Source organism: Rattus norvegicus, chromosome 13 (assembly GCF_036323735.1).
Source record: "Rattus norvegicus strain BN/NHsdMcwi chromosome 13, GRCr8, whole genome shotgun sequence".
Classification (NCBI taxonomy): domain Eukaryota; kingdom Metazoa; phylum Chordata; class Mammalia; order Rodentia; family Muridae; genus Rattus; species Rattus norvegicus.
In genome coordinates this window covers 35,929,509-36,001,597 of record NC_086031.1, presented here as the reverse complement: position 1 = coordinate 36,001,597, position 72,089 = coordinate 35,929,509, and the positions used below count along the sequence as shown (strand labels likewise).

General features: G+C 38.7%; 1 long non-coding RNA gene across 2 annotated transcripts; it reads left to right on the top strand.

Moving 5' to 3' along the window:
* Nucleotides 1-43,467: 43,467 nt before the first annotated feature.
* LOC108352640 (uncharacterized) lies at nt 43,468-64,983 on the top strand. 2 transcript variants are annotated; one of them, XR_005492417.2, is made up of 4 exons: nt 43,468-43,549; nt 58,633-58,695; nt 60,446-60,696; nt 64,848-64,983. It is a non-coding gene; the product is annotated as an uncharacterized LOC108352640 (long non-coding RNA). The 2 variants fall into 2 exon arrangements; XR_001840993.3 differs by lacking the exon at nt 64,848-64,983 and having other exon boundaries at nt 60,446-60,994.
* The last annotated feature ends 7,106 nt before the right edge of the window (nt 64,984-72,089 follow it).

Here is a 72,089-nt window from a genome sequence, read left to right as displayed (position 1 = left end):
ATAGAAAACCAAAAGAAGAGACAAGGAGCTGTAGATACAAGCTTCACCAACAGAATACAAGAGATGGAAGAGAGAATCTCAGGAGCAGAAGATTCCATAGAAATCATTGACTCAACTGTCAAAGATAATGTAAAGCAGAAAAAGCTACTGGTCCAAAACATACAGGAAATCCAGGACTCAATGAGAAGATCAAACCTAAGGATAATAGGTATAGAAGAGAATGAAGACTCCCAGCTCAAAGGACCAGTAAATATCTTCAACAAAATCATAGAAGAAAACTTCCCTAACCTAAAAAAAGAGATACCCATAGACATACAAGAAGCCTACAGGACTCCAAATAGATTGGACCAGAAAAGAAACACCTCCGTCACATAATTGTCAAAACACCAAACGCACAAAATAAAGAAAGAATATTAAAAGCAGTAAGGGAAAAAGGTCAAGTAACATATAAAGGGAGACCTATCAGAATCACACCAGACTTCTCGCCAGAAACTATGAAGGCCAGAAGATCCTGGACTGATGTCATACAGACCCTAAGAGAACACAAATGCCAGCCCAGGTTACTGTATCCTGCAAAACTCTCAATTAATATAGATGGAGAAACCAAGATATTCCATGACAAAACCAAATTTACACAATATCTTTCTACAAATACAGCACTTCAAAGGATAATAAATGGTAAAGCCCAACATAAGGAGGCAAGCTATACCCTAGAAGAAGCAAGAAACTAACCGTCGTGGAAACAAAACAAAGAGAAGAAAAGCACACAAACATAACCTCACATCCAAATACGAATATAACGGGAAGCAATAATCACTATTCCTTAATATCTCTCAACATCAATGGACTCAACGCCCCAATAAAAAGACATATATTAACAAACTGGATACACAAAGAGGACCCTGCATTCTGCTGCCTACAGGAAACACACCTCAGAGACAAAGACAGACACTACCTCAGAGTGAAAGGCTGGAAAACAACTTTCCAAGCAAATGATCGGAAGATCAAGCTGGAGTAGCCATTCTAATATCAAATAAAATCAATTTTCAACTAAAAGTCATCAAAAAAGATAAGGAAGGACACTTCATATTCATCAAAGGAAAAATCCACCAAGATGAACTCTCAATCCTAAATATCTATGCCCCAAATACAAGGGCAGCTACATATGTAAAAGAAACCTTACTAAAGTTCAAAACACACATTGCACCTCACACAATAATAGTGGGAGATTTCAACACCCCACTCTCATCAATGGACAGATCATGGAAACAGAAATTAAACAGATATGTAGACAGACTAAGAGAAGTCATGAGCCAAATGGACTTAACAGATATTTATAGAACATTCTATCCTAAAGCAAAAGGATATACCTTCTTCTCAGCTCCTCATGTTACTTTCTCCAAAATTGACCATATAATTGGTCAAAAAACGGGCCTCAACAGGTACAGAAAGATAGAAATAATCCCATGCGTGCTATCGGACCACCACGGCCTAAAACTGGTCTTCAATAACAATAAGGGAAGAATGCCCTCATATACGTGGAAATTGAACAATGCTCTACTCAATGATAACCTGGTCAAGGAAGAAATAAAGAAAGAAATTAAAAACTTTTTAAAATTTAATGAAAATGAAGGTACAACATACCCAAACTTATGGGACACAATGAAAGCTGTGCTAAGAGGAATACTCATAGCGCTGAGTGCCTGCAGAAAGAAACAGGAAAGAGCATATGTCAGCAGCTTGACAGCACACCTAAAAGCTCTAGAACAAAAAGAAGCAAATACACCCAGGAGGAGTAGAAGGCAGGAAATAATCAAACTCAGAGCTGAAATGATCCAAGTAGAAACAAAAGGACCATAGAAAGAATCAACAGAACCAAAAGTTGGTTCTTTGAGAAAATCAACATAATAGATAAACCCTTAGCCAGACTAAGGAGAGGACACAGTGTGTCCAAATTAACAAAATCAGAAATGAAAAGGGAGACATAACTACAGATTCAGAGGAAATTCAAAAAATCATCAGATCTTACTATAAAAACCTATATTCAACAAAACTTGAAAATCTGCAGGAAATGGACAATATCCTAGACAGATACCAGGTACCGAAGTTAAATCAGGAACAGATAAACCAGTTAAAGAACGCCATAACTCCTAAGGAAATATAAGCAGTCATTAAAGGTCTCCCAACCAAAAAGAGCCCAGGTCCAGACGGGTTTAGTGCAGAATTCTATCAAACCTTCATAGAAGACCTCATACCAATATTATCCAAACTATTCCACAAAATTGAAACAGATGGAGCACTACCGAATTCCTTCTCTGAAGCCACAATTACTCTTATACCTAAACCACACAAAGACACAACAAAGAAAGAGAACTTCAGACCAATTTCCCTTATGAATATCGACGGAAAAATACTCAATAAAATTCTGGCAAACCGAATCCAAGAGCACATCAAAACAATCATCCACCATGATCAAGTAGGCTTCATCCCAGGCATGCAGGGATGGTTTAATATACAGAAAACCATCAACGTGATCCATTATATAAACAAACTGAAAGAACAAAACCACATGATCATTTCATTAGATGCTGAGAAAGCATTTGACAAAATTCAACACCCCTTCATGATAAAAGTCCTGGAAAGAATAGGAATTCAAGGCCCATACCTGAACATAGTAAAAGCCATATACAGCAAACCAGTTGCTAACATTAAACTAAATGGAGAGAAACTTGAAGTAATCCCCACTAAAATCAGGGACTAGACAAGGCTGCCCACTCTCTCCCTACTTATTCAATATAGTTCTTGAAGTTCTAGCCAGAGCAATCAGACAACAAAAGGAGATCAAGGGGATACAGATCGGAAAAGAAGAGGTCAAAATTTCACTATTTGCAGATGACATGATAGTATATTTAAGTGATCCCAAAAGTTCCACCAGAGAACTACTAAAGCTGATAAACAACTTCAGCAAAGTGGCTGGGTATAAAATTAACTCAAATAAATCAGTAGCCTTCCTCTACACAAAAGAAAAACAAGCCGAGAAAGAAATTAGGGAAACGACACCCTTCATAATAGACCCAAATAATATAAAGTACCTCGGTGTGACTTTAACCAAGCAAGTAAAAAATCTGTACAATAAGAACTTCAAGACACTGAAGAAAGAAATTGAAGAAGACCTCAGAAGATGGAAAGATCTTCCATGCTCATGGATTGGCAGGATTAATTTAGTAAAAATGGCCATTTTACCAAAAGTGATCTACAGATTCAATGCAATCCCCATCAAAATACCAATTCAATTCTTCAAAGAGTTAGACAGAACAATTTGCAAATTCATCTGGAATAACAAAAACCCCAGGATAGCTAAAACTATCCTCAACAATAAAAGGACTTCAGGGGGAATCACTATCCCTGAACTCAAGCAGTATTACAGAGCAATAGTGATAAAAACTGTATGGTATTGGTACAGAGACAGAAAGATAGACCAGTGGAGTAGAATTGAAGACCCAGAAATGAACCCACACACCTATGGTCACTTGATTTTTGACAAAGGAGCCAAAACCATCCATGGAAAAAAAGATAGCATTTTCAGCAAATGGTGCTGGTTCAACTAGAGGTCAACATGTAGAAGAATGCAGATTGACCCATGCTTATCACCCTGTACAAAGCTTAAGTCCAAGTGGATCAAGGACCTCCACATCAAACCAGACACACTCAAACTAATAGAAGAAAAACTAGGGAAGCATCTGGAACACATGGGCACTGGAAAAAATTTCCTGAACAAAACACCAATGGCTTACGCTCTAAGATCAAGAATCGACAAATGGGATCTCATAAAACTGCAAAGCTTCTGTAAGGCAAAGGACACTGTGGTTAGGACAAAATGGCAACCAACAGATTGGGAAAAGATCTTTACCAATCCTACAACAGATAGAGGCCTTATATCCAAAATATACTAAGAACTCAAGAAGTTAGACCGCAGGGAGACAAATAACCCTATTAAAAAATGGGGTTCAGAGCTAAACAAACAATTCACAGCTGAGGAATGCCGAATGGCTGAGAAACACCTAAAGAAATGTTCAACATCTTTAGTCATAAGGGAAATGCAAATCAAAACAACCCTGAGATTTCACCTCACACCAGTGAGAATGGCTAAGATCAAAAACTCAGGTGACAGCAGATGCTGGAGAGGATGTGGAGAAAGAGGAACACTCCTCCATTGTTGGTGGGATTGCAGACTGGTACAACCATTCTGGAAATCAGTCTGGAGGTTCCTCAGAAAATTGGACATTGAACTGCCTGAGGATCCAGCTATACCTCTCTTGGGCATATACCCTAAAGATGCCCCAACATATAAAAAAGACACGTGTTCCACTATGTTCATCGCAGCCTTATTTATAATAGCCAGAAGCTGGAAAGAACCCAGATGCCCTTCAACAGAGGAATGGATACAGAAAATGTGGTACATCTACACAATGGAATATTACTCAGCTATCAAAAAGAAGGAGTTTATGAAATTCGTAGGCAAATGGTTGGAACTGGAAAATATCATCCTGAGTGAGCTAACCCAATCACAGAAAGACATACATGGTATGCACTCACTGATATGTGGCTATTAGCCCAAATGCTTGAATTACCCTAGATCCCTAGAACAAACGAAACTCAAGACAGATGATCAAAATGTGAATGCTTCACTCCTTCTTTAAATGAGGAAAAAGAATACCCTTGGCAGGGAAGGGAGAGGCAAAGATTAAAACAGAGACTGAAGGAACACCCATTCAGAGCCTGCCCCACATGTGGCCCATACATATACAGCCACCCAATTAGACAAGATGGATGAAGCAAAGAAGTGCAGACCGACAGAAGCCGGATGTAGATCGCTCCTGAGAGACACAGCCAGAATACAGCAAATACAGAGGCGAATGCCATCAACAAACCACTGAACTGAGAATAGGACCCCAGTTGAAGGAATCAGAGAAAGAACTGGAAGAGCTTGAAGGGGCTCGAGACCCCATATGTACAACAATGCCAAGCAACCAGAGCTTCCAGGGACTAAGCCACTACCTAAAGACTATACATGGACTGACCCTGGACTCTGACCTCATAGTAGCAATGAATATCCTAGTAAGAGCACCAGTGGAAGGGGAAGCCCTGGTTCCTGCTAAGACTGAACCCCCAGTGAACTAGACTGGTGGGGGGAGGGCGGCAATGGGGCGAGGTTTGGGAGGGGAACACCCATAAGGAAGGGGAGGGGGGAGGGGGATGTTTGCCCGGAAACCGGTAAAGGGAATAACACTCAAAATGTATATAAGAAATACTCAAGGTAATAAAAAAAAAGAAATACTTAAAGTTTAAAATAAACCAAAAACAACCTGCTTAAAATTAAATATTCACACCAGAGTATTATGAATTCTATGAAAAAATCGAACTTTAATAAAACTCAAGTAATTTTTAAATCTTATCAGATTTATCAACTCCCTTTTCAGTTAAAAAGGGGCACAACCGATTTACAAGGTTGACACCATTGCTTCTCCATCTCACAGATGGGCATAATCTCCTCCATGCCCAGTTTAGCTTAGCAAAGCAATAGTTAAGGAGAAACAGGACACATCTCGTAACAGAATCATAGGCTCACAGTCTGAATAACTTTTTAGTATTTCTCATCCAATAAAATCGTGCAGTATGCATCATATCTCTCAGTGGACACACACTGAAAGATGTTTTTCATAACATGGAAAAAGGGTTACTTGTGAGATCTGATGAATAGAGACTGTGTAATGGGAACACAGACACACACACACACACACACACACACACACACACACACAAAATACCTTACAAAGCTTGCTATAAAGGGGAATAAATAAATATGTAAAAACTCTGAGTGTGTGGTCTGGAAAGATGACTCAGCAAGGAAGAGCACTCACTGTTCTTGCACAGGATGTTTCAGTTCTCAGCATCCACATCTTTCAGCTTGGAACTTTCTAGAAGGTTAAAAAAAAATGAAGGTTGTGCATTCTCGCTGTTCGTTGAATTTGTGTGCAAACATGCACTTAGGCCAGACATTGATAGTTCAGTGAAGCAGATGACTTCCAAAATGCTTCCAGCTTTTTTTTAATTGGATATTTTTTATTTACATTTCAAATATTAGTTCCTTTTCCAATTTCCCCTCCATAAACCCCCTATCCCATCACCCTCCCCTTCTTCTATGAGGGTGTTTCACCTCCCCAGCCACCCCCTTTCTTGCCTCCCTGCCCTGACATTCCCTTATACTGAGGGGTCCAGCCTTGGTAGGATCAAGGACTTCTCTTCCCATTGGTGCCCAACAAGGCCATCCTCTGCTACATACGCAGCTGGTGCCATGAATCTGTGCACGTGTAGTCTTTGGGTAGTGGTTTAGTCCATGGCAGCTCTGGTTGATTGGTATTGTTCTTATGGAGATGACAGCCCCTTCAGCTCCTTCAACCCTTTCTCTAATTCCTCCAGCAGGGACTCCAGTCTCAGTTCAGTGGTTCGCTGCTAGCATTCGCCTTTGTATTTGTCATGCTCTGGTTGAGCCTCTCAGGAGAGAGCTATATCAGGCTCCTGTCAGAATGCATTTCTTGGCTTCATTAATATTGTCTAGTTTTGGTGACTGTATATATATATATACACATATATATATATATATATGCTGGATACCCAGGTGGGGCAGGCTCTGAATGGCCATGCCTTTAGTCTCTGCTCCAAACTTTGTCTCCATATCCCGTCTTATGAGTGTTTTTGTTTCCCCTTTTAAGGAGGACTGAAGCATCCACTCTTTGATTGGCTCACTTTTTGAGCTTCCTGTGGTCTGTGGATTGTATCTTGGGTAATTGGAGGTTTTAGGCTAATAACCACTTATCAGTGAGTACATACATACCAGGTGTGGGTTTTTTTTTTTGTGTGATTGCGTTTCCTTACTCCAGATGATATTTTCTAGTTCCATTCATTTGCCTTTAAATTTCATGATGTCATTGCTTTTGATAGCTGAGTAGTACTCCATTGTATCGATGTACTACATTTTCTGTATCCATTCCTCTGTTAAAGACATATGGGTTCTTTCCAGCTTCTAGCTATTATAAATAAGGCTGCTATGAACATAGTGGAGCATGTGTCTTTGTTGTATGTTGGAGCATCATTTGGGTATATGCCCAGGAGTGGTGTAGCTGGGTCCTAAAATAGTGCAATGTCCAATTTTCTGAGGAACCTCCAGACTGATTTCCAGAGTGGTTGTAAGAGCTTGCATTTCCACCAAAAATGGAAGAGTGTTCCTCTTTCTCCATATCCTACTCAGCATCTGTCATTATGTGAGTATATGATCTTAGCCATTCTGACTGGTGCAAAGTGGAATCTCAGGGTTGTTTTGATTTGCATTCCCCTGAAAACAAAGGATTCTGAACATTTCCTTAGGTCCTTATCAGACATTTGATATTCCTCAGCTGAGCATTCTTTGTTTAGTTTTGTACCCCATTTTCAATAGGCTTATTTGGCTCTCTGGTGTCTAACTTCTTGAGTTCTTTTTATATATTGGATATTAGTCCTTTATCTAATGTAGGATTCTAAAGATCTTTTTCCCAATCTGTTGTTTGCCATTTTGTCCTAATGACAGTGTCCTTTGCCTTACCAAAGCTTTGCAGTTTTATGAGATCCCATTTGTCTATTCTTGATCTTAGAGGATAAGCCATTGGTGTTTTATTCAGGAAATTTCCCCAGTTCCCATGTGATCGAGACTTTTCCCCAATTATTCTTCTCTTAGCATGATGTATCTGGTTTATGTGGAGGTCCTTGATCCACTTAACCTTTGTACAGGGATATAAGAGTGGATCGATCTGCATTCTTCTACATGCTAACTTCAGTTGAACCAGCACCATATTTTAAAATACTATCTTTATCCACTGAATGGTTTTAGCTCCTTTGTCTAAGATCAAGTGACCATAGGCATGTGGATTCATTTCTGGGTTTTCAATTCTATTCCACTGATCTACCTGCCTGTCTCTGTACCAGTACCATACAGTTTTTATCACTATTGCTCTGTAATACTGCTTCAGGTCAGGGATAGTGATTTTCACAGAAGGTCTTTAATTGTTGAGGATAGTTTCCACTATCCTGTTTTTATTTTATCTTATTTCATTTCAAATGAATTTGCAAATTGCTCTTTCTAACTCTATGAAGAATCGAGTTGGAATTTTGATGGGGATTTCATTGAATCTATAGCTCGCTTTTGGTAAAATGGCCATTATTACTATATTAATCCTGCCAATTCATGAGCATGGGAGATCTTTCAATCTTCTGAGATCTTCTTCAATTTCTTTCTTCAGAGGCTTGAAGTTCTTATCATACAGCTCTTTCACTTGCTTGGTTAGAATTACACTGAAGTATTTTATATTCTTTGGCACTATTGTAAAGTGTCATTTCCCTAATTTCATTCTCAGCCTGTTTATCCTTTGAATATAGGAAGGCTACTGATTTGAGTTAATTTTATACTCAGCCACTTTGCTGAAGTTGTTTATCAGGCTTAGTAGTTCTCTGGTGGAACTTTTGGGATCACTTAGGTATGCTATCATGTCATCTGCAAATAGTGATGTTTTGACTTCTTCCTCACAATCAGGAAATGGAGACAACAAATCTTTTGGAATCCTCTGAGGCACTTGCATCTGGCACAAAATGCAGGAAGCTCTCAGCCTCTTGGATTGGCCCTCAAAATAGAGAGAATATGTTTTGAATCTGCTTATTTCTTGACCCTCAAAAATCACCATTATTAACCTTGCATCATTGCCTTACATACAGACAAGGAGAGATTTTCAATAAGTACATAGACTCATTCTAGGAAATGTCAACTTTCCCAGCTGGAGAAAAGGGACTGCTGTTAAGAGCACCTCCTGTTCATTATGGATCCTGCACTTTTGCCAGACATGGAACTCTAGCTCCAAGGGTATGAGACCCTCTATTAGCCTCTTTGGGCATATGCACACACACACACACACACACACACACACACACACACACACACACACACCACAAAATAAAAAAAATAATTAAAATGTCATCTTTCTATTACATGATTGTGCTGCAATGAAAATATGAATTACAACCATCCATATACCTCCCCCACACTCATATACACAGTGGCCCTGATACTATGAGAAGTGCTGCATTTATCTATTCTGTTATAATTCTGACTATTGCTGTTGTGTCTGTAACTACTGCATATTGATTAACGCTTATGGACTAGATCCTTAACATACACTGTTTCCATTCTGTGTCTGAATGCAAGACTTGAGATGAGGACTATTATCCTCATTCTGAAAAGGAGAAAAATGATACTTCAAACCATTGGACATTATCAGAGAAGTTTCTTTTTTGCAGTGAATAGAGGTCAATGCAGAGATTCATGATGGAATATAGTGCCAAGTACAAGTGACTGAACATTCAGCTGTGGATGGGCAGCCATATCAACTGCACACACACACACACACACACACACACACACACACACACACACACACACCTACCTCAAGGCGGCTCAGGAAACATTGAGGAAGGAGACAAGGAAAGAATGTGAGAGGTGCCAGATGGTGAGCTGTAAAATGCTTCCTCTAGATGTGGCTGTTACACTTATGAACTCACAGCAACTGCAGCTACCTTTGTAAAACCTGCATCATAACCAAACAGCAGGGCCATTTCTATGTAAAAATGCGGGAGGGGACGTGGGGAGCAGCACAGCTGGAAAAGCATCTCCTACAGGAGGACCTCAAGGACTGCATGAGAGGCCAAGGATTGCTGGGGCAGTCAATAGATAAAACACAGCAGTCCAATCAGGAACTGCTGTTTGTTTAGAAGAGAGTGGGACCAATATGGCCAGGCTGGGGGATATAAAGTAGCTTACAACGTTGTTCAGATGAGCTTGCTGCAGCTTTTCTCACCTGCTTCTGACGTCTGTGTGGTTGACTCTGTGCTACCTTACCTTCGACCCCCAAGGGCAGGTGGGGTCAGTTGGAGAGTATTCCAAGATACAGACAACACTGCATAATATCAAGACAGTTTAGAATGTCAACATGGAGGGTAGTAATGCTTCCAAGGCCTCATTCCTATCTCAGCAGCTCTTTGCAGCTGATGATGGCTACTGGGGGAGTGATTACTTTCTGAGTATGGCCATTGGTAGGTGGCTCAGGTGCACATGAAGATGGGGATGTTCTCTGGCACGTGGGCAAACACTAAACAGACTCAGTAGGCCATTAATGAATGAAACAGACATTAAGTTGTGAAGGACATGTATTGGGAAGTGGGAAAGTGGAGAGGGAATGGGTGTTGGATATGATCAAGATGCATCGTATGCATGTATGATATCCTAAGAATTAAATAAGTAAATAAATAAATAAATAAAATACAATTTAAAAGACTTCTCCTGTTGAGAAACGTCAGGGCAGGGCTTAGGATCACACCTAAAATGAAGAGTGACACACCTGTTCCATTTATACTATCTTATGCCCTGTCACTGGGGCTATGAAGTTTCACAGAATTCTTTAAATGTGCCACTTAATGCAATGAGATAAAAATAATTAATGCCATTATTTAAGTGCAATAAAATGGAATTCCAAGGCAAAACATTAAGACACTAATCTCTAGGATTAGAAAAATATCTTCAGGGAAAAAAAATGGAATTGTCTTCACGCTAAGCCAAAGAGCAGATAGAACACTACTTCTGCAGTGTCATTTGTATTATGTGAGTTATTTAGTTTGTCACATATGTTCAGCGAGTACAAAAATCAGTCAAGTGTAAAGTAAAGACAGACTGTTGTATCTCATTCATTAATTTTCACAGCGGTTGGTTCTCTGCTGGCATTTAGAATTAACGTAAGGCAAAGTTCACAAAAAACAACTTAGCTTCATCTCAAATCACATATAACACTACGCATTTCTAAAAATGCCAAGTATACTAATTGAACTGCGTTAGTACAAGATAGTCACCCAGAAAAAGAGAGATGTATTAAGCACTACACTTTTCTGCTTCTTTTAAAAAGAACAGGACCTTTGTATTTAAATATGTGTGTGGTATTCTATTTAATTCCATGAGGCATAAAAAACATCAGAACAGATCTGAGGGATGACTCAGTTAAGAGTACTTGCTGCTCTTGCAGAGAACCTGTGTTTGTAGCTCCTCTGTTAGGCTGCTTTTACCCACCTGTAATGCCAGTTCACTGGATCCAGCGATCTCCTCTAGACTCTGTGCACCTTCGTACATATGGCGCGCGCCCATGTACGTGCGCGTGCGCGCGCACACACACACACACACACACACAAATATACACACAAACACAAATACAAACATGCGCAGACACACACACACATGCATAGTAAAAATATAAACCTTTAAACGTTGCGGAGATACATAGTAAGTAAGTGAGATAATTCTTGGGTTGGTAAAACCTTCAAATTTTTAAAATGTTGTTTTGAGACAACTGTCATCAGTAAAATTTTAAAATGTGAGAAATATGTTAGCTTCAGGATCAAGTCAGGAGGTGTGAAGAGAGCCAGTGATAAAAACTGTTCATGAGGAAATGACTCTTCAGGAGACAAGCCTCCCAAAGCCCCTTATGGGTTGCCATGTTCTCCTGTAAAGGAATTTATAGCCTCATATTTAGGACAAGTCAAACTAAAATGCTAGATTTTTCTAGCCAATTTAAATCCATGGACACTGGACTTGATTTCTTTATTTTTCACATGGAGATATATTCATGTGTCTGCAGGAACATGTATATGTTCGTTCCTGCATTAAGCCAGATGGCAACCTTACCCCTTTTGACTTGAATATTGACAATTAAGTGAGGCCAGCTTATTAGCAAGTCCCAGGAATCTGTCTCTAGCCCATCCCCACCAATGCTGGGAAACATGGGTATACAACAATGTCACCCCCAGTTGTTTTCATGTGGGTTCTGGGCGTGGAACTCAGGTCCTTGTGTTTGCAAGGCAATCACTTTACTGACTAAGCTGTCACTTTGGCTTAGATTTTCATATATCTGATAGTCTCCTTGTACTTACTTTTTGTCGCAGATGATGCTGTATTTTTTAATTCACAGATATCCTCAATGTGAGCCAGTTCTTACTCGTTGAAATTTAGTTTTTACATGCATGCTGTGATTTCATGAGTGCAATGGCCATATCATGTCTAGAGGCCAAAATTTCACAGCACTGCCCTTGACATAGTACCCCACCCCGGTCCTCCATCTGGCCCTCATAATGTTTCTGCCTCTCACTCATCATGCCTTTCTCTGTGACATCTACTCACAGCAGTATTGGATTTTAACCACATATTTTATGTTTTAAGTGTTTGTTTCCACTCTACCTCTAGACTTTGACCGTTCAAGTGTCCCAAAAGAGGAAGGCATTTTATACAAATGGAGGTGGAGCCAAAACTCTACCTAATACCCCAAGTCACTAGTTACTTATGTGTTGGTGGTCATATGATAGCATTCAGAAGGTCTTCCCTTTGGGTTCTGGCAGTCACATGTTAATAGTCTTTTTTTACCCATAATTTGGCTATGTAAGCTGTATTTCCAAAGGTCTTACAGAAGTAAATACCAGTAACAGTGAAACAAGTAACCAGAGCTAGACTGCTGCTAGGATCAGCATTTAAAGGCTCAGAGAGAACATCATTTTCTTCATCATGCTAATAGGGTTAGAATTGCATCTGCCCATTTTTGAATGAAGCCCATGCTCTTTTTTATCATGTGCATTGGGTGTTTGCTGTGGAGTGTGGAGACCCACCTTCTACATGTGGATTTCTATGGTAGCCAGAAGTTGCTATGAGGATATTTCTGATTGCTTCTCTTCCTTGTTTTACGAGACAGGGTCTCTCAGTGAACCCAGAGTTCACCATTTTGACTAGAATGGCTGGCCAGTGAGTCACTGAGACACAGCTGACTCTGCCTTGAAGCATCACACCCAGTTTTACAGAAGGAGTTGGGCCCTCATACTTGCAGAGCATGTGCTCTGTCAAACTGAGTGGCCCCCAGCCCTTTGTGATTGTTTCTACCCTGAAGAACATCAACTGACACGAAATAATTTGAGCTTAAGCTAAACCACGGCTGAAAGGTGTTTTCTGTTCTACTCAGACCCTTCAAAGGAGGCTATTACATTGCTGTTTCCTGATTTTATTTAGCCACCATGCCCGTGAAGTTTTTAACTTATCCACCCCAGCCTCAGGAAAACAAACAAACAAAACCAACAACCAACAAACAATATACATCCTCTGCTTATGTCACACTCCCCCTTGACCAATTCACATGTTTTGCCTCACTGATCATAAATTAATAAAGTAGCATTCTACTCTATACTTCTATCTACTGGCAACCAGGTTGCTAGTCCATTGAGACGTCCTTTTCTTGGAATCCAAAACGCTCCACATTAGTCTAGTCATTGAGATAGGACTTCAAAATTTGCAGCTGGAGCTGGTGAGATGGCTTAGAATGTTTTCGGTGCAAGCTTGAGGTTTTGGCTTCAAGTTCTACCACCCATATTTTTTAAAAATGAACAAAACAAGCTGTACACAAGCAGATGTAAACACAGTGCTACAGGTTGGGGATAGGAGACAGAGGATCATTGTAATAGCATGCTTCTATGCTGTGATAAATACCATGAACAAAAGCAACTAGGTTAGCAATGGGTTCACCTTAATACTGGAGTCCTTTATCAGAAAAGTCAGGCCAGAAACTCAAGGCAGAGGCCAGGAAGCCGTAGAAAATTTCTGCTCAAATGCTACCCATATCTTTCTCAGTCATCTTTTCTAAATAACCACAGGACTACCTACCAAGGGGTATCAATGCCCACAGTGGGCTGGACCCTCCACGTTAATTATTAATCAAAAGAACATCTTACGGAATGCCAATCTGATGAAGGCATTTTTCTCAGTTGAGGTTTACTCTTCACAGATATTTCCAGCTGTGTCAAGTTGGCAAAAAACTAGGACTTACTGGCCACCAGATTAGGCTCAGGTTCAGTGAGAGATCAGATATCAAGAAAATAGACAGACAGAAGAGGACACGGGACAGCCTTCTCTAGTCTCTGTGTGCACAAAGTGCACATATCTATTCATACACATACATGAATACTGCACCCATAAATATACACAGGCACTAATAAAAAACTGTGGGCAAGGAAACATAGATGCAATTAGAATGACACCAAAATTTATAAGCAATTATGTACATTAAACCAAGAGTGACCTTGGCAAATAATTTCAAGCTAGTATTCCTTTGAAAGAGTCCTAAAGGAACATATATATGCTAATTGGATATATTTTTTGAGGGCTTAGCAGTCCAAATTGTATTAAACACATAAACTTTGATCCTGAAAAAATGTTGTTAACACCTAATTTGAAAGTTAGTTTTGTAAATTTTACAAATTAAAACTTTTTCATCTTTGCTTTGCGCTGTGTTTGAAGGTCAAAATTTTAGAGCAAGAATCTATGATAGAAGGTGTGACTTTTAAAGAACTAAAATCATATCAAAATGATTTAATATCAGCATTTCTTTCCAAGCAAATATTTTCATTTTGAAGATGCTATAATCTAAAAGAAAAATCGCAATAATTTTAGTATGTGTTTTCTCTCTACCAAGTGCAAGGTAAAATTATGAAAGCTATTTCTGCCTCTTAGATGTTTGCTTAAGTTTCGGGAGGTATTGATGGAATGGGAAATTAGAGAGACACGAAAGCTGATAAAAGCACAAGAATGAGTGAGAATATTAGCACATACCACAGGTCAGGGTTTTAAAAAAAATGTCTGCCATCCAAGTTTCAAGCAAAATCCATTAGCAATTCCTGCAGGAGGGGAATTGAAATGAGAAAGACATTTGTTTGTTCATAAAGCTTGCACTTTGTGTCTCCCCAACTCTTAGAAGCATAAACCATGTCAGTAGGCAGTCCTTCTCTGAGGATAAGAAGTAGAGTAACTCTAAGCAGATACCAGGTGAGTAGAAGACTGGATCCCATAAGGGTTTAGTAACTGGAAGGGCTGGGAGGCAGAACAGAGCGTTAAGCATCTGCCTCACTGTTATGACTGGAGTTAGGATCCTCATCACCTACAGAAATGCTAGGTGGGTGGCAACTTCTCATCCTGCATGTGAGAGATAGAGACAGCAGAATGAGCTGAAACACTGAAAATAGACAGATAAGTAACTCTGGGTTCAAATGGGAGACCCTGCTTCAGCATATAAGAATGAGGGTGACTGGGGAACACATCTTATATAATAAACTGGTCCTGAATTCACGTATTCAGATGCCCACCCAGTCACACATACAAACATACATGCACACAAGACATATCTACATCATCATCAACAACAAAAGAGCTGCTGGTTCACAAAGAGAGCACACACTGGACAATATCATTTGTTCAGGTGTGCACTTTAAACAGCGAGCTCAGAACTCAGATCCAGCATCAGCATGTATATATGGATCCCTTTCACGGACTGCATAAGTCAAAGGAGCACTGATACTCAGACCAGTTATCTAGTGAGAAAAGGTGCAGTAGGTCCCTGGAGAGATTTAGGTCATGCAAAGAGGTACTTCCCAGCAATGATCCACCTGGAATAGAAACCCATCTAATAGGGCAGAGAATAAACTCAGAACACACATGACTGCCAGTCAGTTTCTGAGTGGGAATCAATGACATTGATGGGATTTTGCCTGGGGATGAGAGTAAGTGACTACTTAGTGCCTGTTCAACAGGGGAGTCTTCTGCCAATATACACATACTGAAACCATGCTTGCAATGATGACAAGAAATATCTGAGCTGCACACATAAATGAAACCTCTGCACTTGGACCAGAGGAGATGTAGGAGGAAAAGTTGCAGGTGGTGCATTTTCAGGATTCTAGCCTCCTCCATCCACCAGGCTCAGGAAGGGTCCACTTCCTTTACTCCAAGTAGCTTACTGTCTAAGCTTTCTGGCAATAGAAGGTAGGACAAGTCTTCTGGAGACACCCTGATTGGTGGGTTGATCTGAGAGTTTGCTGAATTTCTGGTATGAAGCATGTATTGGGTACCCTTCTTACTGCTGGAAAGAAGGATTTATTTATTCTTTTTTCTAGGTCTTGTTTTTGTCTGATATATATCTGTTTGACTGTCTCTCTGTCTTTCTGTCCGTCTGTCTATTTCTCATCTATCTGTTGATATGTAGATATGTAGATCTATCTCAACTATTTACTATTTGTCTGTCAATCAATCTGTCTGTGAATCTGTAGATCTGTCAATCTACCTTATCTATCTCATCTATTTACTCTCTCTGTCTCTCTCTGTCTCTCTCTGTCTCTGTCTCTGTCTCTCTCTCTCTCTCTCTCTCTCTCTCTCTCTCTCTCTCTCTCTTCTATCTTTGTGTGTCCATACGTTACATGTAAAAAGGGTGCCTGTGGAGACCAGAAGAGCTATCTGGTGGGAGAGCTGGGAACCAAACTAAGATGCTCTGGGAAAGCTGCAGGTGCTTTCATCAAACCATCCATGTCTCCATATCCAATGAGCACATTCCATCATGTCACAGACATCCAAAAAATAGGAGTATGAGGCAGTTCGTCTCATTACACCAAGTCAGAAAGCAGAGATCGATGGTGGTGTTCAGCTCACTTTCTTCTTTTTAATTCACTCCAGAACCCCAGCCCATGGATCATAATACCCATAGTTAGGGGGACTCATCCCAACTTAATTATTTAAGTCTAGTACTCTGGCACGGACAAGGCTAGAGGCTTGTCTCTGAGGTGACATTCAGTACTAACAATGAAGGCACAACTCTTTGAACCTCCAAGGACTCAAATATCCAGCGGAAAATCACAGAGCATAAGCTAGAAAGTTATTGGTGAAGTGGCTGTACTGCTTAATGGCTTTCCTAAGCTTGCAGCCTCTCCAGGAGCATCCTCTGTACAAGTATCTGAGAAGTAATCCTTCTGTTCCTCTTAAATCTGGTTGGAGAAGATCTTTTTAAAAATGTGAAAATGAGGCTATTCTCAATGAATTGCACACCACCTAGTAAATGTGTATGTGCTCTGTGAGATATCTCAAAAGAGAGACTGGTCATGTATGAAGTAGTGCTCCTAGATAAAGCACCATTTAAATTATACTTAAATCATGTTTAAAATTGATCATATGTATTTTGTCAGAGTAGAAAAAACAGAGATGTTGCTGCTCTATGAACATCCCATCAAAACTCATGCTGGTATTAATTGGCACTGTGAGGTATACAGAGGGTTGAAAAGTAACCCAGTTATGAATTATGTTCTAGGAGGAACCATGGAGAACTATGAAAGAAGAAGAATCGAAGAATAGAACTCAATTGGTAGAGTTTTGCCTAACATGTGTGAAGCTGAGTTTTAGCTTTAACATCATATACAGCATGTATGATGAGTCGTACCTGTAATCTAAGCAACTGGGAGGTAGAAAGAGAAGGATTACATGTTAAAGATCATCCCTGACTATCTTGTGAGTTGGAGGTCAGCCTGAAATACATGAGACCTTGTCTCAAGTTCCTTTTCAAAACATTGAGACAGTAAGGTCTGGGACCATCAAGCAATGGGAACTGTGGTTTTATGAAGAAGAGAGGCCAGGACTAGGATGTTTTATGTTTTCATGTGACGCCATGTGGAAGGCTGTGATTCTGAAGAGATCCAACCAGAAAATTAAAAAAAAAAAATTCTTTCAACTGAGACTGCCTGACCTCAAACTTCCCAGATGTCAGAACGATGAGCCAACTGAAACTTCATTATTTATGTCAACAAAATGTGAACCTTAACAACTTCTTACGGAACTTCCTTTCTTTCCTTGCTGTTTTTGTTTCCTTGGTATTTTGCCAAGTTGGGAACTGGTGCTATAAATAAAGGGAATTCATGTTTATAGATGCTAAAGAGGTTAATTAAATGTCAGTACTCTTGAGTGAAGTCTCTTAGTATGGAGAGAACAAGTGTCTATGTATTTTAAAAGTCATGCTATTAACAGTTTGGAAATAACAGTTATACTGAATTAGTATCCATCTGCTGTCTCATGAAAAAGAAGCCTAACTGAACCCCACAATTCAGGGGCTACAGTGTTTATAAGAGAAATACTCCCTTAAAAAATACTTAGGTGGAGAGAGATTAACCTCAACACCTGAGTATGAGGGGCAAATCATATAATTCTCCTGCAGTTTGTAAGTATAACAGGATTTGGGTTCATTTTTACAAAATTGAGTTGAACAGCATAGGCATAGATGGGTACATTAGAGTATTTCAAAATTCTAATTAATTAGCATTGGTCTTCATGATTAGACTTGTTTTTTGGTCTCCCTCCCACCCTCAATTTTCTCCTTTCTTCCTACAGATCCCTTTTCCACATTTACCGCTGGTTAAAATCAGTGGGTCAAAAAAGTAATGTCAGTATAATTATATTTTTTATCCATGTCTAATATTGATAACACTGATACTAGCCCTGACAGTGTGAAGATGCGTCTAGCAAATGGTCTTTTCTTAAACAAAATTATCATGTAGCTTGAGACTGTATGAGAATTAGACACTGAAACTCCAAATCACAGGAGACTGCATCAAAGAAAACTGGAACCCGCCTACATACTGTGTTTGTAGTAGAGTGAAATTTTTGATTTGCAAGAGAGGAAAAAGAGAGAAGGTAGATAGAAGGCATTTATAGGCATCGAATTAACAACTGAAAAGAAATAATGACGGAGAAGTAAAAGTTAATGAGGTGAAGGAAATTGGACTTTATTGATTAACAAACTAACTAAGCAGGTAACTAACCATGAATCTATTTGGAATCAAGAACCTAAATAGGTTTCCAAGGAGTATTCATCAATAATGTGAATTTATTAAAATGAAAAGGGAATCCAGCTCATAAAGATTTGACTTTACCCTACAAAATTGTGCTTTGCCTGCCTTGTGCTATACATACCTTTCAAGGAGTAGCTTTATTTTAAATGATGCTTAAGCAAAAGTGCATTAGATTCTTTTCCTTTCTTGGAGTAAACTGAGTTCCATAATATCATCACTGTTCATAGCAATTGCTCCTGGGATGTAAGTATTTCTCAGAGCTTCACATGAACACAGATCTTCTGCTCAAATGAGTATATAAGGCTGGGGGTTAAACCTTGCTAGATTACTGGATGAGGAAGAGTCACAAGAAAACAGATTAAAATGTCATGGCTTTGTTTTAAAAATATCACATTATTAAATGATATTTTTGTGATTGAGTAAACATTACGTTTTAATTCATTAACTTTTACTTCTCTGTCATTATTTCTTTTCAGTTGTTAATTCGATCCCTATAAATGTCTTCTATCTACCTTCTCTCTTTTTCCTCTCTTGCAAATCAAAAGACTTCATTCTGCAAGTGTTTAGGCAGATTTCAAGTTTTCTTTGATGCAGTCTCTTGTCCTTTGGAGTTTTAGTGTGTAATATCCATACATTATGTTTCTCATGTTAAATGTTATAATGGTTTTAGAAAACAGTACATGTTGTTGTCATTGTCTTTGGTTACTCTCCAGAACTAGATGGAAAGACCTTCACGCTGCGGGCACTGCACCCTTCCATTGCAGGACATATGGAGGCCGAGTTGGACAGAGCTAAAAGCTTCCTCCCTAGTGACTATCTTTTGAGAGGTCGGTGAGAAGGAAAAACAGACACAAGAAAAAGAGACTGAAAATAGTACAGACTTTTGTCAGAGCCCACTATCCATCTGGGGTATCTATCTGTCACAAATGTGGAGCAGTTTTCATTTTGGTCCTCAGCTGGCGTTGCTAAGGATAGCCAGTGAGTATAAAGTAAAATAGTGTTAAGTGGTCTATAAACCTCTCTCTCTCTCTCTCTCTCTCTCTCTCTCTCTCTCTCTCTCTCTCTCTCTTATTGAGGAAAGAAAACCCTTTATTTGATGGTAAGAGCACAAACCAGTAGTCATTACAAAAGTCAGCAGAGTGGTTTCAGCCTGACGTCAAAAAACAAAGTAAACTATGATTTGCTACTGTATTTAAGCTTTTTCTCCTAATATCTATATTTATGCTATGAATAAGTGTCATAAGGACCAGAACTGTCTTTGTTTGAAAGAGGTTTATTAAAACTCTATAATTTTTTTAATTCATCAACAATAAAAGCTGTTAATTTATTGGTATATGTTACCATAAAGAGAAACTCACTGCATTATAGAATGTATAATATTAAAATATAGAGAGAATCTTTTTCAAAACTCAAACCCATTGGAGGAATTAGAGAAAGGACTGAAAAAGCTGAAGGGTCTTGTGATCCCATAAGAACAACAATGCCAACCAACCAGAGCTTCCAGGGACTAAGCCACAACCCAAAGACTATACATGGACTGACCCTGGGCTCCAAGTGCATATGTAGCAGTGAATAAACTTGTTGGGGCACCAGTGGAAGGGAAAACCCTTGGTCCTGCCAAGGTTGGACTCCCAGTGAACGTCATTGTTGGTGGGGGGCAGTCGGGGTGGATGGGAAGGGGAACACCCATATAGAAGGGGAGAGGGAGGGATTAGGGGGCTGATGGACAGGAATTCGGGAAAGGGAATAACATTGGAAATGTAAATAAGAAATACCCAATTTAATAAAAATGGAAAAAATTATATGATTATAAACTTTTCTTAATGTTCAACCATTATCAGCGGTCTGTGGGAGTTAGTGGTGGGAATCTAGGAAAATGAGTTATTCTAGTCCTTGAAAGCTAATTATGTGGCTTTGGTAAACTGCCAGAACTTTTCAAAATGGCACTTTGCAAAGCAATGTAGCATATTACAACCATTCACAGCAACAGAAAGTGTTGGGTGGGCTTCTTTGGAAGAAAAGTCATTAACAACTCATTAATAACTCAGCTGAGAGCCGTGAGAGTGACAATATGTCAGGCCACTGATACAATAGTGGTCCAACTGTCGTGGGAGTGACAAACCACTTTATTATTCAATGTAAGGCCTGCTCCACAGGAGCAATTTATTTCTACTACCATAAGCCTGCTCAAAAGGCATGGCCAGGGAGGGCATATGCCCTAGATAAGAACTTACTACTAATCTCTTAGTCACCTAGTTTATGTCATCTCACCAGGCTTAAACTGCCAAGCTGCATATGCCTGATGCTACAGCATCCTAAGAAATATGATTAATAGAAAGCCCAAGTCCATTAAGAACACAAAGGATGAACATAAATGTAGATTATTCTCCATGAGAGTTGTTCTCTCTTCTCTGTTCATTTCTTTCAATATAACAATGTGAACTTGCATGCTCTTCTTTTTGTTATTCTTGTTTTTGACGGTGGTGGTGGTGGTGGTGGTGGTGGTGGTGGTGGTGGTGGTGGTGGTGGTGGTGGTGAGTGTGTAGGTGCATGTAGGGCCCATAAATTCAAATTATATTTCTTCCTTAATCTCTTTCCACAATATTTTTTGAAGATACAATCTTACAGTGAATGGGAAAGTCACCAATTTTTCTTGTTTGGCTATGTAGCAAACTTCAGTGGTCCTCCAATTTTCACCTCCCCACAGTTAAGCAGTGGGTTACAGGTATGAACCTACCATCAGCTCTTTAATGTGGGCTTTGAAGAGTGAACTCAGGTCCTCATGCTTACGCACATACTTCACCAACGAGCTAACCTCCCCAGCCAACCTGTGTTTTACCTTTTGATTTATAGCACAGGGGTACTTTATTTATCTTGAGGCCAATTATCATCCAGCTGAAGTAAGATGTTTTAGAACATTAAGAAAAAGATAAAAAGATTAGCAGCCATCAATGAAACACCAAGTTATGTCAACAAATAAAATAGATGCTACATCTGGAAATACTTCTCTCACTTCATGCACTGAATGCTCACTACACTGATAAAGCACAAAGAATGTTTGTTTTACAAGAAGAATAAATGTTTTTATTTACTGTTCCATTACCAAGTAAACAATACTTATCATAAACCTAAAGAAAGGCTAAAATATAACAAACCATGCACGTGTAAACCAGCTGCTCTGTCAGACACTATTATGATTTTGATATAATTCATATAGCTAAATGTTTTATTCTTGTTGATAGCTTCTGAATATTTTAATTATTTTAAATTGTAATTCAATATGCTTCATAGATTTATAAAAGTGCCAGAGTTAAAATATTTTATACTTTATGTATTAAGCTCGTTCATTTATTTGTGGGAAGAGAGTAAGAACGTACAGCACAGCACTGGTGTGGGAGACAGAGGACAGCTTTCAAGAGTCAATCCTTTGCTTCCATTCTGGAGGTCTGGTGGACCAAACCCAAATCATTAGGCTTAAATGCAAGGACGTTACCTGGTTACCATCTCATATTTGATATCTTATATTGTGGTTAGTTTATGATACATTTGAAAAATAAAAAGGTTTTTTGGAAGCAAACAGAAGCTATATTACCATGATTAAGTATCCCCCCAGCTTTGGTTACTGGATTTTTTTAAATTAATTTTAGCTCTATATCATAACAGTGAATGCTCAGATAGGACTCATATCAAAGACTTCATGTGATATTCAATATTCTAGCCTGGGAAGTAGAAATAGACAAAAATAATTCCAACGAAATCCTATCTCTAGTCAAAGGACCAGAAAGAAGGCAATCAGTTGAGGCATAAAACATTTTAACACGCAGTGCCCTAGTCCAGGACATCAGAGAACAGATGGAGGAGCAACCTTAATCAAGTTCAAGAGTGCTGAGTGGGGAACATAAATATCTACAATGGCAGTTATGACACCACAGTATCCACAAGAATCATGAAGGAGAACCCAAAGCAAGCAAGTGGGAAGTCAGAAAGTTCATTTTGATAGGGCAGGGATGCTCCCTGTTCACTCCCCCACCACACCACTGGAAAATCCATTCAGCAACCCAGAATGTCAATGTGGAGTCAGGACTTTTCCCTCCAGAAGGGGAGACCAGTCACAATGCTTCATTAACAGTTCTTCATTAATGCTCTGTGTTGGAGCAGAAAGAAAGGGCCTCTACGGGGTGTTACAGGAGGCTGAATAGGTAGCAAAAGGTTGTTTGGTGTGTGTGTTATGACTTTATGTTTTATGTGTACATATATGTGTACACATGTGTGCTCATATGTTCTAGTACTCTCTACCTAGTCCTCAAGAAAAGGTCTCTAAATTTTGATCTACGTTGCAGGCCATGGATATCCTCCTGTCACTGCCTCGGCTAGAACTGGAGTTATGGTCATGAAAGCGGGCATGGCCAACTTTTTTTTGTGGATGTTCAGGATCTGAATCCATATCCTCCGGCTTGCATGCCAAATGGTCATACCTACTAAGCCTCTTCCTAGCCGGGAAATGTGAATCTTTACACCTAACCTGGCAGAACAAGATAGCTCTCACCTTCTTCTGCTGAAAAATTATTAGAAAAATCCAACTGAAACAAGTGTTTGACTATAATCTGGAATCCCACAATTTTATGAAAAAAATCAGGTTTCACTCAGAACAAGAATATCTCAAGTAAAATCAAAAGGTACAATTGAAAGCTGCTCATACAAGAAGGCTGGGAGAGCCATAACTATTAACACAGACTTCACAAAACTCAGCATATGACAAGTCCAGTAATTCACTACCAATATTTCTGAAACAAAAGCACAGCCAGGGATAATTTCCCGAAGAAAGTTTACAATTCCCAGCTTCCCATACAGACTACAGAAGTGGTTTCTGTCCCTACACAGGGAGCCTCATCCCATCTTGCACTCTAGGTATCTTGAGCATCCCCATACTCTCTTACTGTGAATAAACATGACACCACTGAAGTTCAGACCAAGTCTGTCCTTTCCTCTTCCTTCTCTCTCTCTCTATGGCTACTTCTTAATAATCTAATAATCTAATAGCCCACCCAGTAAGATGGCTGTTTCTTCAATGACACATAAAGACTAGTGAGATGACTCCGCAACTATAAGTGATTTTTCTAAATTGCACAAGGGTAAATAGAGAGTGCTGACTCCCTCAAGCTGTCGTCTAACCACACACACACACACACACACACAGATGCACATATCACCGCCGCCGCCACCACCACCGCCACCACCACCGCCACCACCACCACCACTACCCCTCCACCACCACTGTCACTATAAAATTAATAATTCTAGAGAACCAAATGGAAGTTCTAGAAAAAAATAATAAAATGAAATTCTCATCCGAAAGACAGAAATGCATTTAACTAAAAATGCAACATTAAAAGTTGCATAGGTCAGTGGTTCTCAACTTGAGAGTTGAGTCCCCTTTGGGGATCAAACAACCCTTTCATAGGGGCCGCATATCAGATATCCTACAAATCAGATACTGTATTAGAGTCACAGCATTAGAAAGATTGAGAATCACTGTTCTAAACCAAAGGTGGAGGAAAGCCTATAATCTCAGCACTTAGGCTGTGGCTACAGGCGAAGTAGAAGATCAAGGCTGAGCATGCAGTGATGATGTCTGAGAACTTAGCTGGCAAGAGAGGCAAAACAACAGATTCCAGAACCAACAACTTTCATTGGCTAGGACACCTAAATAAACCTAACTAAACTTGAGCAAGCTAGAGAGAAGGACCAGAGGTCAAGGCACTTACTGCCCATACAGAAGTCCCAACTTCATCTCCAGCACCCATATGCACACACACAGTGACGCATATGCACACACAAATATAAAAATAAAATATTTTTAAAATCCCAAGAACTCAAATTAAATCAAATAAGTTTCAATCAACTAGAAAATACACCACCTTCTCTATATAGCCAAACACATTGAAAGAAGTCACATCTTTCTTTGGAAGCAAAAATATTAATAATAATAAAATAAACCTCATTGTGGAGACCAGAATGAATTATAGAAGTTGTGTAAGTGTTGGAGGAAAAGGGCCTTCTTCCCAGAAGCCAGTGTACTGCAACACTAGGAAGAACAGAAACATATTCTTTGGTAAAGAAAAAGGAAAAGCTTTGTCACCAGTAGAAGAGATAAACTAAAAACATTTCTCTATAGACCCAGGTCATAAAAGAATGTCAGGGGGGTAAAGAGATAACTCCAGCTGTTGGGGATCCAGTTCTCCAGCACCCTCATTGCCTCTGGAGACACCTGCAATACAGAGACACACAGATAGATCAGACACACACAAAGAAAAACAGACAGAGATAGGCACATGCAGAGAGAAATAAATAATAAATATTTTAAGGACAGAATCTCAGAAGAGAGAGAGAGTGGGGGAGGGAGAGAGAGGGACAGGGAGGGAGGGAGAGAAAGAGGGAGGGGGAGGGAGGGGGAGGAGGACAGACAGAGACAAAGAGACAGAGAAAAAAGTGCATGATAAACTAAACCAAAGGGCTTTCCATTGTCCCTTTTGTTTTCCAAATTTTGTCTGTTGGCTGAGGAAGAGCTTATCTCTAATATGCTTTAGATATTCATGTGAACGTATATCAGGAAATGCTTGCCGTTAATGGAGGGACAGAAGAAATAATGATTTTATAGCTCACCCAAACTTCAAACTGTTAATCCAGGACACTCATGAAACATGACAATACAACCCTCAGAGGAAGTGCTGAGAGAGCTATAAAAAGAAATCAACGCAAAAGAAATATATGTGAGGTGGGATTATAAAGTTGTTTGAGAAGGAAGAAAAAGGGAAGCAGAAATACTAAAGCATACACATTGAATTTTTTAAAAAAATGCAAGCAGTGGTGTATTCATAATTAAACTAAACAGAAATTGCTTAAATGAAAAAAATCAAAAGACGTACGGGAAGGGTAGATTAACAACAGCAAGCACATTTTGAAAATAAGAACTCACTTCAAGGCTGGAGAAACAACTCTGCGGTTAAGAAGTCACTGCTCTTGCAGGGGAGCGGAATGCAGTTCCAGTACCCACAGTGGGCAGCTCACATCTGCAGGTAACTCCAGCTCCAGGGTCCTGAGCATCCTACTCTGAGCACCCATACAACAGACATATATGTAGTTTAAATTAAATAATCTTTCAAAAAAAGAACCCACTTCAAATATAACAACATGTATGCACTGAGAAATGCACAGAGACATACCATGCAAACTTTAATGAAAATGAGCATAAACTTTGAAATAAAGAAGGTCCTCTCATACAAGGAAACCAAAATTACATCCTGCAAACATCCAAGCCTCTGATGTGCCTTCCAAACCCTGTAGGTCCCCATAACCAGCAGCCCTCCTCTTTGTCAGAGTCTTCTGTCCTCAAGACTCTGGATTCCAGAGTCTTGCAAATAAAACTCTTATTCGTGTTTGCTTTTATTTCATGAAATAATCTCCTGGGAAAACATTACCAAGTCCACGTGCAGGGGTATCAAGTTTCAGATATCCAGCAGGTAAGACACTGGGCCAGTGGCCCACCCCTGGTTGTTAGGTAACCTCCCCAAAACGCTGTTCATCATAAAACAAGAGTAAATTTTTAGGAGCTTTATTTTTTATTGTGATAGACATCTTAGTTTTTATTCATTAACTAACTTATTAATTCACTTTACATCTCAATCACATCCCACACTCCTCTGAATCTCCCGCTCACACAGGCCCTCCTTCCTCCGCTTCTCCTCTGAGAAAGGCATGGTTCCCCCCTGGATACCAACCCCAGCACCTCAAGTCACTGCAGGACTAGGCACATCCTCTCCCCCTGAGGCCAGACAAGGAGCACAGTTAGGGGAACAGAACCCACAGGCAGGCAACAGAGTCAAGAGTTTTATTTATTGTTATTTAGGGGTATATGTATGCGGCCATGTGGGAATATGTGCATGTATGTGCAGGCGCTCTCAGAGGCCAGAAGGCTTCAGGTCTCCTGAAGCTGAAGTTAGACAATGGTGAGCCTCTCAACATGCGTGTTGGAGACCAGAATCAAGTCTTCTGCCAGGGCAGCATGTGAGCAATCTCTCTAGCCCTTAAAATATACTTACTGTTCATGTATGTCTTTGCTCAAATGGACTATGAATTCCTAAGACAGGCAAGTCTTTTATGTTTATCTCTCTAGGCACTTTTCTGTTTGTAGTTACTATAGATTTTAATGTTTAATAAATAGCTTCAAGGTAATATGAATCTATTTAAGTATTTGGAACATGACTTAAAGCAACATTTAATTATATGTTAGGCCAGAATATTCTGTGTATTAAATTATTGAAACTTCACCCAGTACTGGACTGCCCCAGCATTATTTGTTTGGAACTATCATATTGCTGAGTAGCCAAAATACTGAAGGATACACAAAACCTCCCAGAATTTGGATAAGTTCATTAGCGATAAATGTGAGCCAATCGATCCAGGTGCTCCACTCTTGATGAAAATCACATATTTCAGAATCAATCTTTTAATGAACTGATAACATAGTAAAGTTCTGTATCTCTCAACAAGAAGGGCACAAAGTCAAAAAACACATCAGGCATATGAATTAGTGGAAATTTATCCTCAAAAAATTGAAACAGAAGGGTCATGTTTCAGAAATATAATTTCTATCAGATATGATTTAGTAAGTGAGAGAGCATTTAGCTCTTTCTGACAGTCAAACTTAACCCTTCTTGGAAACTGGAGCCCCGAGGAAGGCAAACTGCACAGCACACATCAGACCTAAGTTATGTTCCTTCTTCTCAATTATTTGTTGTGGACTGTGATTCAAAATTATATGTCTGAGAGTCCAGAAACAAATTACCTACACACCTTAAAATTCATATCATGCGGAGTAGCATGATGAAACCCCACACTGTTCTATTGTTTCCCACCCCGGGTGTAATTTGCCTATCCCTCTGTTCTGTCTATCCAGCAAGACACTCTTCACCTCGTTGAGTTTTAGGGACTGTCCTGGTTTGCTCTTCTGTTCTGTTCTGTCCTGTTGCTCTTTTAGTGTACTAAAACACTGACCCAAAGCAATGTTAGGGAGGTGTTCTCTAGCATGTAAGCTACAGTCCACCATCCAAAGAAGCCAAGGCAAGAAGCTGCAGGAGCTGACGCAAACAATGCTGTTTACTGGCTTCCTTTCCAGCTCATGTTCAGGTACCGTTCCTGTACAGGCCAGATCCACTTGTGCAGGGATGGCACTGTCTACGGTGGGAAAGTGCGTCAATTGGCAATTAATAACATGAAACGGGGCCAGTCTGTTCTGGGGACTTCTTCAGCTGAAGTTTTCTCTTTCCAGGTGATTATAGGTATGTGTGTATCTAAAGTTCCCTAGGACGGTGCCTTGAAAAGTTCAAAAGGACACTTGTCAACTATGTGATTTTCAGTAGAGGTCTTGTGGGTTCCTGACAGACTCAAATCTCAACATGCATAAGGATGCCTTTGAACTTTTCATCATCCTGCATTTAACCCCACCAAACGCTGTCATTACAAGCATACAACGACACACCCAATTTGTGAGGTGCTGGGGATAGAACCCTGTCCTCTGTGCTTGCTAGGCAAGCACTGTACCAACTCAGCATCAGTCAGGCTTCACATATAACTTCTTAATTCATTTGTTGACTCAAAAAATTAGAGAGAATCAATAGGTGCATACCTATGATCACAGAACTCTGGAGGTTGGAGGTAGGAAGACTCGATATTCAAAAGCAGTTTTGGCTAAATGGTGAGTTCAACTAACCAAAACCCTGAATCAAAACAGGAAAAGGCTATATACCTGGGCATTGGAGACACCTAAAAGACCGAAAGGGGACTAGGTTTCCTAGATGATTTGAAAATGTGTATGCCCTCATTCATTTTGTTCTTGGTAATCAGGCTGAGACAGAATAAAGGTAACATGGAACAAAGCCAGGGAGAAGTGTCCGTGTAGAACAGAGTAGACAGCGTTTTGCATGCTGGTAACTTCACATTGAAATCCATAGCATCAAAGGCCAAGGAAGCACAATTCCAGCCTGGACTTAAGGTGAGCTAGGCACATGGCCTCGATCCAGTGGACAAGTGCCACAGGTTGGCCCTATAGCTGCAAGGCCTGTGGGGAAAATACTCTCCCCCAATGGGATTAGAAATCGAAGATCCTTGAGCACAAATGCTCTTGTTGTCTCTGTGTTTTATTTTTTATTTCGTGTGTTTCTGTGGTTCCCCAGGAGATCTAATTAAAATACAAGAAGCATAATAAATGTGAAATATTTCTGCAAAAATGTGTTTGGTTCTTAAGCAACAGGGCAACTAAAGCAGAAGGAAAAAAAAACAGTTCCATGTAGGGTGTCAATCATTAGAGAAGAGTGGGAGTTCCCTGCCCATTAGGCTGGGGAGGAAGGGGTGCCGCTCAGTTTGGGCAGTCCTGAGAGCGGTCACAAATCAGGGCAAAAGGCACTTCAATGATTTGAAATTTAGCAATTATTTTGGAAGGGAAATGATAGGAAAACCACTGGCTTGGCTAGAAAAGGACCCAAGCTGAGCTTTGACCAAGCAGTATGAATTTGTTAATAAATTTCAAAAATTACCTGTGAAATTAAAATATGATTGCATGTTTTCCCCCTCCGGTTCCATCCTTCATGACCTACCATGCTCTGCCTGCCCCATGTTGCTCTCCCCATCGTCACTCCCTCTATTCTTTTAATTGTTGTTAATGTCTTCGTGTATGTCTGAGGATTTATATTCCTAAATATGTAAATACAACTTGTACTACAAGTTATTGGATTACATCTTTGTATATGTTTTCAGGCCTGATCATCTGGTGTTGGATAACAGATTGTGAGCTCTTCCCTGTCTCATCCGTCCTCAGTTGTCTCTAGTGCTTGGTCTAGCAATAAGGCCCCATGATAATTCCCCAGCCTTGTTAGCATGTGTATTGGTGTGAACTTTGTTCAGGTCTTCTTTATGTAGCCACATTGTTGAGAGTTCATGGAAATTCTGAAGTTTCTAGAAGCCAAATTCACTCAGCAAATGTCAGTTCCCCCAGCTTTTACACTCTTTCTACCCTTCTATTATGATCCCTGAGCATTGGGTGTAGTAGTTATGTTGTAGATTTATCAGTTGGAGCTGAATGTCACAAGGTCATTTGTTCTCTGCATTTCTGTTGGCTATGAAACTCTGTGCTGGATTCCATATTTTACAGTGAAAAGACATTTCTTTCATTTGGGGTGAGACCTATACTTATCTCTCAGTATATAAGCATAAGTATTAGGATGAAGTTAGGAAGTAAACTGATTTAGTAAAATGGTTGTTGTAAGTTCTCTTTCAAGATTCATGACTTCAAAAGCTTGACTAGGTTTCCAGTGTTTTTCATGATTTCCTTTCTGTGCAGGCCCTAAGCTCAATTAGAGAGTCGTTGGTTACCACTAAGGTATGCATGGCACTATTTCAGCCTGAGGGATATTATGCCATCCTGGTCATTGTTTTAGTTCATTAACATCATAAACTGTGTAGAACTATTGGTTGCTTCATGATTGTGTGTATGCATGTGCATGTGTGTGTATACCTATGCATGTGCACATTAATGCAGATTCTCTCAGATGCTTGAAGAGGGCATTGGACTTCTTATGGAGCTAGAGTTACACTCAGTTGTGAGTTTCCCCTTGAGTTTAGTTCTTAGCACTAAACTCAGAGCCTTCACAATAGTAGCATAAGCCAGCCCCTGGAAGTATGGATTTTGTAGACATCTTCTACCATTTGTTACTAGTCACAGTTCACATATGACCATAATAACTGTCATTTCAACATGGTGGCACTCAGCTGCTTAAGAGTGTTGAAACAGCAGACACTTGTTCCAAAATGTACCTGAGAGATCACAGCTGAAGGACACCATGTTCTTACCACTTTGCAAGACTGAGAAGGCTACTATAGAGGTTACAGATGTAAACCCTGGAAAACAACGTGTATGGCAGTGACCAGCATGAGGTACCTGTGAGATTTCTCTCCATTTTTTCAGGGAATAAGAGAACATTTTCACACATTTGAAAACAATTTTTCAATTTTTTTTTCACATCTTTTGATTGAAAAACAAGCAAACAAACCCAGGTTGTGTTGCTCTGTTCCCAGCACTTTAGACATCTTTGGTTTCGATGCTCTGGCGATAGCTCATTTAGTAAAGGACGTTTTAGGCAAGCATGAAACCCAAGTTTTACCTCCAAGTAAAAATGCTGGCATAGTAGTGCGCACTTCAAGTCACATGTAATATTCTGTAACTCTACATCTTAAAGTATGTTCCACCTTATTCACTTTTATGTATAACACATCTGATGTGGGGATTTAATTCTTGTCTACATATGTGGTTTTGAGTACCTCCATGTAGCAACAAATAATAATGTGCTGTGTCTAAATTCTACTTAAAACTGATACCTTTTCTACAGAAGTAAAAATGAAAAATTTGATAATTTTTCTAAAGAATTTTATTACCAACGAAAATCTCTTCTATTTTGTTAATTAAAATATAGATATATACATTCAATTTTAAAAATAGATGACAATGTGATTCAGAGGATGGAGGCACTTGGTGCTAACTCCTAGGACATGAGTTGAATCCCTCAGGACCCACATGGTGGAAAAGAAGAACTGACTTTTTCATGTTTTCCTCTAACCTTACATGCAAGCTGTGGCATGTGCATGCCTAGACACACACACACACACACACACACACACACACACACACACACACCACTAATTAAACAAATACATAAATAAATAAAATATAATAAAATATTAAATATACTTCAGAAGCAAGAGAGATGGCTCAGTGATTAAGAAGAGTGGCTGCAGAAGCCCAGGCCCAGGTTTGGTTAACACTCTCCTTTTGGCAGCTCACAACTGCCTGCAACTTCAGTTTCATGGCACCTGTCATCCTCCTCTGGCCTCCTTATGCATCAGATATACATGTCATTCACAGGCATACCTGCAGGCAAAACATTCTTGCATACAAAATCAAAATTCATAACTATTTACACATACAAACACACACGTGTGTGTGTGAATAATTATAAAGAAAATAGACACACATGGCAAATATCTGCTAAACATGAGAGTGTTCTTTGAAGCTTCACATTCTCCATGCATGTTTCAGTCTCCCTGCTTTTTTTCCAACATATGGATGTACACACATGCACACATGTACAGATAATTCGATGAATAAGACTTTCTGTCCCATGATACCTGTGGCTCAGTTTTGACCGACCCATTTTGGGCATTTCACTTTAGAATTCATTTTCTGTCACTGCCTTACTTATTCGTGTTAGCTCTTTGATTTCTTTAATCAGGAGTATTTGAAGAATGAGTGAGGAAAGAGAAAGAAAAAGATGAGATTAACATAAATTGACTTTTCTTATTCCTGGAAATGGTTTTTGAGAGTAAAATTGTTGGAAATTGAGGCTGCTTTAGTTTTGTTTAAGTTGCTGTGACAAATTGTCCTGAATAAAAGCAGCACAGAGGACAAAGGGATTTACTTCAGTTCACAGTTCTGGTTTATAATCTATTATTGTGGAAAGCCAAGAAACCTGAAGCCACCAGTCACATCATATCCACAGTCAGTAGCACAGAGAAATGGATGAACATACACTCATTTGCTTGATTAGTTTCATTGTGTTCAGCTAGACTGTACTACTCTCTTATGTTTCAAAAATGTATTGCTTAGTAGGCTGGGTCACCATTTACTAATTCCTTTAACTAACTAATTAATTAATCAATCAAACATACATACCCCCCCGACCGGTGTGTCCACAGGCCAACCCAATGTACATAATCCCTCACTGAGACTCCCTTCTCAGGTGATTCTCGGTTGAATAAAATAGATAAAGCTGACCACTACAGAAGTAAAACAATCTACTGGTTCTTAGTTTCTATACATTACAAGCTGAAACCTTCTATCTTAAACACTACGACTCTACCAACTTTACATCTTTATACATTGGTATGAAGCTGTAGCTTTTACGAGTACACATTAGTAGCTGGAAGCAAAGGGTTTCAACTTTACTATTCAAGAGCTTGCAGAAAATGTTGCAAATAGTCCTGACACAGACATTGCACTTATATCAGTGACAGGGTATGATAATATAAATTTCTTGCCATCAAGCTCCAGGGTGTATGCATATATCTTTGTCTAAGGAACAATAAGTTTAAAATACTTAGAAATGCCACTCTTAAATTGCTGATAAAGTTATAAAGTTGCCTTTGTTCATAACTATGGTGGCAGAACTTTATGTACATGTACTTACACATGCATGAAATTGCTCATGAAGTCCAGAGGTCAATACTGAGTGTCTTCGACTATCGTTTTTCCTCTTAGCTTTGGGATAGGTAGAATTTTATTATACCTGGAGCTCACCCTTTTGATAGGCTCACTGGCCAATGAGCTTCCAGAATCAGCCTATTTCTACCTTTCCAGTGCTGGGATGAAGACTGTGAACCACTATACCTCTCACATGGGTGTTTGGGATCTAAGCTCAGGTCTTTATGCATGTAAGGTAAGCCCTTTATCCACTGTAACATTAAAATATTTTTCAATGAGCCTTAGGATAAATTTTTTATTTGACCATGTGTCTTCTTAGTCTATAATTCTGTAAATGTTCTATGCTGTTTATATATAGATTTTATTCAAGTGCTGTATGAACAATTCAGTGTCTCATAAGAAAATGTGTATCTCACTATCTGGGCTTCAAGTGGGTTTCATCATGTTCTAAAAAGTAGAAAGGTATCAAATTGGCAGTAAGTAGATTAAGTAATGCACCTAGTACACTGCTCACTTCTAAACTATGCATGTCTGCACACATTTGTCTGATTGGAGTGAAATAAAATCAGCATATCATCCTGGGTAACATGTCTGTTACATAACACTTAATCTTGGATTTCCTTATAATATATTTGCTGAAGAAACTGGATCATTTGTTGCAGGAGTTTCCAATAGTCTGCATCACTGATTGCTCTCTTTGTTCTATTTAATGTCCACTAATAGCTAGAACTGGATGTTTGACCCATGCCCCCACCAGTGGGGACCCAGTTATTTGTGGGGGTCGAGGGGGACCCATACCTGCGGGAAAACAGGTGAGAAGGAGGAGCAAGACCAAGCAGTGTCCTTGTCAAAGTCTGTTTATTGAGAGGAATGTACAGCATTTAAAGCTCTGAAGCAGGAATTGAAGCAGGAACTGAAGCTTAGGGCGGGGGTGGTGGGGAGAGAACTGGGAAGTGCCCAAGGACATAAGGTAAATCATTAAACTGAAAGATATTCTCCTTAGACACTGAGGCAACAGTCTTCCGGGGACATGTTCTTTGAAAAGGTCAAGCCCTTCTCAGGAATCTGACTAGTCCAGCAGTCTGGTCCCCGACAGACCCAATTCAAGTTCGATATTATTTTTTTTTTAGCAGCTCTCCTAAAAACGTTTTAAAATAAAGGTAAAATTTCACATTTACATTAGGAAACGTGTGATATTTGGCTGTCTTTTACTGCGTGCTAGTGATTTTTATGATCACTGCTTAGATTATTTTGTTACTTGTAATCTTGTATTATGTGTATGTGTATACAATGTGCCATTTGTGTGTATGTACGAGTAAGCATGTGCCTATCCATGAACAAGGCCACAAGTAACACCATGTTGGACATGTAGAAGTCAGGAAAACTCGGGAATCAGTCTTCACTTCCAGCCTTGCTTGAGGTATGACCACCTTATTGTTTCTCCACTACTTTTACCAGTAAGTTTGGTTTGTGATATTTCATGATTTACTTGTCTCGGTCTTCTATCTCACTTCAGGAACACTGGTACTAGAGATATGAGCAATACTACATAAGATTTTATGTGGGATCTGGGGACTAGAAGTCATATCCTCACATTCAGTGCTTGAAGCCATCTCCTCAGCCCATCATAATGGGTTCAGTTGCAGTGTTTCTCAACAGTAAGAATTTTAGTAGGTTGTCTGAAGCATATGCCAAATTTAATGATATAAAAAAAAACTCAGAACTAAATTGGTTAACATCAAGAACAAGCATCTGACTACTGCAGTGACATAGACCTGGGAACAGCTAAAAGGATGTTGGGATTAAATCCTTCACTTCAACCAGCCATTAGCAGAAGCCTTGCCTGGCTCCCATGATGCCCCTTTCTGATACTCTAGCCTTTCTTAGTTTCAAATAGAAGAATCCTTCACCTCCATTTATGGTCCCTGAAAAGAGCAGAAAATTTTTGCCTACAGACTCAATTTTGCTCTAATTACCTCAAGAATCTATAAGAAATTTAAGAGCCCTGGTATTTAAAAAAATAAAACCAGAAGAGAGAATTGAAAGACTGAAGAGGGGAGAAAGAGTTCATATCAGATTTCCAAGGGGGGAAAGGAAAACAACAGCAACAACAACAACAACACAACAACAACAACAGCAACAACAGCTCTATCTTTATATATGTGTACATTAGACCAAGGGTCATACCATATCTGCTGTCTTTGGTAAATGTGGAATACTTCATTTTTTTCCTTTTTTTTTGTTTTAATGTATGAGGTGATTGTGTGTGTGTTTGTGTGTGTGTGTGTGTGTTCACAAAACTGCAGCATGCACATGTCACAATGTATATTGAGATAAGAACACACCCTTTCATGTCAATACTTGATTTTCATTTTATTTGAGCCCGTGTCTCTTTGCTGTTGGCTGCTGCTAATACAAAGCTATTTGGCCTATGAGTTTTGAAGATTCATTGTCATTCTCTCTCTCTCTCTCTCTCTCTCTCTCTCTCTCTCTCTCTCTCTCTCTCTCTCTCTCTGGGATTTCAGAAGTATACTGCTATTACTTCCATGACTGGATTTTCTCTGAATTCTGGTGTTTTGCATTCAACTCTCCATGCTTGCACAAGTATTATCATTCCACATTTATATCTCTTCTTAATGCTATCTTTTTATATTTCCTTTAAAAGAATTCTGCTTCCTGATAAGGCAATCTAGAATATATATTATGATTCTTCATGTTTTCACTTCCCAAGTGCTGATATTTCAGATTTGTACCACATGCCAAGTTAATGTTGTGTTCAAGATCAAATCTTAATGTATGCTGGCAAACACTCTACCAACTGAACTATGTCTTCAGTCCTGTTATATTTAAAATTATGTTTTTGATGAATTGTATGATTCTGTGATATCTATACCAAAGCCCTCTCTGTGTTCTTTAAAGAATACCCTACAGGGCTAGCATTCAATTACTCCAGGCATGGTGGTAAAATTTTCTTGGCAACCACTTACAACCATATTACAACACTTACTGAAATAATAATAAAGACCATCAGAGAAACTGAATTCTGTTTACAAAGTTATTTCCTTGAGAAATTCTCATTAATCACCAGTGGAAATTGATGGAGTTGTCAGCAAAATTACTTCTCCACATATACAACTGAATGTGCGCAGCATACAAGACAATCAGAGCATCCCTGGGCTGGTAACATGAATTCTCACGCTATAACTAATGCCCAGTGACTTTTGCAAAAAAAAAAAAAAGACAAAGGGTCAACACAAGAACCTGAATGCTAAGAGCATATGCTTGAATTTCTCATGTTCCATGAAGCCTTCACCAAGTGCTTTGTCTTTATTAGTTTTTCCTGTTCTGTAAACTCCCCTAATACTCATAACTCCCATAATTCTGAAATATTGAATGGCTCACTGTTCAATATTTAATTGTACACAGGCTTGTATTTCTGGCTCATTGCTTCAGACCTAATAGCTAAATCACTCTCTATTTTTGCATACATGCTCCATATGTTTCAGCCACGATGAATTCTCCAAGCATCTCTAAGCTTATGCATGATATGTGCTCTCTTCTGTGCTTTTCAATAAAGTGTTAGAGGCAAGCACCATCTTCCCATGATGACTGATTGTTCCCAGTGTCCCAGGGTCTTGTTTAGATGTGACACCTGTTCAAAAACTTTCCACAGACATAGACTGTACAAACCAGGGCTGGCTGTGCCCAGGAGTACTTGACTAACAAAACAAACTCATGCACATTTTTGTGAACTGTATTGTTTTTGCTTTCTTTGTTTGGATTTTTTGGTGTTTTTTTTTTATATTTTTGTTTTGGTCTTATTGGTCTATTTGCATTGATTTTCTTTTTTGTGTTTTTGAAGAAGTTTATGGTTTCCTTTTTGCTTTGTATTCCCTTTTGTTTCTTTTCTGTTTTAAAGTGGTGTGTGTGTGTGTGTGTGTGTGTGTGTGTGTGTGTGTGTGTGTGTGTGTAAAGAACAAAGCTGAGTGGGTAGAGATGTGGAAAATATCTGCTATGTGTTGGGAGCAAAACAAGATTAAATATATTTTTCAAAAATTAACTCAAAATAAATAAATAAAATAGTTATTCATTCTGAGTGTCAAAGTCTCATGCACATGCCAATGAGGTGAGCAAAGGACACTCTCAGTTGTCTGAATATTTGTTTCAAGAAAAGATTAGATCCTGAGGGCTGGAACTTAATCAGTATTTTGATCCAATAATAGATGTATTTATTTCCTTTTAGTTGGCGTGATAATACCATGGTAAAGGCACATTAGGGAAAAAGGGTTTATTTTGGCTCACAGTACAAGAAAGGTACAGTCTTCTGTAAAAGGGCTCCAAACCTTAGCTCAGCTGACTCCATGACGAAAGCACTATTCATCTATCATAACTCAACATATAGACAGCACCCACTGAAATGAAAACAACTAATCCATCAAAGTCCAGAGTTTTGGGAAAGTTCCTAAATGTACAGAACTTGCTTTTTGGCTTCCATAGTTCTGGTTTTAACTAACTATTCTTATTTTATCAACCCAGAAAGTGTGTGTGTGTGTGTGTGTGTGTGTGTGTGTGTGTGTGTGTGTGTGTGCGTGTGTGTAAAAGCCCACCCTTAGAAAGGATAGAGGCTACTTTGGGAGCCCCAGTATCCATTGTACTTGCCAGCCAGAAAACGACACTGTATCATAATTCTGGGGATCTGTGTTTAGGAGCAGTTTGAGATACGATACCTCATATGAGTGCTAGAAAACAAGCTCTTAACCACTGAGCCATCTTTACTGCTCTCCTGGATATGTTACTGAACTGGGAAAATATACTCACCAGACTCTTCGCGCTTCAGGGAATTGAAGCATGTATTTCCTTACCTCACACTCTTAAGATCTCGAGACTACGTACGTTATGGACATTGGTTAGAGAAAATAGAGATGTATTTAGATTAATATTTGGTCTCTATTCTCAGAAATGCTATGTGGTTCTTCTCCCTGTTGATTTCATTCTAACACAGCTTCAGCTAGTGCTTCTGGATACCCTGTACTTTGTCTTTCATCACGAGTGTCTAAAACAGTCAGTAATTCAGAGAATTTAAAATTCTTCTCCCTTTGCTGTTTCTTACCTTCTCTAAAAACCTTGGGGACACAAAAGAGGCTACCTATACCATTTTATTTATCTCTCCTTATGGAGAACCAAGCCAGGCATGTCTGCCAGTTAATAATCAAAAAGAAGAAAATTGAAACTAGCATTGAGACCATACTTTCTCAAGATAGTCACTTATGATAAGCATTGCTGTGTTACTATAAAGTTTCATTTTTAATGTAATAGGCTAAATATGAAAATTGTTATTTACTCTATACCAAATGCCTAGGGTCATGGGTAGGAAGGATCAGGTAAGTTGACAACAATGTGCTTAGGAGAGCTAAGTGTGAAAATATCATATGAACTATTGCTAATCATGGAATCATTCTTTATGTGCAAGTAAATCTTTTGACTATGAAGAAAAACCTGCCATGCATTTATTCATTATTCTCAAGACTCTGGGGTCTAGACTTACTATAGGTTATTATTTTCTTATTATTTTCCTCTTCTCTTTGGAGTAAGAATGTCTTTCTCTTTTGTAAGAAAGAAACAAGAGACATTCTTAATAAAAACAAAAGGAATTAGAAGGTGCTATCCAATATTTGTGTCACCATTCTGTGTTGGAAGCTTATTAGGTTTGAAAATATCGAAGAGTTTTGAGTCCCAGGATACAGCAGACTTTCAGTTTCACTTAGGTATAATTTAAGTAATGTTTATGTCAGACTATGAACTTCAGACATTATAGGTGATACTGAAACAAGGCCATTTTGGACACTGGGATAGAAAGACTGCAGTTTTATTTTCTGAAGCACATGATATTGTGAACACTAAGGGAAGAATCCTGTGGTCTATGTATTCTTGTGCCCATACAAAAATGATGAGAATGGGTTGTGGACTGAAATCCTAACCACCAAGGTAATGATATCAGTAGGAAGAACATGCCACAAGTAACTAGGTTGCAATTAGAATATGGGTTTTTATTAAAGAGGCCACAGAGAACAGAGCTGTTAATTTTGCTAAATAAGGATACTGAACTTATCACCAGTCAAATGGAACATTAAAGTTGTCCCTGAATTGATCTGGAAATGTTTAGCTCTCCAGAACTGCAGAAATAATTCTGTTATGGAAAGGTATGGAGTCCAAGGAGGAACTTAAGGTGGAATGTCCTTTCAAGTCAGAGTTTACTGGAAGAATTATTAATGCCAGACAGACAAAAGCATAGCAGAGGCTCTAAGTAGAGTTCAGGCCAATGAGACAAAACGGGGTTCCCTGTCATAGGACTCAAGGAATGCAGACTGTGTGTCACTATGGACCCAGACTCCTGGCTCCTGGGTTGCAGAGGGAGGGAAGGGAATTCAAGGGAAGAAATATTCTTAAGTCTGGTGACTTAGGGTTTATAACTTCCTCAATGGTGTGAAAAAGCACCCACCATTATCCTGGAACCTGGATTCCTGGGGAGTTGGTTAGATTGTTAGGGATTCACAGACTCACCCTTCTCTTTGAAGACATGTGGGCATGGCCTAAATACTGTAGCTGTAAACCTAACAGTATTTAAAAACTTATTCAACTGATGGTACTTTATTAGAGTAGCCTGAGTGGACCAAACATTCATTCGATCCCTTTTCCTAAGTGCCTAATATGTGTTTGGATTATGTTGGGTCTTACTTTAAGTAAAATTAAAACTGCATGAGTTATTCTATATGCAAGCACACTCATTTTAAACATTTTAATCGGGTATTGTGCCTGTTTGCGAGCCCCAAGAGACCACGAAGGAGCCGATTCCGATGCAATCACACTAGGGTCTTTTGATTCAAGCTCAAGCTTGGGCTCACCAATGACCCTGATGCAACAGAATGAAAAGGTGAAACCCTGGGCCCTCTGCAGGGTGAGGTTTTATAGGAAATGGCATGTAAGTGGCGGAGGGGTCTAGCCTGGCACACATCTGATTTGGGGGTTATTATGAAACTTTGTTGCCCTTTAAAATAATTGACTGGTGTTGGTATCCAAACCATAAACTCGACTTCTGCTTTCCTTCAGATGGCTGCTAGGAAGTGAAGTGCCACATAACTTGTAACCTGGAAACTGGTGACAGTTTGTTCAACTTTAGGTCAGGTTCTCTAAGATGGTTTCTGAAGCCGAGATCTGTTTCTCACAGGTAGGAATTAAAGGGAATGTCTAGCATAGATTTGACATAATGTGAATTCTATCAACACATTTTAACCAAAATATATATTAGATATTTGTAAAAAAAATTGAAATTAAGAAGATGGCAGCCATATTTTCATGATTGGATATTGACTTTTCTACTAATTTATGGATCTACTCTTTGCTTCTTCACTCTTCATTGTACAAAAGTCTGGGCTCCGTCTCTCCCTGTCATTTAGGTTCTAGAATCATAGGTTTCAGTATTAAGGCAAGGTCATTCTACTCATATCGTAGTTCCCATAAGTAATTTTTCATTTAATCAGAAAATATAAGTTAACAGGATCTTGTGAATGTGTTCCAAGAAACTTCAAGGGAGAACTAGTCTGTAGTCACATTTATAAAGGAGGATTTATGGACATACCATGCATAAGCAACACTTATTTCTGTGGGATTTGCTGAGGTTTTTGCATTCAGAGACCTGAATTTATCTTTGCAGTATAATCCAATCCTAACACTGATAAAGGAAACCATTAGCTCGCCTCATCCCTGCTTAAAAACAGAATTTATATGCAACAAAAACACCATTCAGAAGTGTGTTTAGGACTGATTGTATCTAAAAACCACATGAGGTAGTTCTGAAAATTAAATCACAACCATGCAGAACTTTCTCCATTTGCATTCGATTTGTATTGCTTCCAAATTTCCATATTTTTAAAATCCTCTCTCATCTAGCAATTAGGAAGAGTGTATGCTTGCATGTTGTGAGAGAAGTTACTACCTAAATATACACAGGAGAGACGGTGCAACTACTGCCACACAGGGTTAAAGGAGATTGGCGTTCACTCATAAAGCAACATCTCCATATTACCTTGACAAGCCTCAGACAGATGAGATGAGGGGAAAGATAGTGAAACCTATAAAGCAAACCTCTTTGGAGAAAAATATGTATTCTAAGTCAAAGTTATAGTCTATGATTAGATTTCTGTATTCCTTGCTGTCCTCACCTTCACCTTCCTATGCTGCAGCATCGCTAATTCGTATTTCCTCCCTGAGCAAGGTAATCTTTAGGGTCCCTTAACTGTGATCAAGCTGCTGTTTACATCTTTAGGGTTTGAGAAAGGTAAATTCTTCGAGTAAAATTTGACAAAATTTTGACATTACTCTGTTAGAGTCAAGAGCAAGATGAGAGCCTCCTCTCTCTCTCTCTCTCTCTCTCTCTCTCTCTCTCTCTGTCTCTGTCTCTGTGTGTGTGTGTGTGTGTGTGTGTGTGTATGTGTGTGTGTTTACACATGCTTATGTACACATGCACAGGTGCAGGGGTATGCATTGGTGTGGAGAACAGAGGTCAACCTCAGATGTCATGGTTCAAGTGTCATCTCACTAGATAGGACACACTGCTACCACTGACTCTGGGGTTACTACTACATGCCACTGTGCTTGCCCTTTTTTATTTTGTTTGAATGATTGTTTTTAACACAAGTTCTGGGAATTAAATACAGGTCTTCCAAATTGCTACTGAACTATCACCCCAATATTTCTGTTTCCATATTGCAGCCTGCCTGGTCAGTCACCCTTGCCACATATTGTTTATTGGTGCAGTTCACATAATTCTTTAGACACTTGCAAAAATATTTTGTCCTCAAAGTTAGAAGTGGCCCTTTAGGCCACAGCAATCTAAAATGTGTACTGTGTGCTTACATTGTCCTCAGAATTGATGGTTTTGAGACTGTGGTAAGCATGGAGCTTGAGGATTTACAAACTGCCACAGCCATTCCATGACACTATTGATTTGAATAGTGAAAACATATTGGCCTTCTATTTTCATATCTTTCCTAGAAATTTTGTTTTCAAACAATTTACTTACTTTATTATTTATTAATTAATTTATAATTAATTTATAATTAATTGTTTATTAATTATTTTCACTGATTAATGAAAGAATTGGTGTAAAAACTGGGCATTGAAGAACATGCCTATAGTCACAATGCTTGGAAAGTAGAAGCAAGTGAATCAGGAGCTTAAGATCACCTGAGTCCTTAGTGAGTCAGAGGTCAGTGTGGTCTAAGAAAGACTATCTCAGAAAACTGAAATATAAAATAAAATTGAAATTATAAGAATTAGAAGTACCTTTTTAGACTCTTGTATTTTATTCAATGGAAGGCTGGCAATGTTTTTCTTTTAATACTGCTTCCTAGATTATGATTTTGAAAATAATATGTAGTACTTTGTTTTGAACTTAAGAAATGATATGGGTTACAGATATGACTCAGTCAGTGAAGTGGTTGCCACAGAAGCATACTGACTTGCATTGAATCCTAACGCAATATCCAGGATTAATGGCATTCTGCCTATAATCCCAGATCTGGAGAGGCAGAAATAGGCACCGTGAGTTAGTGGCTACTCAGTGCAGTTTAATCAATAAATTCTCGGTTCAAGGGGAAACACTAATGGCCAATTTTAGTTGTTGACTTAACTGCATCTGGAATTGACCAAAACACATGATGCTGGAAACTCCTGTACAGAATCTTCTTGATTAGACTGTTTAAAATATGAAGACCAACTCAAACTCCTGGTACAGCCTTTGGAAGGAGCCCAATAACAGGACAAAGAGAGATGCTTTGGTTTTTGCTTGCTTGCCCTCACTCTCATTGGTAGCACTATTTTTCTGACTTCTGCACTTTTCCTTCCACATTATTAGGATTGATTTCTTTTGTAATTCAAATATACACTGACAAGCAGCAGATCTCCTGAAATCCTCCATGCCTATAGGGCCAAATTGGAACTACTGAGACATTTAGTGGTGTGAACAAAGCAATTACCACATTCTCAGCCTCTCCTGTGTTAAGGAAGCCATTGTTGGATTTTATCCTACAAGACAATCTAATGAATCACACACACACACACACACACACACACAGAGAGAGAGAGAGAGAGAGAGAGAGAAGACGATTAATGATCAATTGACAGATAATAATAGATGATAGATATATGAATATGAGAGAATAGAATAAAATATGATAGGATAGAATAATAGAATTGTATAGAAGAATAGAATAGAATAGAATAGAATAGAATAGAATAGAATAGAATAGAATAGAATAGAATAGAACAGAACAGAATAGAACAGAATAGGAGTAGAATAGAGAATAGAGAATAGAATAAGTATGTGAAAAGAAGGACTCATCTCTACAGTCAGTCTCAGAAAGACAGGTAAGTTACAAGTGAGATGACACCATTTCACTCTTAAGTGTCACTCTATGTCCCTTATGGTAAAGACCAGGCCCCAAGAAGTGTTTCATTATAGAGAATTAAAAACCTTAAGAGAGGGGACATTGTGGGATGTCTTTAGGTCATTGAATGTGTGCCTTCATGTGGGATTATTAGAACCTGATCTCTTTCACTTTCCAGTAATGTGGTGTGTGTTTCTATTCTGCCATGATTTGCCATCATGCAAAGGGCCAGTGGACTATAGATCAAGATCTTTAATCTTTGAGACAGAGTAACCATTTCCCTTTCTAACTGGATTAGTTCAGGGTCTTGTTTTGTTTTTTAGAAAAAGGAAGCAGGGTAACATATCAAGTCCATTCTTCTATATATGCCCATTTTTGGTTATTCAGGAAAAAAAAGGTATAAGAGTTACAAGAGGAATAAAGGTCATTTACTGATTTTTATTTAATTTCGAAATACAAGACTTGCATTTTTCTTCTGTGGGGCATATCTATGACCTTTTATTGTGTAATTCAATCACATTTGTTTTAGTTTTGTCAGACTAAACACACTGTGAAGGAAAATTGAGATTAATGTGCTTGTAGAAGAAAAGAAACCCGATGTGAATGTCTATGTACACATGACAAAGTAATTTGTAAGAATGAATTTGAAAATTTTAACAAAAAAATACATACTGTCTGAAAACAATAGAAGAGCTTCTTCGTCAATCAATTTAGCCATCGACAATCCAGTACTACTGAATTAACCAATGCAGCCTGTAGTACTGTGATCCAGTATCACTACGTGAACCAAGTCAGTCTTTAATGTTGTGCTCCAGTATCCCTGAGTTGCTCTTGGACCTACTGGGAACTATTAAGACTGTGTATAAGAACTGAACATTGTGTTTAATCAGAACAAGTCTCCCTAAGTATGTAGTTTTTTCCTGAAAAGCTTCCCTTTAGTATCTATGTCAGAAGCATTAAACATTAGGTGGACCAGGCCAGGAGGCACTTTGGGGAGGCGAGAGTCTCTAAGCTTGCATCAGACAAGCAAACTCCAGGGGCTGCTTGAACAAAAATTGAGGAACAAGTCTTGTGTCTGTGTTCTCTCTTGCTATGGAACAAATCACCCCAAAGCTTAACAGCTTAAATCAAAGCATGCATTCATTATCTCCAAGTTTCTGAGTCTGAATACAAGCTATGTTTGGCTGGAGTCTCTGGTTTATCATTTCTTAGAAGACTGCAAGCAAGTCCTTGGCAGGGAGTCTGTCCTCTTCTCTCAAGGCCTGCCTAGGGAAGTGTTCCCTTCCAAGCTCACCATGTAGCTGGCAAGGTTTTAATTCCATGTCAGTGACAGGATTTAGAGCTTTAATTCTTCACTGGCAACTGGCCAAGAACCATCCCCAGTTCCCTGACATCTGGGCTCCTCTACCATAGCAGCTGGTTTCAGCTAAGTTTGCAGTCTGTTGGCAGAAGGAAACCATGGTCTTTTGTGAGCTAATCTTCGAAGCGATACTCCTTCAGAGTTGTTCTATCCTCTTGATTATAAGCCAGCTACTCAAGGGGAAGGAACTGTACAAGGACTGATGCCAGGAAGCAGGGATCATTAAGGTCCATCCTTGAAATCTATCTCCCATATTATCAGGGGCTATGAACAATATGGTGATTAGAAGAGGAAGCATTTCATCTTCTGCTGCTTAAAAGATAATTGAGTTTACAGGTTTTAGCTTGTTCAAATTTTAGAGTAAGTAGGACTTATATTTATATGATTAAAAGCTAAAAACTTTTATATAGCTGTTGGGTCATGGAGTAGAGGATGATAATGAAAATTGGTAGGGAGGTCTGCCAAAATAACACTAAAGCTGGACATTTGATTCCACAGGTAGATACATGCCCAAAGCACTTTACAGAGTTTCCTACATAGCTATGTTTACTACTGCATTGCTTACAACATCAAAAATATGAAACGAGCCTAGTTGTCCATCATCAACACATAGGAGGAAAAAGAAAATGTGGTACAAACATACAATATAATTGTATTCACTTGTAAAGAAAAATAAAAATGATAGCATTTGTCAGAAATAGAACTATAGGCCATCATGTGAAACAAAATGAATTAGCTTCAGAAAAATAAACATTATGTATTTTCTCACATATAGAATCTAGAGTTACATTTATATACATTTAAAGAGTGTCTTATAGAATTATTGCTGTTGCAATGAAACACCATGAGCAAAGTTAACTCAGGACCTCAAGTCTCTTGAGGGTTAGGTGCATGTTCTCTGACTGAACCCAGACCCCGAAGTCCTCTGCTGTATATGTGTTGGGGGCCTCCTGTCAGCAGGTGTATGCTGCCTGGTTGGTGGCTCAGTATCTCCGATATCTCAGGGGTCAAGGTTAGCTGAGAATGTTGGTATTACTATGGTGTCGCCCTCCCCCTCATCTTCTTTCAGCTTTTCCCTAATGCAACCACAGGGATCCTTGGTTGGGTGTAAAGAGCATCTAACTCTTATGGCTGCCTGTTGGGACTCTCAGAGGGCAGCCATGTTGGGCTCCTGTCTGTAAGCCTGCCATAGCATCAGTAATAGTGTCAGACCTTGGAGTCTCTTCTGGAGCTGGATCCCAAGTTGGGCCAGTTACTGAACCTCCTTCCCCTCAGTGTCTTCTCAATTTTTGTCGCTGTATCTCTTTTAGACAGAAAAAAAGTTCTAGGTCAGAATTTTTAATTGTGGGATGGCAACCTAATCCCTCCACTCGATGCCCTTATCTTTCGACTGGAGGTGAACTCTACAAGTTCCCTCTCCCCACTGTAGAGCATTTCATCTAAGACTCTTCCCTTTGTGTCCTGTGCCTCTCTCACCATCCAGGTCTCTGGTACATTCGAGAGGGCCCCTCCACCTCCTACCTACTGAGGTTGGTTGTTTCCATTCTTTCTGATGGCTCTCAGGGTTTCACTCTTGTTTAACCCCCCTCCCACTCCGATACCTGATCACATTCCCTCTTTTCCCTCCCTGTCCCCTCTCCCATCCGGGTCCCTCCCTTCCTCTGCCCCCTCCCCCAACCTGATTGCTTTCTTCTCCCTCCCAGGTGGGATTGAGGCATCCTCACTTAGACCCTTCCGATTGTTTACCTTGTTGAGTATTGACTTATCACTGAGTACATACCATGCATGTCCTTTTGGGTCTGAATTACCTCACTCAGGGTGATACTTTCTAGATCCATCCATTTGCCTACAAAAACGCATGACGCCCTCTTTCTTAAGAGCTGAGTAATATTCCGAAAGAGTCAGTATCTTTAAATATTCAAAATCTCTTCTAAAAGTTCAGTTCATCAACTGTAGGCTTATGTAAAAATCAGAATTATGTACTTTAGTAATTCAAGAGAGAAGAACCAGGGCCCTGTTACTATCTGAACAAAGCAAAACTGAAATTCAATAGTGAAAATAACCTACTGTCCAATATCTTAGATTCACTCATGATCTCTGGACTCCTCCAAAAGGCTTGGGTCATTTCTCTGCTCTACCATCTACAGCACAGGCAACTTGTCTTCCAGGCTCTGGCGTCCTCTGTTCTACTCTACCACTAATGCCAGTTTTGGTGCTTATTTCTTGGTACTTGCATCTCAAAATGCTCAGGTCTGCTGAAACTGGGCAACACTTTCTCAAGTAGCCTCTCCTGGACTTTCTTTGTGGTATCAAGCCTCAACTTCTCTCCATGAGACCTTCAATACTGATGTATAACTGCTACTGTGACTGCACCTTCTCCAATGGTCTATCCTGGTCTTTAAGTACTAAGCCTCAGTTTGTGTTCCTGATCTTGTCATGTCTTCAAACTAGTACTACCTGGGTAATTCTTAAAATTTACCAAGTTCAGCTGCCATAGGGGGTACAACCTTGGCTATCTTTCGAACACAGCTTCTGTTGCTGAATCTGAGAAAACACTTCCTCAGATTTCACCTAAATAATGCTGGTAATTTGTTTGTTTGTTTGTTTATTCCTTTTCACTGCTCACTGCCCCCCTCCTGGTCACTCCCTCCCACAATTCTTCCCTCATTTCCTCTCCCCTTCTCCTCTGAGTGGGTGGGGGTTGCCTTTTACATCCCCCTACCCTGGCACTTCAAGTTTCTGAGTGGCTAATTGCTTTCTCTCCCACGGAGGCCAGATAGCTAGAAGAACATATCCCATGGACAGGCAACACCTTGTGGGATAACCCTGGCTCCAGTTGTTCAGGACCCACACGAAAACCAAGCTGCCCATCTCCTAGGTCTTGCCTGTTTGTGCTCATTGGTTGGGGGTTCAGTCTCTGAGAGCCTCAAGGGTCCAGATTAGATGGCTCTATTGATCTTCTTTTGGAGTTCATCTCCAGCTGAGCAGCACAAGTTGTCCCACTAAAGCAAAGGTTTTAGTTGAGTCGTTCTCATTTCTTGTTAGCCCCAGCTATCCAGAACGACACTGTCAACTAAAACTAGCAAATGGCCTGGATAGAATACTTAAATGTGCCCAGACTTCCTTCTGGACCGTGACAAGCCAGGCCTTGATTGTCTGCATCACTCTATTTTTATCTTCCTAGCTCCCACAGAAAACCTTTGAATACTAAATGGCTTTTTCTAGCTAAAAGTTCCAAAGTCCTTCTACAATCCTCGCCAAAACAAGACCAGGTCTGTCATAGTAATACCCAATGATTCTGATACCAATTTGTCAGAGCTAGGGTTACTGTTGCTGTGATAAAATTCCATAAACAAAAGCAATTTAGGGAGGGAAGGATTTATTTAACTCACAGTTTCATATAACTTCAACATTAAAAGCAGTAAGGAAGGAGACTCTGGTTAGGAATCTGAAGGCAAGAGCTGATACAGAGGTTGTAGCGGGATGCTGCTTACTGGTTTACTGTCCATGGCTTGCCAATCCTGCTTTCTTATTATAATTAAGGACCACCAACCTGGGGATGACACCCCACAAAGGTCTAATTAAGAAAAATTCCTACAGGTTTGCATATAGCCTCATTTCATGGAGTCATTTTCTGAACTGAGGTTTCCCTCCTTGATGACTCTATCTTGTGTCAAATTGTTGTAAAACTAGCCAGCATAGATAGTTAAGTATACAAAAACATAAACATAATAATATATTTACCTACATGTACATACTTTATAGATTTATATGTTTATTTACAGACAGATGTATTCATAAACATACTATATTAAAACATACATATTTATAAGCATACATATATCCATATATTTATTTACATATATGCTATATATATTCATTTATATTTTCTAATATATTAGAAGTATATATTTTGTAAGTATGAATACCTAGAGTTAAAGTTGTATGGATATGCATTTATACATGCAGAAGGCAAAATATATAGAAATGTGTATAATATATGTTCATATATGTGTTTGTACATAGAAATGTGATATATACAAGTAATTACATAGAGAGAAAATATTTAGTCATAAATCCATATATATATAATTTATTATTACATATGTGATGTAAAAATAGAATGGGAACATGAGAAGAGAGGAAGCAGTCTACACAGAGGGGGACAAGAGAGGACATGGGGAATATGTATCAGAGAAGCAGAGGAGGGGCTGTTATTGGGTGAAAGGAGACCAGCAACAAGGAAAAAGGAAGATGGACAGGGACAAAGTTCAATGATGTCTGTAAATGACAAAACCATGATGGAATATGTAGCAGTTAACTAGTTAATCAGCTTTGGTTCCTGACGGGTCACATGCACGATGCACTCACCTAAGAGTTCTGGATTCAGGAATGAAAGACACACACTTGCCAGCTAATCTTAGTATGCCTTAACTAGTTCAATGACTGGCACATCTATACCTCCCCAGGGCTAGCAAATACTCTCCTCTGGTATTCTCAAGTTAACATCTTCTAAAATCTATATTTCATCTCTGCTACTCCAGACCAAATGGTAGAAATGGCCCAGCCATTGGCTGTATGGCAGTTCTTGTTTTGTTTTTTTTGTTTTTTTTAATTGCATTTTTAATTTACATTTTAAGTGTTATCCATTTCCCAGTTTTCCCTCCACAAACCCACTATCCTAACCCCCTGCTTCTATGAGGGTGCTCCCTCACCCACCCACCCACTCCCTCCCACCTCCCCACCCTGACATTCCTTTACACTGGGACATCTAGCTTTACAGGACCAAGGGCCTCTCCTCCCATTGATGCCCTGCAAGGCCATCTTCTGATACATATTCGAATAGAGCATAGGTCCATTCTTGTGTTCTCTTGGGATGTTGGTTTCATCCCTAGGAGCTCTGAGGGGTCTGCTTGGTTGGTATTGTGTTGCAAACCCCTTCAACCACTTCAGTCCTTTTTCTAACTCCTCCATTGGTGACCCTGCTCTTAGTTCAATGGTTGACTATGAGCATCTGCCTAATATTTGTAAGGCTATGGCAGAGCCTCTCAGTAGACAGCTATATCAGGCTCCTGTCAGCATGCACTTCTTAGTATCCACAATATTTTCTGGGTTTGATGGCTGTATATGGGATGCATCCACAAGTAGGGTAGTCTCTGGATGGCCTTTCAGGCTTTGCTCTACAATTTGTCTTTGTATTTCCTCCTGTGAATATTTTCATTCCACCTTCAAAGAAGATCTGAAGCATCCAATTTTGGTCTTCCTTCTTATTGAACTTCATGTGGATCAGTGAATGCATACCATCTGTGTTCTTTTGTGACTGGGTTACCTCACTCAGGATGTTATTTTCTAGTTTCATCCATTTGCCTAAGAATTTCATGAAGTCATTGTTCTTAAGAGTTGAGTAGTATCCCCTTGTGCAAATGTACTGCATTTTCTGTATCCATTCCTCTGTTGAAAGACATCTGAGTTCTTTCCAGTCTCTGGCTATTATAAATAAGACTGCTATGACCACCCTGTACAAAGATCAAGTCCAAGTGGATCAAGAACCTCCACATAAAACTAGATACATTGAAACTAATAGAAGAGAAAGTGGGCAAGAGCCTCAAACACATAGGCACAGGAAAAAATTTCCCAAACAGAACACCAATAGCTTATGCTCTAAGATCAAGAATCAACAAATGGGACCTCATATAATTCCAAAGCTTCTGTAAGGCAAATAATACTGTCAATAAGACAAAAGAGCAACCAACAGATTGGGAAAAGATCTTTACCAATACTATATCTGATAGAGGGCTAATATGCAATATATACAAAGAACTCAAGAAGTTAGACTCCAGAGAATCAAATAACCCTTTTAACAAATGGGCTACAGAACTAAACAAAGAATTCTCAACTGACAATGACTTCGAATGACCACGAAGCACCTAAAGAAATGTTCAACATTCTTTGTCATCAGGGAAATGCAAATCAAAACAACTCTGAGATTCTACTTCACACCAGTCAGAGAGGCTAAGATCAAAAACTCAGGTAACAGCAGATACTGGCCAGAATGTGGATAAAGAGGAACACTCCTCCATTGTTGGTGGGATTACAAGCTGGCACAACCATTCTGGAAATCAGTCTGGAGGTTCCTCAGAAAATACGACCCTGCTATACCACTCCTTGGCATATATCTAAACGATGTTCCCACATATAACAAGGATCCATGGCAATTCTTTATTACCAATCGAAGCCATCTCGTGCCAGGGACCCTCAACATCTGGAAGTACAGCTTTTGGGAGCTTAATTAAGACAAAGCATTAGAACCAATTCCCTATAGAAAGCATTCATTTATATGCCCACATACGAACTTAAAATAAAGATTAATATCTTCTATCCAACTGCTCACCAACTCATAGAGGATTTTCTGTGCACCCCTCCGGAAAATGGCCATGTTTATTTGCAGTGAAAACATAGTTCTTGGCCTTCAAACTAAACTGATTTCACCCCCTCTGGCACACTGGACTCTAGTTTTTGGAAAAAAAATGTCTCTGAGCAAAGTGGACAAGGGTAAGCTCTGGCATAAGGGTGTAGGTTCCTAGGAATTTCTTCATTCTCAAAAAGTTACTAGAGGGGTTTCTAAGAACAATTTTTGTTATCTATCCTTTGTTATTCTTTAGAATCCCCAAATGGTGGTCTCTTTATTATTTTTTAATATCTTGGAGAGAATATTTTGATCTATTTATATTGATCTTCCCAGAATCTCTGCACTCTGACACTCAATGTAGATTTCAAATATTTGTGTATCAGTAAACCTACTTGATAGTGGAAGGAGGGAAGCTTCCATAGCACTTATCATTTTCATGAGATGATCACAAACCTGCAAGGGGACATGTTTACATGCGTCATGGGTAACAGTGTGATGGCTAAATAGATACCACTGATAGCAGAGATGTAACCCACAGAGTTACAGACAACCTGGTGGTGAACATATATACATCAGGGGAAAAAAGTAAAACAAAAGATGAATAGATGAATCTATATTTCAAATGCTATCCCTTTTCCCACACCTAATTGCTCAACCCTTCCCCTACACTGGGGGGTGGAGGGAGGGTCCAGCCATGGCAGGACCAAGGGTTTCTCCTCCCTCTGGTGCCCAGCAAGGCCATCCTTTATTAATTACATAAGTAGATATTAAGCCTCTATCGGATGTAGGATTGGTAAAGATCTTTTCCCAATCTATTGGTTGCTGTTTTGTCCTAATGACAGCGTCCTTTACCTTACAGTAGCTTTGCAGTTTTATGAGGTCCCATTTGTCAATTCTTGATCTTAAATCATAAGCAATTAGTGTTCTGTTCAGGAAATCTTTCCCTATGTTCATGTTTTCAAGGCTCTTCCACACTTTCTCTTCCATTACTTTCAGTGTATCTGGTTTTATGTTCAGGTCCTTGATGCACTTGGACTTGAGCTTTGTATAGGGTAATAAAAATGGATTGGTTTGCATTCTGCTATATGCTGACCTCCAGTTGAACTAGCATCATTTGTTGAAACTGCTATCTTTTTTTCCACTATATGGTTTTTGCTCTTTTGTCTAAAATCAAGTCACCATAGGTATGTGGGTTCATTTCTGGTTCTTCAATTCTGTTTCATTGATCTACCTGCCTGTCTCTGTACCAATACCATACAGTTTTTGTCACAGTTGCTCTGTAATGTAGACTGAAGTCAGGGACAGTGAGTCCCCAAGAAGTTTTTTTTATTTTTGAGGTAGCTATCCTGTTTTTTTTTAACCAAAAATGAATCTGCAAACTATTTTTTCTAACTCTATGAAAAACTGAGTTGGAATTTTGATGGGATTTGCAATGAATCTGTAGATTGCTCTTAGCAACATGGTCATTGTTAGAATATTGATCCTGCCAATCCATGAGCATGGGAGATCTTTCCATTTCCTGAGATCTTCTTCAATTTCTTTCTTCAGAAAATTGAAGTTCTTGTCATACACGTCTTTCACTTGCTTGGTTAGTGTCACACCAAGGTATTTTATATTATCTTCACTATTGTGAAAGGTGCTTATTCCCTAATTTCTTTCTCAGCCTGTTAATCCTTTGAGTACAGGAAGGCTTCTGATTTGTTGGAGTTAATTTTATATCCAGCCACTTTGCTGAAGTTGTTTATCAGGCATAGTAGGTCTCTAGTGGAACTTTTGGAGTCACTTAAGTATACTATAATAGCATCTGCAAATAGTGATATTTTGATTTCTTCCCTTCCAATTTGTATCCTTTTGACCTCCTTTTGTTGTTTGATTGCTCTGGTTAGCTCAAAGCTGTGAGCTTTCCTCTTAACACTGTTTTCATTGTATTCTGTAAATTTGGGAATGCTGTGCTTTCATTTTCATTAAATTCTAAATAGTCTTTTTTTTATTTATTCCTTGACCATGTTATCTTGAGTAGAGTGTTTTCAACTTCCAGGCATATGTACGCTTTCTGTTGAGTACTATATTAAATAGGTAAGGAGAGACTGGGATGCCTTGTCTAGCTCCTGATTTTAGTAGATTGCTTCAAGTTTCTCTCCATTTAGTTGGATGTTGGCTACTGGTTTGTTATATATTGCTTTTACTATGTTTAAGTATGGGCCTTGAATTCCTGATCTTTCCAAGACTTTTAACATGAAGGGGTGTCAAATGCTTTTTCAGCATCTAGTGAGATGATCATTTTTTTCTTGAGTTTGTTTATATAGTGGATTGCATTGATGGATTTCCATATATTGAATGATCCCTGCATCAGTGGGATGAAGCTTATTTGATCATTATGGATGATCATTTTGCTGTGTTCTTATATTTGGTTTACAAGAATTTTATTGAGTATTTTTGTGTCAATATTCATAAGAGCATTTGGTCTGAAGTTCTCATTCTTTGTTGGGTCTTTGTGTGGTTTGTGGCTTAGGTATAAGTGTAATTGTAGCATCACAGAAGGAATTGGGTAGTCTTCCTTCTGTTTTTACTGTCCAATTATTTGGACAGTATTGGTATTAGATCTTCTATGAATGTCTGATAGAATTCTTCACTAAACCATCTGGTCCTGGTCTTTATTTGGTTAGTAGACTTTTAATAATGCTTCTATTTCTTTAGTAGTTATAGGACTTTTTAGATGGTTTATCTGATCCTGATTTAACTTTGGTAGCTGATTTCTGTCTAGAAAATTATCCATTTCATCCAGAGTTTCCAGTTTTGGTGAGTATCTGCTTTTTCAGTAGGATCTGAGAAATTTTTTAATTTCCTCAATTTCTGCTGTTTTGTCTCCCTTTTAACTTCTGGTTTCATTAATTTGGATACTTGCTCTAGGTTCTCTGGTTAGTCTGGCTAAGGGTTTATTATTTTTTGATTTTCTCAAAGAACCAGCTTCTCTTTTTGTTGATTTTTTTGTTTAGTTCATTTTGTTTCTAGTTGGTTGATTTCAGCCCTAAGTTTAATTATTTCCTGTTGTCTCCTCCTCTTATTCCACTGCTTTTAGGTGTGCTCTCAAGCTGCTAGCGAATCCTCTCTCCAGTTTATTTTTGGCAGTACTCAGAGCTATGAGTTTTCCTCTTACCACTGCTTTCATTTTCTCCCATAAGTTTGGGAGTGTTGTGCCTTCATTTTCATAAAATTCTAAAAAATCTTTAATTTCTTTCTTTATTTCTTCCTTGACCAAGTTATCATTGAGTAGACCGTTGTTCATCTTCAATGTGTAAGTGGGCTTTCTGTTGTTGTTATCAAACACCAGCATTAGTTCATGATGATCTGATTGGATGCACGGGATTATTTCAATCTTCTTGTATATGTTGAGGTCTGTTTTATGACCAATTACATGGTCATTTTTATAAAAGGTATGATGAGGTGCTGAGAAGAAAGTATATTCTTTTGTTTTAGGATGAAATATTCTATAGATATCTGTTAAAACCATTTGATTCATAACTTCTTTTAGTTTCTCTGTGTCTTTATTTCATTTTGTTTCCATGATATATCCATTGCTGAGAGTGGGCTGTTGAAGTCTCCCACTGTTGATGTCTGAGGTGCAATGTGTGCTGTGAGCTTTAGTGAGGTTTCTTGTATGAATGTAGGTACCCTTAAATTTGGAGCATAGATATTCAGGATTGAGAGTTCATCTTGGTGAATTTTTTTCTTTGATGAATTTGAAGTGTATTTCCTTATCTTTGCTGATAGAATGGATACCCCAGCTTGTTTCTTGGGACCATTTTCTTGGAAAATTGTTTTCCTGCCTTTTAGTCTGAGGAAGTGTCTGTCTTTGTCACTGAGGTATGTTTTCTGTATGCAGCACAATGTTGGGGCCTGTTCATGTAGGGTCTGTTAGTTTATTTGTTTTTACTTGGGAATTAAGTCCATCAATGTTAAGAAATACTAAGGAATGTTTGTGTTTCCTGTTTACTTTCTTGCTTTTTCTAGGGTGTAGTTTCCCATCTTGTCTTGGTATTTTCCATATATTATCCTTTGTAGGGATGCCTTGGTGGAAATATATTATGTAAATTTGGCTTTCTCATGGAATATCTTGGTTTCTCCATCTATGTTAATTGAGAGTTTTGCTGGATAGAAGAGCCTGGGCTGGCATTTGTGTTCTCTTAGCATCTTTACAACATGTGCCCAGGATCTTCTGGCTCTCCTAGTCTTTGGTGAGAAGTCTGGTATTCTTTCTTTGTTTTTTGCATTTGGTGTTTTAACTATTATGTCCAGGATGAATTTCTTTTCTGGTCTAATCTATTTGGAGTTCTGTAGGCTTCTTGTATGTTTATGGGCAGTTCTTTATTTAGGTTAGGAAAGTTTTCTTCTATAATTTTGTTGAAAATACTTACTGGCCCTTTCATTTGGGAATCTTCTATACTTATTATCCTTAGGTTTGATTTTCTCATAGTGTCCTGGAATTCCTGGATGTTTGGGGTTAGAAGCCTTTTGTGTTTTACATTTTCTTTGATGGTTGTATCAATGTTTTCTATGGTATCTTCTGCCACTGGCTTCCTGTCCCAGACTGCTCCTCGGTTCCTGTGTCCAGAGGCCTCCAGGCAGGTTCCTAATGTGTCAGGCATGTGAGCAGAAGTTGTGGTCTCCCCTGAGCTCTCAGGATTATCTGCACTTTTGAGAGTCCATCTCTCTCCTCCAGGGGATTTGTCTACAAAGTGCTGTGGGACTGTGTCAGCTCTGGGTGCAGCTGGGAACTGGAAGCTTCTTTTTCTTTTTTAAACTAAACATAACTTTTTGAGAATTGCATATATGAGTACACTCCTTACAGCTTATGTGAAACTTTATTCTCTCTCTAAAACCCATGGCTTCTTTTTCTTTAAATGCATACCCATAGACATAGACACAAGTAGACACACGGTTACACACAGAGAGAAACACATAGGTATATAAACACACAACACCCCACACAGAGACATATACATGGGCACACACACTTGCACACATGCACACACATATACAATGTAACAACTGGGTAACCCCAGTTCACTTAGTGATTCTCATAATGCTAGTATGATCACTTGGGATTAGATTACCTATAATGGGTTTATCTCTGGAGAAGATTGACTCTTTCTCAATAGTTGTTGATCTCAGAAGTAGTACTTAATCTAGGAATGGGATCTTACAAATTTTCCTTCACCCATATTGACATGTCAACAAGTGCTGTCATTCAACTTTTGTTTAAGTGACCAGACTTTTTAGATTTCCTGAGTGCAGCTTTACAGTAATATATAAATGGCATGGTCTCTGAGTAGATATTCTGACTCTCTGACTCTGATAATCTTTCAGGATGCTCTACTGAGATGTTCTCTGAGGCTTAGGTGTAGGGGCTGTGTAGATTTATCAATAGAGAGTGGGCACCTCATGGTCCTTTACTCTCCTTTTGACCAAGGGTGGCTTTCGGAGGTGTTCTTCATGTACTATAAAGAGAAGCTTCTTCAATGAACACTTGGAGGTAACCTCATCTGTGAATTTAAGAGTAAGCATTTAGAATTAATTTAGAAATTATACAAGTTTATCAAAGTGGCATAACTAGGTTCTCCATTACGATACATGACCTTACTACTCACATGAATGAACCTTAATTCTAATTAGGCATCTGTTGGTTATCCACAAGATATTAGTGCCATAATTGCACTTTTGGAGGATGTCTTGGCATGCATATCATCATTTTGTCGGTAGGCTCCATAGCTAGGTAGAGGGCTTGTTTCCTTCTCTTAGTGATTTCTGATTCTATGAAACTTAGTCCTCAGGTAAGTGTCTTCCTGGCCAGTTCCACCTCAAATTCCCTAATCCTGTATCCACAGTATTGAGTATCTTCAACAGGTTGTACCTTCAAGTTCTAGAAGACCACCAAGAGCAATCACAATAGCCATAATAAGGTGTTTCTTCAACTCCCTTCACCAACAATTCTAAGTGAGGCTTGCCACTTTGGTTTAGATTTAAGAAAATATTTTATATTTTATAGGAGTTTTGCAAGACTCATTTCACTCTGAGACTTGGAAATGGAACTCAGGTTTTGTAAAAAGTGAATTTCATTGCTTTTTATAGGTATTATGTAAAGAAGAAATAAGTAACTATTTAAAACATTTGCTATTGTATTATGATCTAAGTATGATTTTCTTTGCTGATCTTCCTACATCCCTGCCATTTGAGATACAGTCTTTGCCAGTTATCTCAGGCTGGTCTGGACCTGATCTTTCTGCTTCATAATTATAGGCATGCATATTATCTGACTTTATTAGCATCTGTTGTGAGTGGTCCATGTCTCTTTGCTTGCTTGTTAAATTCTTAGACAGGGAGTATAATAGAACTGATGAATGTGTGGGCACAGAAAAGGGTCAAGCAGTAGACAGGGTACCTGGATTTCCCACTGAGGCATTTTCTGTCTAGAATTCCATACACAGGCAACCTTTGTTAGTTATTTGTGTCCTTTAAGAACAGTGCTCTCATTCATATCCTCTAAGAGCAGTGCAGTCTTGAGTTCTTTTAGTCAATACAACTTATTGAAATAAGAGAAAATTTAATAAACTAACATCTTGCTATTCATGGTGATAGGAAGTAGGGAAATATGCTACCAAAGCAATACATAAAAATTCTTTTCTATGAATATATTTGTGTGTGTGTGTGTGTGTTATGTCTTCTTTATGTACTGTGTGTATGGTACATATCTATGTTCTGTGTATAGATCTGTGTTGTGTGTTGTGTGCAAATATGTGTTGTAACTGTCTTGTGTGTCATAGATGTATCTGTGTATCGTGTCTATATGTGTTGTGTACCGGGAGTTGCTGAAAACCTGTAGAGGTTTTTATTATTCATTCTTTAGCATAAAGAACCAGTTTTAATAGTGTTTTTTATAACTTTTATTCTTTCCTGATCTTTTAGTTTTGAGCTGTTGTTTAATAGCTAGGCTGACAGATACAAATGCTTTAACTAAGGAAAAAATATTTTCATGCTGCTCTTAATCCTCTCACTTTTGATAAGTACCCACCATCCTAAAGTTTACCAGTGTTAACTTACCTCATTTCTTGCTTTAATATAATTGCTTAGAGTTATCACTTCGCTTCTAGTATTATTAAATACTCTTTTAAGATATGTATATTTCAGTATTAGTTTATTTAATCTTTTTAAAAATTTCTGGTTCTATTAATGATTAGAAGTTCTGGGATTTATTGTATTTGTTATCAAATATCCAACATTCTTTATTATTTTACAGAACCCCATGGCTTATACTTTTATGTCAAATATAGAGCCTTTCTTCTGCTAGTTGAAACTAAAGGTCAGTATGCAAAGCTAGTTCCTAGTTGTAAAATTCATTAGTGTATAAAAAAATTTAGTTTCCTATTTTAACAACTGTGGTTATAATTTGCAATCTGTCTTTTGTATGTATAGACAAATAGAAGGTATTTTACAAAATTGAAACTTTCTTTGTGTGTGACTGTGCATGTTTTTGTTGGGAGTGAAGTATGACAGGTTTTTCATAGGGATATACAACATTAAAGTAGAAACTTCTGATTTGTACTGAATGTCAGTTATATCAAATAGTGTTTTGCTGGGGCACACAGGTAAGAGGATATTTTGCTAAAGCAGACATGTGAAAGAATATTTTCCTGAAGCAGACATACGCGAAAGGATGCTTTGCTATAGCAAACAGGTGAAAGGACACATGATGTTTAGAAGGAATATAAATATGACCCTACAAGACAATGGGGGCTTTAGCTTGGTTTGCCTTGCTCTGCCTCGCTAGTCTTCACTGGCCACACACACATACTTAGTTCACCTTACATTGCATTGCTGAGCTCCATTTATGGTGACTTCATAGAGAGACTTGACACAGACCTTCTCATGAGGTTCCTGCAGCTTCTTGCCACTTCCACATTCTCATGCTGGTTGCTGACCCTTGTGGTTTCTTTTAGATTGACCTTCACTTGCTGATCTGTTTGCGGTGTCCAACAAGTGGGCTAGACTGTAGCTGCTGGTTCTTGTGCGGTATCTGCTGAGCAGAGTTATCTGCAGCTGCTGATTTTATGTTTGCTAATGGACAGGACTGAGAACAATGAAGATTAGAATTGCCCCCAAAGAGTGATTTAACTATTTTTAAACAGGCCAACTTCCCCCATATCCGAATAACATTTCTTTTTCCACTACCTCTAGAGGATGAATACTTACTAAAGCAGGTTGAGAAAAATATATGCCAACACACACACACACACACACACACACACACACACACACACACGTAGTCATCCTAGAAAGGGAGCTTAAGCTAGACCAAAGGATAGCACATGTGATGATTTGAATAATAACAGCTCTGAAGTTCATATATTTGAAGGCTTAGTCACCAGATAGTAGCCCTATTTAAAAGGATTAGAATGTGTGGCCTTATTAGAGAGAGTATGTTACTGGGGGTGGACTTTGGGGTTTCAAAAGCCCTTCCCAAGCCCAGAGTCTCTCTTTCCCTCTGTCCATGCTGATCAGGTGTAGCTCTCATTAGTACAGTGTAGGTTATGCATGCCTCCATGCCTCCCACCATGATGATAATGGACTAAAACTCTACAACTATAAGCAATTCCCCAATTAAATGTTTTCTTGTATAAAAGTTGTTTTGGTTATGGTATCTTTTCACATCAATAGAACAGTACCTACGACAGTATCAAAGTCCAACTTAATGAACAAATGTATTTGCACTAACAGGAGCATGGATGAGGAATAATGTACCCAGAGCAGGGATAATACAGAAGCAGCTACACTGCCAACAGGGGGTGACTCAGGAGAGCTGCATCCTGGAGGTCTCAGTATCAATTGTAGGCAGCCCTGAAGGTCTGGTGATCTCTGAATTGGTATCTACTTCTCAGGCACATGATGTTGGTTTATCTTGAGATTCTCATTAGCCTCTTCCACCCTCCTAGGATAGAACTGCTATACAACAAAGTGCCTTGAGCTGCATTCAGAAATCAGAGGAAAACCTTAAATGTGGTTGCAAGCCTTATTTGACATCTTATTTAAGAATGTGTTTCCGTCTGTTCTAGATGCCAGACTTCCCGGATGCAGGCTTTGGGGAACTGTCATGTCACAGCCTCTCATCTGGCCATAGGACTACTGGGATTTGAGATGTGCTATCACATAAATCTTTATTTGTGTTCTGTGCACCAACACGCTGATCATCATGCTCAGAAGCAAGTTCTTTACCCACTGAACCATCTTCCTGCAGAAGAGCATCTATAAGAATCACCTGTCAGTAAAAAAGCTGATGGCCAATGAGCTGAGGCAGGGAACACTGGTGAGAAGCAAAAGAATTCTAGGAAATAGTGCAATAATGATGGGAGATGTGGAGAGAAAAGAGAGATGGACTGGACAGGTATATGAACTCAGAGAGAAAGAAGCCTACCTGGACTGAAGAGAGGTAGTTACATGATAGACATAGAAAAGTTTGAATGGGTTTAAGACGTTACAAGCTAGTCAGGGAATGAAGCAAAGCTTATAACCTAGGCACTTAAAAATAAATAATTAGTCTCAGAGTTATCATTCTGGGAACAGGACTGGTGCAGTAACACAGAATTTAATCCTTTTTTAACATATCCTTATGCCTCATTTTGTTTCTTTAAGTATGACTGGTCATGGCATCTTACTAAAAAGGCTATTTTTGGTAAGCAAGATAATACGCTTGCATGGTCCAGGTCCTTGAGTATCCTGGGCATAGCAACTCTACTTCTCAGAGCATTGCATATGTCTTCTTCCTCTAATTCTAAACTGGGCCTTGAATGTCACCCTGACTTGATCTGACTTCACTGGTTTGTATGTTGTTTCACATTTATGTTCTTCCTTCTCCTCTTTTTCCCTCTCCTAACAAGGCCTGCATGCTCCTGGGGCAGCAGCCTGTTCTAGTTCTGCTGAGAATTCCCAGAACTCCATCTGGATAATTAGTCTCATTACTCAGTGACATTCCACTAAAGCATACTCCTGCCCTAAACTGTAGCTTGAGTACCTCAAATTGTATGATGACTACAATAGGCATACAACAAATATGTGCTGAGTTAACACATGACTTGGGTTTGGATTCAGCCATCTGGCTCATTCCATTAAACCACACTAAAAAGATAAAAGAACTAGAATTTCAGAAAGCACCTGCACCATGAAGTCTCAATAGCATTTACCACAATTTTGGATGGTGATCTACTCTTATCCTAATGTCTCAGGAACCACATACTTCAGATTTTGGCCAGAATCTCCATATGCAGCTGCTTTTGCTATTCTTTCAGTGGCAAGTTCATCCATCTTTGGGTGATTTGGATAGACTATAATAGCTTTGTGGTACTGGGTAACTGATTACTACATAACATTTAAAGGCACCCTAGGGTTATGAGTCAAAGCACGGGATCAATTCCAGTATGTCATTGTAATTAAAGAAAGCACTCTCTGAGGGTAGAATTCATAATTCCCAGGCACTGGTTGGAGTCATTGGAACCTACAATAAGGTTCATGGACAATGGGAAACTAAAAGACAATATAAATCATCTCCTTATGAGAGAATGAATAGTAGCTTCGAATAAACAAAAGCAGCCTTTTGAATGTGATTGCAAATGCCAAATAATTTGTAAGCTTCTAAAACCTTTGTCATGACTGGAGACTGATATTTTGCAAGTGCTAGGTCATCCCTAAATTGTGAATTTACCAAAATAATTATATTTGAGAGTCCCATTGCTGCTGTACACTCTGGGTTGATACTCAAAGCTTATATATTACTAGCATATTTCAAAGTATTACAAAAAAAGATAACAGTGAAAAGCAAGAGACCTTATCTCAAAAAGACCCGAGACTTCTGTTTCTGACCTTTGCACATATTCACACACCCAAATGCTTGTAGACACATCACAGACAAATTCATGTGGACAGACGCACACACACACACACACACACACACACACACACACACAAACACACACACACACACACACACACACACACACACACCTTAAAAATCTATGAATAAACATTATATGTATGCAGTCTTTGAGGATAAAATGAAGTACATTCACGTGTTTATGATCAGATGCCATCTTCGTTACTTTTCTATTGCTGTGATAAACACCATCACCAAAAGACACTTTTGGAGGAATGAGGTGTATTTCATCTCACACCTCCCAATATACACTCCAGCACTGAGGATACAGTCAGGACATGAAATCAAGGTGAGAACCTAGAGGTTCAAATTGACACAGAAGCTATGGAGTATGCTGCTTTCTAGCTTGTTTGTCCTGCTTTATTTACCCTTCTTTTCACACCCCAGGCTGTTCACCTCAGAGATGGCACTGCCCAGAGTGGGAGGGCCCTCCAACATTAACCATAAATCAAGAAAATACGCTACAGCAATCAGATGAAGCCACTTTCTCAATTGAGATGGCATCTTCTAAGGTATTTCTAAGATTGTATCAGCTTGGCAAAACACAACAAAAACAATAAACACAACAAAGGAAAACCAAAAAGACAAACAACTTGAAATAACTTGAAGTTCCATTTTGGGGTGCAATTACTCTCTCTCTCTCTCTCTCTCTCTCTCTCTCTCTCTCTCTCTCTCTCCTTCTCATGAAAACAGTAGTAGCTAAAATAAAACAATTAGTAAGAAGAATACAGCCAAACTCAAATAGCACATGAGCTAATGTGCAGAATTACAGTGAGGATAATTTTAGCGTAGGTTCAGAAATCAAGAGACTCAGTATTAGCTAATGACGGATAACAGGAGTAAAGACACCTACTATGTCTGGAGCTGGACCAGATCAGGAACATACAAATCAACCAGCCATTCTCCTTCCTCCTCCCCTCCCCTCCCCATCTCATTCCCTCTCCTCTTCTGTCTTCACCTTCTGATATTTCTTCTTGAATTTCTCCCCTCCCATCATTTTTTTCTTCTCCACTTCTTTTTGCTTTTTGTCTCCTCATCCCTCCACCTAGTCCATTCTGTTCTGAGTATCTCTCTCCCCCTTTCATTGCTTAGTCTTTCTTTTCTGTCTGTCTCTCACATACTATTCTCCCAACATACATAATTCTCTTCTCTTCCTTTTGACCTTCTCCACTCCTTTCCTTTTTCTATCTCAAAGATTTCTGTGATTTTTAAAGAACAAATCCACACACTTTTATATAATATGACAAAATTAGAATTAGTAGAAATAATTATCACAAGTTTGCATCAACATTTATGAACATAAACCTTTTGGTTTTGGTCGAAATAGACTAATTGCTAACATTTTATCCATAATTTAGTTGAGAACTAATTTGTAATTTTGGATTTGTTTTTTTCGGAGCTGAGAACCGAACCCAGGACCTTGCACTTGCTAGGAAAGCGCTCTACCACTGAGCTAAATCCCCAACCCCAATTTTGGATTTTTTTAGTTCAGCATTATATTAATAGTGAAATGTGAAAAGTAAATTCCTGTTAACTGATAATTAATACATATAACACTTATATTAATAGTACTATATATACTATTTTATTATATACTAATATAATATTATATTAACAAATATACACCTAATTAGACACTTTTAATACTATTATATTAATGCAGGTATATACCTGTTGAAAAGAATGAGAAAACTTGCTTGTGCTTTAAGTCCAAAGCAAATATATCTCCAGTGTACACTCAAAAAAGACTCCAATCAACCAAACAACAACAAAACCAAAGATACAAAGCAGAAATGGGGAGCATATGAGAAATCAGTTACTAGAACCATATAGTAACTGATAGCTCTAAATAGTCTAGGTGGATGGAGGCTAAGTTAAGGATAATAGATGGTTTTGAGGCCTGGTGAACATTTGTATAAAAAAGAAGAAAATGTAAAACTTATAATGTAAAAACACAGACTATCTTAATTTGTTCGAGTAATAAAATTGTGATTAAAAATTATGTAATTGTGGTATATTATGGTATGTAGACTTGCAGGATGTTTTGGTTTTTTGGCTTGGGTGGTTGATTGGTTGGTTATTGGTTTTATTTTTTCCTTGACATTTTTTAACAGTATAATCCAGATATATGCATTATTTAATACTGGATGAAATAAAAAGATCACATCACAAAACTCTTGATTCTTAACTCACTCTGAGATCATCTGCCATCCACTTTGACTATACCCTGAGTTGTAGTGTAAAGGATTTGCCATCTATATCCCAGGTCTCAGCTTTACCCATTCAGCCAAATCTAATAGCTGTATATATAAAATGAATGTGTTTTATTGAATAAACATTTTATATGAAAATGCATTAGTGAATTCTTCCATGTGCACTGAGTATTTTTGTTTTGTGACTTGAAAGTTTCACCCATTTACTAATTAGCTGTCATTTCTGCAAGGCGCTATCCTGGGTTCTCCAAAATTGACCATAGAGTCACAAAGAAACAAATACAAGAAAAGTGAAATAATTCACTGTATCTTTTCCAGACCACCATAGGTTAAAACTCGGCTTCAACAACAATAGAAACACCAGAAGGCCTACGCACTATGAAAACGGAACAACTCTCTACTCAACAATCTCTGGGTCAGGAAAGAAATACAGAAATTAAAGACTTTCTAGAAAGCAATTAAGTATTAAGTGCCTTAATAAAGAAACTAGATAGATCTTATATTAGAAACTTATAGAACACATGAAAGCTCTAGGGGGGAAAACACACCCAAGAAGAATCGCTTTGGGAAATAATTCAACACTGCTGAACTAAATCAGAATTTTCATATTAAGGATATCCTAACTTCAAAAAGCATTTGACAAAATTCAACACCCCATTAGGATAAAAGTCTCGGAAAGATCAGAAATTCAAGGCCCATGCCTAAATATAGTAAAAGTAATATACAGCAAACCAGTAGCCAACATCAACCTAAATTTAGAGAAACTTGAAGCAATCACACTAAAATCAGGGACTAGAAAAGAGTGCCCATTGTCTTCCTCCCTATTCAATATAGTACTTGAAGTACTAGCCAGAGCAATTAGACAACAAAAAAAGTCACAGGAATACAAATTGGATAAGAATAAGTCAAAATATCACTATTTGCAGATAATAAAATAGTATACTTAAGTGACCCCAAAATTCCACCAGAGAAATCCTAAACCTGATAAACAACTTTAGCAGAGTGACTGGATATAAAATTAATACAAACAAATCAGTAACCTTCCTCTACACTAAGGATAAACAGGCTAAGAAAGAAACTGGGGAAATGACACCTTTCACAAAATCCAAAAATAATATAAAATACCTTGATGTGACTCTAACCAAGCAAGGAAGTTCTCTATGACAAGAACTTCATGAATATGAAGAAAGAAATCAAAGATCTCAGAAAATGGAAAGATCTCCCATGCTCATGGATAGACAGGATTAATGTAGTAAAAGTGGTCATCTTGCCAAAAGCAGTCTGCACACTCAATGCAATCCCCATCAAAATTGCAACTCAATTCTTCATAGAATTAGAAAGAGTAATTTGCAAAGGAAAATCAAAAAACCAAAGATAGCAGAACCTCTTCTCAACAATAAAAGAACTTCTGGAGGAATCACCATCCCTTACCTCAAGCTGAATTACAGAGCAATAGTGATTAAAAACTGTGTGGTATTGGTATAGAGACAGGCAGTAGATCAATGGAATAGAACTGAAGACCCAGAAATGAACCCACACACCTATGATCACTTGATCTTTGACAAAGGAGCTAAAATTATCCAGTGGAAGAAAGACAGCATTTTCAACAAATGGTTCTGGTTCAACCGGAGATCAGCATCTTGAAGAATGAAAATTGAATCATTCTTGCCTCCTTGTACACAGATCAAGTCCAAGTGAATCAAAAACCTCCACATAAAACAAAGTACACTGAAACTAATAGAAGAGAAAGTGGGAAAAATCTTGAACAAATAGGCATAGGGGATATTTTCCTGAACAGAACACCAATGGTTTATGCTTTAAGATCAAGTATTGACACATGGGACCTCATAAAGTTGCAAAGCTTCTGTATGACAATGCACACCATTAATTGGACAAAATTGCAACCAACAGATTGGGAAAAAGTCTTTACTAATCCTACATGCAATAGAGAGCTAATATCCAATATATACAAAGAAATCAATAAATTAGACTCTAGAGATTCAAATAATCCTACTTAAAAAAATGGGTACAGAGCTAAACAAAGAATTCTTAACTGGGGAATAGAGAATGGCTGAGCAGTACCTAAAGAAATGTTCAATATCCTTAGTCATCAGGGGAGTGAAAATCAAAACATCCCTGAGATTCCACCTCATAGCTGTCAGAATGTCAAGATCAAAATCCCAAGTGACAGTAGATGCTAGTGAGGATGTAGAGAAAGAGAAACATTCCTCCATTTTGGATGGGATTGCAAGCTGGTTCAACCACTCTGGAAATCAGTCTGGAGGTTCCTCAAAAAATTGGACATAGTACTACCTGAGGACTGAGTTATAATACTCCTGGGCATACACTCAAAAGATGCTCCAACATATAACAAGGACACATGCTCTACTATGTTCATAGCAGCCTTATTTATAATATCCAGAAGCTGAAAAAAAGGCCAGATATCCTTTAACAGAAGAATGGGTACAGAAAATCTGGTACATTTACACAATGGTGTACTACTCACCTATTAAGAAGTAAGACTACATGAAATTCTTAGGCAAATGTATAGAACTAGAAAATATCATGCTGAGTGAGATAACCTAGTCACAAAAGAACACACATAGTATGCACTCACTTATGAGTGGATATTAGCTCAAAAGCTTGGAATTCCTAAGAAAATATTTGCAGATCCAATGAAGCTCAAGAAGAAGGAAGACCAAAATATGGATTCTTCATTCCTTCTTAGAATGAAGAATAAAATACTCATGGGTGGAAATATAAGGACAAAGAGTGGAGAAGGGAATGAAGAAAAGGTCATGGTGGTTTGTCACAGCACTAACCAAGATGCCCATTATTACTATTAAAAGACCCTAATGTGTTAAAAAATTATTGGTTCTTGGCAGATCAACACTTTTAGTAAACAAATAATGTTTTACTCTTTAGTCTTCAAAGCTCAGTAGGCTGTGACTTGAACAGAATCTGGCTCTTTGAATATTATAAACATAGGGTACTTTGTAGATGTACTCAAACCCAGGATGCTAGGGAGGTCCCAAAAGCTGAGTGGAGGAAAGTAGCTTAGCAATGAAAGAAAGCAAAACATTGTCTTAGGGCTTTATTCCCTTTTGGAAAGCAGTTATTATTCAGATCACAGCTGTTTCTTATTTTGTCTAAAAATGGTCATATCCAGTAGAGAAAATATGAATGTTTTAACCTCATATAGAGGAACAGCTGTTTGTGCCAGCCTTATCATTCTCTGCTGGGAGAGATTCAAGGTGCATGATTCATTAAGCTAGTACCAAAACTCAGCTATGAACGCACAGAAGCAAACTATGCCCAGGGCCCTGGGGCACTCTCAGGTTGTTTACAGGGAGAAGAAAGTCCTCCCTCCCATGAGGAAGGAGATTCCACCCTGAAATTGAGTTGATACTGTGATGTTTCTTGGGAGAAATAGAAGCAGGTTTGTGAGATCAGCAATGCTGGTTCTCTCCCCCACGGCCTGCCAAAGGTTCATACTCATGCAGGAACCTTCCCAAGCAACAACCCACACTCCACAGGAAAAAGAAAAGCTCTGCTGACAATGAGACTTGAAATGAGTGCCACTTGCCATCTCCTTTCCAAGAGACTTACTAGTTTGCATCTCTCCACTGGTACCTCTCTCCCCTCCTGTACCAAACAAGCTTTAGAATGAGTCCTGTTCTTTTACCCCATACAGAAGAAACATTAAACTCCTAATGGAACATAATTGATTAATATGAAAAGTGGCTACTCATGTGAGCACTCCACTGAAGGTAGAGTTAAGTCTTCAAGTGAAGTCATTCCTTGTTTCTGATAGGCCAGGGCATCGATGTCCAGTTACTTCTTTACAGCAAAGTGCTCTTAGGAAGAACACTAAAAGGAGCTAATGAAATAGCTTGGGGGTAAAGGACCTTGTCACACTCCTGTCAACTTAAACTCCAGGATCCCATAGAAGGGGAGAAACAAATATATATTCATTTTTATTGCTTTTTTTCTTGTTGGATATTATTTATTTACATTTCAAATGTTATTCCCTTTCCTGGTCTCCCCGATATAAGCCCCTTATCACATCCCCCTCCCCTTTCTCTATAAGGGTGTTCCCCTCCCCAACCACCCCTGCTGCCACACCCCCCCGACATTTCCCTACATTGGGGGTACAATCTTGGCAGGACCAAGGGCTTCTCCTTTCATTGGTGCCCAGTAAGCCCATCCTATGCTACACATGCAGCTGGATCTATGAGTCAGCCCATTTATAGACTTCAGGTAGTAGTTTAGTCCCTGGGTGCTCTGGTTGGTTGGCATTGTTGTTCTAATGGAGTTGCAAGCTCCTTTAGCTCTTTCAATCCTTTCTCTAATTCTTAGAATGGGGGTTCCCTTCTCAGTTCAATGGTTTGCTGCTAGCATTTGCCTCTATATTTGACATGCTCTGGCTGTGTCTCTCAGGAGACAGCTATATCAGGCTCCTGTCAGCATATACTACTTAGCTTCATCAATCTTAGTTTTGGTGGCTGTATGTATATGGGCTGTATACCCATGTGGGTCAGGCTCTGAATGGCCATTCCTTCAGTCTCTGCTCCAAACTGACTTCGTATGTCCGCCTATGATTATTTTTGTTCCCCCTTCTAAGAAGGACTGAAACATCTATACTTTTGTCCTTCTTCTTGAGCTTCATGTGGTCTACATATTGTATCTTGGGTGATTCAAGCTCTTGTGTAATATCCATTTATCAGTGCATGCATACCATGTGTGTTCTGGGATTAGGTTACCTCACTCAGGATGGTATTTTCTAGTTCCATCTATTTGCCTATGAATTTCATGATGTCATTGTTTTTGATAGCTGAGTAGTACTCCATTATGTAGATGTACCAGATTTTCTGTATCCATTCCTCTGTTGAAGGATATCTGGGTGATTTCCAGATTCTGGCCATCATAAATATTGCTGCTATGAACATAGTGGAGCATGTGTTTTGTTGTATGTTGGAGCATCTTTTGGGTATATGTCCAGAAGAGGTATAGCTGGGTCCTCAGGTAGTGGAATGCACAATTTTCTGAGGAACCTCCAGCCTGATTTCCAAAGTGGTTGTACCAATTTGCAATCCCACAAACAATGGAGGAGTGTTCCTCTTTCTCTACATCCTCAACATCATCTGCTGTCACCTGAGATTTTTATCTTAGTCATTCTGACTGATGTGAGGTGGAATTTCAGGGTTGTTTTGATTTGCATTTCCCTGATGAATAAGGACATTGAACATTTCTTTAAGTACTTCTCAGTCTTTCAGTATTCCTCAGCTGAGAATTCTTTGTTTAGCTCTGTACTCCATTTTTTTAATACAGTTATTTGGCTCTCTGGAGTCTAACTTCTTAAAGGTTTTGTATATATTGGATATTAGATGTAGGATTGGTAAAGATCTTTTCCCAATTTGTTGGTTGCTGTTTTGTCCTAACAACAATGTCCTTTGCCTTACAGAAGTTTGTAGTTTTATGAGGTCCCATTTGTTGATTCTTGATCTTAGAGCATAAGGCATTGGTGTTTTGTTCAGGAAATTTTCCCAGTGGTCATGTGATCGAGACTCTTCCCCACTTTTTATTCTATTAGTTTGAATGTATCTGGTATGATGTGGAGGTCTGCAATCCATTGGACATAAGCTTTGTACAGGTCAGTAAGAATGGATCGATTTGGATTCTTCTACATCCTGACCTCCAATTAAACCAGCACCATTTGTTAAAAATGTTGTCTTTGGGGTTGGGGATTTAGCTCAGTGGTAGAGCACTTGCCTAGGAAGTGCAAGGCCCTGGGTTCGGTCCCCAGCTCCGAAAAAAAGAACAAAAAAAAATGTTGTCTTTATTCCATTGGATGGTTTTAGCTCCTTTGTCAAAGATCAAGTGACCATAGGTGTGGGGGTTCATTTCTGGATCTTCAATTCTATTGCACTGATCTACCTGCCTGTCTCTGTAAAAATACCATATTTTTTAATCACTATTGCTCTGTAATACTGCTTAAGATCAGGGATGGTGATTGCCCTAGAAGTTCTTTTATTGTTGAGGATATTTTTCGCTCTTCTGGGCTTTTTTTTATTCCAAGTGAATTTGCAAATTGCTCTAACTCTATGAAGAATTGAGTTGGAATTTTGATGAGGATTGTATGGAACCTATAGATTGCTTTTGGCAAAATGGTCATTTTTACTATATTAATCCTGCTAATCCATGAGCATGTGCGGGCTTTCCATCTTCTGAGATCTTCTTCAATTTCTTTCATCAGAGACTTGAACTGCTTGTCATACAGATTTTTTTACATGCTTGGTTAGAAACACACCGAGGGATTTTATGTTATTTGGAACTATTGGGAAAGTTGTCATTTCCCTAATTTCTTTCTCAATCTGTTTATCCTTTGAGTCGAGAAATGCTACTGGTTTGTTTGAGTTAATTTTATACCCAGCTGCTTTGCTGAAGTTTTTATCAGGCTTAGCAGTTATCTGGTGGAACGTTTGAAGTCACTTAAGTATATTATCATATAATCTGCACTAAACCCATCTGGTCTTGGATTCTTTTTTGGTCAGGAGACTTTTAATTACTGCTTCTATTTCTTTATGGGTTATGGAACTTTTTTAGATGGTTTTTCTGATCCTGATTTAACTTTGATACCTGGTATCTGTCTAGAAAAATGTCCATTTCATAGAAATTTTCCAGTTTTGTTCAGTATAGCCTTTTGTAGTGGTATCTGGTAATTCTTTTGTTTTCCTCTTTTTCAGTTATTATGTCTCCCCTTTCATTTCTGATTTTGTTAATTTGGATAATCTCTCTTTCTCTGTCCTCTGGTTAATCTGGCTAAGGGTTTTCCTCTTAGCACTGCTTTCATTGTTTCCCAAAAGTTTGGGTATGTTGTGTTTTCTTTTCTCTAAATTCTAGAAGGCCTTTAATTTCTCTATTTGTTCTTTGACCAAGTTATTATTGCGTAGAGTGTTGTTCTACTGCCATGTATATGTGGTCTTTCTGTCATTTTTTTAAATAGAAGACCTGCCTTAGTCCATGGTGATCTGAAAAGATGCACGGTATTATTTCAAACTTCTTGTACTTGTCTATTTTGTGACAGATTAATATGGTCAGTATTGCAGAAGGTAAAATGAGACTCAGAGAAAAAGGTATATTTTTCTGTTTTAGGATGAAATGTTTTATAAATATCTGTTAAGTCCATTTGGTTCATAATGTCTGTTAGTTTCTCTATGTCTCTGTTTAATTTCTGTTTCCATGGTCTGTCTATTGATGAGCATGGGGTGTTGAAATCTCCTACTGTTATTGTGTGAGGTGCAATGTGTGACTTGAGCTTTAGTAAGGTTTCTTTTATGAATGTAGATGCCCTTGCATTAACAGACATTTACAATTGAGAATTCATCTTAGTGGATTTTTTCCTTTGATAAATATGAAGTGTCCTTCCTTCTCTTTTTTTGATAACTTTTGGTTGAAAGTTGATTTTATTTGATATTAGAATGGCTACTCCAGCTTGTTTCTTTGGACCATTTGCTTGGAAAGTTGTTTTCCAGCCTTTTACTCTGATGTGGTGTCTGT